At 47.7% G+C, this 61,957-nt stretch overlaps 3 protein-coding genes across 3 annotated transcripts in view; 2 read left to right on the top strand and 1 right to left on the bottom strand.

The window, feature by feature from the left end:
- Window positions 1-13,288: 13,288 nt before the first annotated feature.
- On the top strand, window positions 13,289-27,755 carry LOC310847115 (actinia tenebrosa protease inhibitors-like). The gene is made up of 9 exons (XM_083744640.1): window positions 13,289-13,461; window positions 14,251-14,391; window positions 14,528-14,683; window positions 16,988-17,125; window positions 17,224-17,406; window positions 21,768-21,815; window positions 24,201-24,368; window positions 25,539-25,706; window positions 26,427-27,755. Exons 1-9 carry the CDS (start codon window positions 13,446-13,448, stop codon window positions 26,435-26,437), a joined length of 1,029 nt encoding a protein of 342 aa, XP_083600766.1. The 5' UTR covers window positions 13,289-13,445; the 3' UTR covers window positions 26,438-27,755.
- Window positions 27,756-30,531: 2,776 nt separating this feature from the next.
- LOC310847194 (eppin-like) lies at window positions 30,532-40,310 on the bottom strand. Its single transcript, XM_083744800.1, has 4 exons — window positions 40,069-40,310; window positions 38,141-38,326; window positions 32,544-32,711; window positions 30,532-31,711 (listed from the first exon to the last, which is right to left on the bottom strand). The coding sequence occupies exons 1-4, from the start codon at window positions 40,163-40,165 to the stop codon at window positions 31,701-31,703; spliced, it is 462 nt and encodes a 153-aa protein (XP_083600926.1). The 5' UTR covers window positions 40,166-40,310; the 3' UTR covers window positions 30,532-31,700.
- A 20,477-nt stretch (window positions 40,311-60,787) lies between these two features.
- Window positions 60,788-61,957, top strand: part of LOC310847213 (kunitz-type serine protease inhibitor vestiginin-5-like) — a 3,525-nt gene continuing 2,355 nt past the window's right edge. Inside the window, exons 1-2 of the mRNA XM_083744836.1 lie at window positions 60,788-61,537; window positions 61,672-61,843. Coding sequence (XP_083600962.1) covers window positions 61,759-61,843 — 85 coding nt within the window. The 5' untranslated portion in view covers window positions 60,788-61,537; window positions 61,672-61,758. The remainder of the gene's footprint in view (window positions 61,538-61,671; window positions 61,844-61,957) is intronic.

The raw sequence follows: 61,957 nt of genomic DNA, 5'->3' as shown, positions 1-61,957 counted from the left end.
CAAAAGAGGATATTTGCACAATCTCCTTCTGTTCCCCGCAATAAGATCCTGGCAATGCTTCTGAAAAGCAATTGCTAGAAACCCCAGCCCTGATTTGCCAAGGGAAATGCAGTCAGGAGAAGGCGCTGAAGGGCTTCTGGGTTTGATATGACAGGCAGCGGCAAAGGAGAAAGGTTTTCTCCCTCTCTCCTAACGCCAGAACTCGCAGACACCCTGAAGCTGAATGTTGGAAGGTTCAGGACGCATGAAAGGAAACCCTTCTTTATGAAACACATAGTTAAACTGTGGGACTCCCTCTGGAGGCAGTGATGGTCCGCAGCCTTTGAGGTGATGGTCATTGTTAGTTGCTCTTGATCTAAGCAACTCCTTGGGATGGCTTGATAAGAGAGAGACTCCGGGATAAATTTAGCAGTCATGCAGAAAGAGGAGAGGTCCCCCGATGGATCAGAACTTGGATACATGGCAAGAAGCAGCTAGTGGGAATGACTGGGGAGTTCTCCGGACGGTCCCTCGAGCAGCAACTTTGAGATTTTTCCTTTTAGACTTGTTCATAAATGGTTCAGAGTTAGCAGTGAGCAGCGAAGTAGCTAAATTTGCTGCTGAGAGAGAAATGTTCGGCCTGGCTAAAACAAAAATGCAGTTCAGCGTAAGCAAGTGTAAAATGATGCCTATTGGGGACGGAAATTCTAACTTTATATGGGGAGTAAGGGGGTCTGAAGTGGCAGTGACTGTCAAGGAAATGGGCATTAAAAATAAGAACCTAAGAATAGCCTGCTGGATGAGGCCAGTGGCCCATCTAGTCCAGAATCTTGTTCTCACATTGGCCAAGCAGATGCCCCGGTGCAGAAGCCCACAAGCAGGATCTGTTGGCGATTTGCAACTTTGACCTGTTGCAGGACCTTAGCAGAGCATACGCAGAGTTCACAAACACATTCCAGTCAGTAGGACGTAAATCATTATGCCTGTGTGAGACCTAGAGCTGTTTCCAGGCTCCTCTATCTCCAGGCAGAAATTCTCCTTTCTGCTCAGTCATCCTTGGCTGTCGGCCAACTCTTAATTGACTCTGTGTGAAGCTGCACAGAACTGCACGTTGTCAAATTCCCAACAGGATCTGAGCCCAAGAGTGGCCCGCTCCTCTCCCGTGGCTTCCAGCATCTAGGATTCAGAAGCCCCACTTTCCAGCCCTAGGAGTCTTCACAAGGGAACTGTTTCCAGAGGAAGAACTGTGAGGGGAGAGAGACTTTGTGCTGCTCATCAGGCAATGGCTTTTTCCAGCTGCCTTGCCCCACCATCCAGCCCTGGGAGCCTTTCCCAAACCATGACTTTAATAATAATAATAATAATAATAATAATAATAATAATACCTTTATTGTCAATGTGCAACCTGTGTACAATGAAATTAACTGAGTCTCTCCCCCCCCCCAAACACTCAGTCTCATTGCACTCTGTGTGCTTGTCACACAACACACCAACCCCGAAAATCAGTTGCACTATATTACTTTCTGTTCAGCAGCCTAACAGCCCATGGATAGAAACTGTTTTTTAACCCATTGGTATGACTGATTATGGGACGCAGGTGGCACTGTGGGTTAAACCACAGAGCCTAGGACTTGCCGATCAGAAGGTCGGTGGTTCGAATCCCCGCAACGACAGGGTGAGCTCCCGTTGCTCAGTCCCTGCTCCTGCCCACCTAGTAGTTCGAAAGCACCTCAAAGTGCAAGTAGATAAAAAGGTACCGCTCCGGCAGGAAGGTAAACTGCGTTTCCGTGCGCTGCTCTGGTTCGCCAGAAGCAGCTTAGTCATGCTGGCCACATGACCCAGAAGCTGTACGCCGGCTCCCTCGGCCAAGAAAGCGAGATGAGCGCCACAACCCCAGAGTCGGCCATGACTGGACCTAATGGTCAGGGGTCCCTTTACCTATGACTGATTATACTTCTATATCTCCTGCCCGAGGGTAGAAGATTAAAGAGGTGCTGGCCGGGGTGTGAGTCGTCCCTGAGAACTTTCCTTGCTCTCCTAAGGCAATGATCCCTTGCGATGTCATCTGTCGGGCTCAGGGAGCAGCCCATATCATGTGCTGTATTCACCACCCTCTATAGAAACTTTCTGTCCGTGGCTGTCAAGCCATCATACCCCACTGTGATACAAAATGAAAGGATACTTTCTATTGTGGACCAGTAGGAGGAGGTCATCAATTGTTGTTTAACATTGTTTTTTCGCAAGAACCTGAGGAAATGGAGTCTCTGTTGGGCCTTCCTAACCACCTGAGTTATATTGTTTTTCCAAGTGAGGTCTTCACTAAGGTAAACTCCCAGGAGTTTAAAGGAAGAGTCTCTCTCCACACACACACACACACACCCCAATATACAACGGGGCTACTTCCCCTCTCTTCCTCTGAAAGTCCAACACAATCTCCTTTGTCTTGCTAATTTTTAAGTGCAAGTTATTCTCCGAGCGCCATGTAGATACTTTTAAAGCCTCCCCCCTGTACTCTGATTCATCTCCTCCTGTAATTAGACCCATTATGGTAGTATCATCTGCAAACTTAATAATTGCAGTGGATGGATCAAATGAAATACAGTCGTATGTATGCAACAGAGTGCAGGTAGGGACTCAGCACACCTCCCTGTGGGGTTCCAGTGCTGAGCTTCAGAGAGGTAGATGTAACAGGCCCAATCCTCACTGTTTGTTTCCGATCCCTCAGAAAGTCTTTAATCCAGTCACAGATGGTAGAAGAAAGGTCTAGTTCCATCAGCTTTTTGATAAGAATGTCCAGAAAGATGGTATTAAAAGCCGATCATAATAAACAACATTGTTAAAAACAGCAGAGGCTGCTGGGAAGAGAGAAGAAGGGATTTTTTTTAAGAAACAAATTTATAAGTTCTCTGCCTTTGTTTCTCAGTTTGATCCTCCTGTGGGATCAGCTATGCTCTGCCTGGAGAAGTACTTTGATTTATCCATCCTGAATCTTCCAACAAATGCTGTTGAGTTTAAGCAAGTGTAAAGTGATGTGCATTGAGGGATAGAAGCGACGACTGTTCACATGTACACTCATCACAGAATCTGAACTGGTATTGACTGACCAGGAAGGAGATTTTGGGGTTGTGGAGGGTGGCTCAATGACAGTCTCAGCCCAATGTTTAGGGAACTTTTTAATGTTTGATGTTTTTAATATTCTGTTGGGAGCTGCCCAGAGTGGCCGGGGAAACCCAGCCAGATGGGTGGCGTATAAATAAATTATTATTATTATTATTATTATTATTATTATTATTATTATTATTATGTATGGCAGCTGTAAGGAGGGTAAATCCCATGCTGAGCTGCTGATGGTGAAAAGTCCACAGACACTGCTGAGCACCTAATCAATTACTTTTATTTCCTCCTTGTAGGTGCAAATCATCACGAGGCAGGAGAAATTCACATGGATGAGGAGACCTTCCAGACTCCAGTGCTCTCAGCAAACGGTGAGAAACTATTTGCAAAGTTCAGCCAGAGTCTAACAAGCTTTTGGGACATCAGCGTTTCTCAAGCTGTGGACCAAAGACCCCACAGGTGGGCATCAGTCCACGTTCAGGTGATACTCAGTGCAGCATCCTTTTCTCACAGTGGCCAACCAGGTGCCATTATGGGAGGCCCATAAGTAGAATCCAAGCATAAGAGAAACTCTCCCCCTCCTGCAGATGCCAGCAGCTGGCTGGTATTCAGAAGCAGCGCTGCCTCCAACCATGGAGATCGTATCTATGCGACCGCTTCTCCTGTTCTGCCCCGCAGAGGACCTTAAGGTCCATGAATAACCATAGCTTAGAGGTCCCGGGCCCTAAGGAAGTCAGAATATCCTCCACCAGGACCAGGGCCTTTTCAGTGATGGCTCCGACCTGGTGGCATGCTCTGTCCCATGAGACCAGGGCCCTGCAGGATTTAACCTCCTTCTGTCGGGCCTGTAAGACAGAGCTATTCCGCCTGGCCTTTAATTTGAATTCAGCCTGATCTTTTATTCCCCTTTTATGAAGATCACCCGCTCTGAGACCCCACAGCTAATTCTCCCCTGGTCTCCTCGCTGGCCCAAGTAGGACCAATTCAGCCAGCTAGCCCTGGGGATTATCTAATTGATTTTCGATTTTCATTGTTATTCATGTTTTTTATACTGTATTTTATGCTGCTTTTATAATTAAGTGTTTTAAAATTGTTGTTAGCTGCCCCTTTGCCCGGCTTTTGAACCATGAAGGGTGGGATATACCGGTAAATAAATTATCATCATCATCATCATTGCCATCGTGTCTAGCAGCCATTGATAGTCCTCTCCTCCATGGAAGCGTCTCGTCTTCTTTCACAGCCACCCAGGGTGGTGGCCATCACTGCCTTTGTGCCTTGGCAAGTGGTGAATGGTGCCCTCTTGTTTCCTTTCCTGCCCAGGGTCCCCGACGCCTGGCAAGTGCCCTGCCACTATCACCCATCACCACCTGGGAGCTGCCTACTGCAGTGAGGGGAGGCCCTGCCCAGGAGACCAGAAGTGCTGCCGTGTGGGGAATATTTTGAAGTGTGTCCTTCCAGAAGGAGGTATGTATGCTGCCCCTGCTCCCCATATCCCAGTGCCATGCATGGTGGAAAGGGACATAGTTCTTCTAAAAATCAGCCACTGCTTCCCTGGCTGGGATGGAGCAATGCTCAAGATTCTGGAGGAGCCCTGTGAATTTCCCTGCTGTTTGCCAGAGTGCCCTTGAGAAAGGATTCTGCCTACGCTGCCCTCTGCGCACAACCATGAATCCTAGAGTTGAGTTTCTTGCATCTGGAGGAGTTACAGGGTGCAGTGGCCGAGCCTCACCCTAAGAAAAACCCCTTCCTGATCTCCTCTGCCATGAGTAAGTGGCCTTACAGTGGCCTGAGTGGATGAGGAGGTCAAGCACTTTGCACTGACAGGAGTGAGACCTTGACAGTGTGTAACTCCTGTGCTCAGAGATCTGCCCTGGTTGCTTATCTGCAATTGGGCCAAGTATATACAGTAAAGTGGGATGCGGTTGGCGCTGTGGGTTAAACCACAGAGCCTAGGACTTGCCAATCAGCAGGTAGGCGGTTTGAATCTCCGCGACAGGGTGAGCTCCCGTTGCTCGGTCCCTGCTCCTGCCCACCTAGCAGTTCGAAAGCACCTCAAAGTGCAAGTAGATAAATAGGTATCACTCTGGTGGGAAGGTAGACAGCATTTCCGTGTGCTGCTCTGGTTCGCCAGAAGCGGCTTAGTCATGCTGGCCACATGAGATGAGCGCCACAACCCCAGACCTAACGGTCAGGGGTCCCTTTACCTTTATACAGTAAAACGCTTAACTTGGGACCAGTTTACCTACGAGATCAGCTTACCTCACATGTTCCCACTCCACCACTTCAACCAGTGGAATGGGCACTACTGCAGGTGCCACAAAATTCCTGTTCTGCATCTGTGGGAATCTTAATCTTAATTTTGCAGATTCAGCAAAAATCCGCCAAGTCGCTGTTTTGTAGCCCGATTCCCAGATGTGTCCAGGAAAACCCGGATGTATGGCAGCCCTATTTTAACTTTTCAAAAGTCTTACGTGGCTGTTGTTGATTAGTGTTTTATTTTATTCTTTCGGTAGTGCTTACATTTTATGAAATAAATAGAGTGGATGCTCGGGTTGTGAATGTGATCCATGCGGGATGCACGTTCACAACTTGCAGCATCCGCAACCCGCAGTGGCGCATCTGCACTCTCGCAGGTTGTGATTAAGTGCTTCTGCGCATGCGCGACCGCCAAAACTCAGAAGTAATGCGTTCCAGTACTTCCAGATTTTGGCTGTCCGCAACCCAAAAAAAAAAACACAGCCTGAAGCATCTGTAACCAGAGGTATGGCTGTAAAGAACTTAGAATGCTCCAGCTTTCATTTATGGCCACCTCCAACAGCAACAAACCCAGCAGCTCCCAGAAGAATGCTCACCTGTGGCGCAAGAGACACACTGACTGCCCTCTTGCCTTGCAGTGCATCGCGGCTACTGTCCCCACACGGAAGATCGTGCTGCTGCCGCCTCCTCCTCCTCCAGCCCCTGTTCGGATGACTCCCATTGCACCTCAGAGGAGAAGTGCTGCTTGAGGGATGGTCTCAGGAGATGCACCAAGGCTCAGCCAGGTACCGGCCGTGACAAGCACCTGAGGCCCCAGCACCCCCAGAAGGGGCCTCCAGAAGGGCCAAAGCAAGCACTGGGGGGGGGGGGGCAGAAGAGTTGATCTTTCCTTCCAGCACCCGCTCCCAGCCCTGATTATATATATATATCTATCTATCTATCTATATATATATATATATATATATATATTCACTTTTTCCCTCCTAAAATGTAAGGGGAAATGTGTGTGCGTCTTATGGAGCGAATGCAGGCTGCGCAACTATCCCAGAAGCCAGAACAGCAAGAGGGATTGCTGCTTTCGCTGTGCAGCGATCCCTCTTGCTGTTCTGGCTTTTGAGATTCAGAATATTTTTTTTTCTTGTTTTCCTCCTCCAAAAACTAGGTGTGTCTTGTGGTCTGGTGCATCTTATAGAGAGAAAAATATTATATATATATATATATACCCCGCCCATCTGGCTCTGTTTCCCCAGCCACTCTGGGCAGCTTCCAACAAAATATTAAAATACAATAATGCATCAAACATTAAAAGCTTCCCTAAAGAGGGCTGCCTTCAGATGTCTTCTAAAAGTCTGGTAGTTGTTGTTCTTTTTGACATCTGGTGGGAGGGCGTTCCACAGGGCGGGTGCCACCACCGAGAAGGCCCTCTGCCTGCTTCCCTGTAACTTGGCTTCTCACAGCGAGGGAACCGCCAGAAGGCCCTCAGTGCTGGACCTCGGTGTCCGGGCTGAGCGATGGGGGTGGCAACGCTCCTTCAGACTCTGAACCCAAGAGCACCTCAGTCCCGCCAACCAACCTTTGCTGTCCTTGGCAAGGAAGAGCCCCCTGGGCAGCTGGCCAGCCATGATGTGGCCACAGGAGAAGGTTTGGTGCCAAAGGTGCTAAGGGTGTGTCAGGATGACCCTGCCTTATCAGCAGACCTGAGAGCAGGGAGGGTTGTGAATCATGGACCTGGCTCTCCCTTGCCTGGTCTGCTCCTCCCCTTCCAGAAGATGACTTGGCATAGCCAGGGTGGCTGGGCTAAACGGGCCACTGGCCTGATCCGGCAGCCGCCTCTTAGGGCTCTGCTTTTTGCCAATTAATTTTCATTGATCTTCCAAATTTTTAACAGATTAACAGCAAATTAATTCAAATTTAACACAAATTTAAAAGTCGACTTAATTTTTACTCACCTATTATCTATGCTTAATTAAGTATTCTATGTATATGTTTAAATCTTGCTTCTATTTATTTAATAATTGTTCACTTAGATTCATCCTGTTATGCTATTTATTTAGATGTTTTGCTTATGCTTTTTTTAAAAAAAACATTTTATTAACATATGAAACACATACATATACATTTACACAATACATGTACACAACACACTACCTAATGTTCATAACATAAAACATACCAACATTACTCTATATACAGTAATACCTACCTATACTATACATATCAACATACCTTCACACCTAACCCACACAGACACCCACCAAGTGACTTGACTTCCAGCCGTTCTTGTTACGCTGCTTTATTTTTCCAACTAGCTTAAACGCATTTCATTATTTCTTTAATCTCTTTAAGATGTTTTGCTTATGCTGGTCTATGACCATAATAAAGTACTTGACATGAAAGTTGACTTTTAACCCCCCTTCAAAACGTTTCTTTTCCCTCCCTCCTTTGCTGCTCACAATAAAATATTTCCTAATTTCTATTACTTTTCTGTCCATTCTCTGTTGCCATTGACTGCTCATGTTCAATTCCCGCTGAGACTTTTCTTTAACTATTTCCCCAGTTAATCAAGTAGATTTAATCTTCCTTTGTCAATCCATAGGTGTGAATCATTGATCATGTTTTTGAATCGTAATTTCCTCCAATGCAACTTCTTCTTATGGCTCGTCTTATGTCCTTAAGTTCTTACGGCAACAGACTCAGGATGCCTTTCCCCTGCTTCACTCTTCCCTTCCTCTCCAGAAAAAAAGGGGCCTTTGCCCCAAGAGCCGCCTTTTGCCCGCGTTCCGCCCGTGCGACAGCCAGTGCAAGGACGACCGAAGTTGCAGCCTTGGGCAGAAGTGCTGCTTTCAAGACTGCGGCTTGAAGTGTGTCGACCCCGAGATTCACCATCAGGGCAGCGGGCAGCACGACAGGCAGCTCTGGGAAAGGGAGAAGGATGAGCCCAGCAAGCAGGAAGAAGGTGAGTTGTGGAACCACAGACTCAGAGAACTGTAGAGTTGGCAGGGACCCAAGGATCCCCCTTGCAATGATCTAGGGCAGGGGTCGGCAACCTAAGGCCCGTGGGCCACAAGCGGCTCACTAGGATCGTTTAACCAGCCCAAAAGCCACCCCTGAACCAAGCTGCCCATTCAGTAAGTCCCTGTGCACTGCAATAAACCGGCGCAGCTCAGCACAGGGACTCACTTCCACGGCACCAGAAATCATATCTGCGCAGATGCCAGAAAACACGTCTGCACACATGCAGACACTGGAAATTGCGGGCATGCATGCGATCCGGTCCATGGAGGGATCTCTGCTGGAGTAAACCTTGCCAATCCCTGCTCTAGGGGGGACACGAAGCTGCCTCAGAAGGAGAGGTCTGCTGTGGATCTCTCTCTTTCAAGTTGCCACTGCCGCTGGGCCAAGGGAGGGTCTTTCCTTGGCAGAGTCTGGCTCCAGAAGCAGCAGCAACAACAGCAGTGGGAACATTTGCCGGATTCTGATTTTGGCCTCATTGCAGGAAGTTTGTATTTTGCCTTTTAAGGGGAAGGGTCATGGCTGCCTGGGAGTGGGCCTCAGCCAATAGATTGGGTGGGGCAGGTTCCACAGGGGGAGATGTATCGGGACACCCGATCTCAGTGATCACGGGCAGGAGGAGGAGTTATGCTAAGACTCTGGTCTGCCATGTCATTACCGAGGAGGCAGGTTTAGTCGTTGTTTGAGGACTATCCCTGCCTCCAGGTCTGGTCCTGACCGAAAGGATACAGTAATCAGCAAGGGAAACCCACATGACCTGAAAGTGTTGCTGTGCAATGCCAGGTCAATGATTAATAAAACCACTGCCATCCACGATCTGATTGTGGATGGAGGATTTGACCTGGCATGTGTGACAGAGACCTGGTTGGATGAAGCAGATGGGCCTGTCCTTGCCGCTGCTTGCCCACCAGGTTTCTCTTACGCACAGCAACCCAGGTCATGTGGGCGGGGAGGGGGGGTTGCAGTGATTTTTAGGAAGTCATTAGTCTGCACCAGGCGTCCTATTGGGAAGATCCAGTTCTCTGAGTGCATGTTCTGGAAGTTGGGCAATAGGGGCAGTACAGGATTGCTACTGGTGTACCGACCTCCCCGCTGCACCAAGGATTCCCTGCCCGAGCTGCTTCAGGTCGTGGCGGATATGCTCCTGGAGACACCTAGCTTGGTTGTCCTGGGGGATTTTAACATCCATGCCGACACGACCTTACAAGGGGCCGCTCGGGACTTCGTGGAAAGCATGGCCTCCATGGGGCTGTCCCTGAATAAGTCTGGCCCAACTCATAGCCACGGACATGCCTTAGACTTGGTGTTTACCTATACGGATGTTGGTGATCTGACATTAACTAAAAGCGAAACAAAAGAAGTGCCATGGTCAGATCACTTCCTGGTGCAACTGGACTTCTCCGCAACCCTTCCCCTTCGCAGGGAGGTGGGACCGATTCGGATGGTCCGCCCCCGCCACTTAATGGATCCAATTGGCTTCCAGAGAGTGGTAGGGGATGCTTTATCCCAAGTTGATGGCCTTTCAGCTGATTCCCTGGTGGCACGCGGGAATGCGGAGTTAACCAGGGCTATTGACTGTCTGGCTCCGAAGCGCCCTCTCCGATTGCATGGAGCCCGGACAGCCCCGTGGTTTTCCCCGGAGCTGAGGGTGATGAAACAATCGTTGAGACGGCTAGAGCGCCGGTGGCGGAAAACTCATTCTGAATCAGACCGGACACGGGTTAGAGCTCAACGTCGAGCCTACCAAGTGGCAATGGCGACGGCGAAGAGGGCCTTCTTCGCCGCCTCCATTGCATCTGCAGAAAACAGCAGCAGGAGACTTTTTCAGGTGGTTTGCAATCTATCAGAACCACCTGTACCACCGGGGCCTGGTAGGGACCCCAAGATCTCCTGCAATGCTTTTGCAAAGTTTTTTGCAGATAAAATCGCTCAGATTCAGAAGGAGGTAGACTCCACTGTGGGAGCAGGGCCAGGGCGGGAGAGTGCTGATAAAAGCGAGCCGGGAAGGGCTGGGCGATGGGCTCTGCGGGGTGGTGAATGCTTCCCTCTGTGAGGGAGCCTTCCCAGACCCGCTGAAAGAGGCGGTCATTAAACAGCTTCTTAAAAAAACATCTTTAGACCCGGCCAATTTGGCCAACTATCGCCCAGTCTCAAATCTGCCATTCTTGGGCAAGGTGATTGAGCGGGTGGTTGCTGAACAACTCCAAGCACGCCTGGAGGAAACGGACCATTTGGATCCCTTCCAATCGGGATTCAGGCCTCACCATGGGACTGAAACTGCCTTGGTCGCGCTGGTTGATGATCTCCGGCCGGCTAGGGACAAAGGTGAGAGCTGTTTCCTAGTTCTGCTGGATCTCTCAGCAGCCTTTGACACCATCGACCATAACATCCTTCTGGACCGTCTAGAGGGGCTGGGAGCTGGGGGCACTGTCATACAGTGGTTCCGCTCCTTCCTCCTGGGCCGTGTCCAGAAAGTGGTGGTCGGGGGTGAGTGTTCAGACCCCTGGGCTCTCACTTGTGGGGTGCCTCAGGGTTCTGTCCTCTCCCCCATGCTTTTTAATATCTATATGAAGCCGCTGGGAGAGATCATCAGGGGGTTTGGACTGGGTGTTCATCAGTATGCAGATGACATCCAGCTCTACCTCTCCTTTAAATCAGAACCAGTGAAGGCGGTGAAGGTCCTGTGTGAGTGCTTGGAGGCGGTTGGAGGTTGGATGGCGGCTAACAGATTGAGGTTGAATCCTGACAAGACAGAAGTACTGTTTTTGGGGGACAGGAGGCGGGCAGGTGTGGAGGATTCCCTGGTCCTGAATGGGGTAACTGTGCCCCTGAAGGACCAGGTGCACAGCCTGGGAGTCATTTTGGACTCACAGCTGTCCATGGAGGCACAGGTCAAATCTGTATCCAGGGCAGCTGTTTACCAGCTCCATCTGGTACGTAGGCTGAGACCCTATCTGCCTGCGGACTGTCTCGCCAGAGTGGTGCATGCTCTAGTTATCTCACGCTTGGACTACTGCAACGCGCTCTACGTGGGGCTACCTGAAGGTGACCCGGAAACTGCAATTAATCCAGAATGCGGCAGCGAGACTGGTGACTGGGAGTGGCCGCCGGGACCACATAACACCGGTTCTGAGAGATCTGCATTGGCTCCCAGTACGTTTCCGAGCACGATTCAAAGTGTTGGTGCTGACCTTTAAAGCCCTAAACGGCCTCGGTCCTGTATACCTGAAGGAGCGTCTCCACCCCCATCGTTCAGCCCGGACTCTGAGATCCAGCGCCGAGGGCCCTCTGGCGGTTCCCTCATTGCGAGAAGTGAGGCTGCAGGGAACCAGACAGAGGGCCTTCTCGGTAGTGGCGCCCGCCCTGTGGAACGCCCTCCCATCAGATGTCAAAGAGATAAAGAATTACCTGACGTTCAGAAGACATCTTAAGGCAGCCCTGTTCAGGGAAGTTTTTAATATGTAATGCTGTACGGTTTTTAACACTGATTGGGAGCCGCCCAGAGTGGCTGGGGAAAACTCAGCCAGATGGGCGGGGTATAAATAATAAATTATTATTATTATTATTATTATTATTATTATTATTATTATTATAGAAGTGGGGTGGTGGGTTTTCCACAGTTGGACAGGTGTCCCAAAGGAAGTGTGTTGTTAGGAGATTTTGTTCATGGCTTCAGTCTGAGGTGCCATAAAAAGGGAGTGAAATGAACCAAGAGCCTTGGAGAGCTGCTACTTCCAAGTCTAGAGCTCTGCATAGCCGCTGACTGTCTTTAGGAAGTGCAAAAGCCCCCCCCCCCATTTTTCAGTCGTCCAAGGCAAGCAGTGAGAGGCTCCTGCAGATGCTGGTTGCACCCAGAGGCATAGCAAGGTCAGGTGGTACCTGGAGCGAAAAAATGGTTGTCACCCCCCCCCACACACACACTGCAATTTTTGGGAACGTTGCCAGGGGTGTGAGCACTAACATAAGATAAGCTGGAGTTCTTGTTATTAAATACAGTACAGTGGTGCCTCACAAGACGAAAATAATTCGTTCCGCGAGTCTCTTCGTCTTGCGGGTTTTTTGCCTTGCAGAGCACCCCTATTAGCAGCTTAGCGGATTAGCGCTATTAGCGGCTTGGGCCTTAGCGGCTAAGCGGCTTAGCGGCTAAGCGGCTATTAGCAGCTTAGAAAAAGGGGGGGAAGCGAAAAAACTCGCAAGACTCGCAAGACGTTTTCGTCTTGCGAAGCAAGTCCATAGGGAAATTCGTCTTGCGAAGCGCCTCGAAAAACGGAAAACCCTTTCGTCTAGCGGGTTTTTCGTCTTGTGAGGCATTCGTCTTGCAGGGCACCACTGAATACCAAGAAAAAAGCACACCAAGAACTCAGGCCAATGTAAGTTTCAATAGTGGTCCCTACTCACTAGTCAATAGTAACAAAAACTATCAATAGTCAATAGTAACAAAAACTAATCCATTAAAAAGTATGTATTCTGACAATAAATGCAAACTCAAATAGAGGTTACAAACTCTAACAGAGATTACAAACTGAAACTCATAAAGATATTTGAGTTTGTATTCCTTGTCTGAATACATACTTTTGAAAGGGGTGTGAGCACTGGCAACCGGGAGTGCGAGCACTGCCCATCAGGGGTACCAGTGCCATCCGCTAACCACAAAAATCTGACCGTTGATCGCATAAAACCGCCTGCTTGGGATGCAATTGCCACCCACCAGGGGGGTGCCAGGCTGATCGCCAGGCATATTTGCACGATCAGCGGGCGTATTTTCACAATAACGATCGTGCCAATTGTGAAAATCCGCCCGCCGGAGGTGCAAGCGCCGCCATGCCGATCCGCCCAGGGGGGATTTTTGTCACCCTCCCCAGGCATGAAACCTGGGGCAGACCGTACCACCCCCTTGTGAAACCCCTGGTTGCACCCCACCTCTGTAGAGCATCCCAGTATGAGAGTCCCCTTTCTCTCTTTCAGTGCGCCCCGGACAGTGCCCTGTGCCCCATGGATCCGGGACGTGCGCAGAACTCTGTCGCAGTGATGCCTCTTGCCAGCTTGGGCAGAAGTACTGCAGCAACGGCTGTGGCCATGAATGCATGAAAGTCACTGGAGGTAAGAGAAGTCAGCGGGAGCCCAAGCCATCGCTCTGAGCAGCTTCATTTGCACATCTATGCAACCTTAGCCTAAGATGGAGGCGCTCGCAGAGTCAGCACCCCAGCAGATCTCGCTTCTCCATGAGTCACAGCTTTGGATCTGGAACTGAGCAAGCAGTGGGGCGGTGGGTCTTCTACACCTGGACGAATTGGGCAGAACTTTGGCGAAGAAAGCAAATAATGGAAACTAAATAAAAAAGAAAATGTGTAGGGAGGAAATTCTTGTGATTTTTTTAAAGTGCCAAATGATACAGAAATATGGATAACTGAATTTAAGATTGGGGAAAAAGAGAAACTGAGAGAAAATGGAATTGATGTTTTTATGACTGATTGATTGATTGATTGATTGATTGAATTAATTAATTTGTACACCGCCCCTTCATCCAAAGATCACAGGGCAGTTCACAACATGAAAATACAGTGGTACCTCGGGTTACATATGCTTCAAGTTACAGACCCCGCTTGCCCAGAAATTGTGCTTCGGGTTAAGAACTTTGCTTCAGGATGAGAACAGAAATCGTGCTCCGGCGGCACAGTGGCAGCAGAAGGCCCCATTAGCTAAAGTGGTGCTTCAGGTTAAGAACAGTTTCAGGTTAAGAACGGATCTCTGGAACGAATTAAGTACTTAACCCGAGGTACCACTGTACAAAATAAGAAAACAGAATACCTAATAAAAGCAAAAGAGCTGAAATCCTCTCTCTCTTCAGCACCAATGAAAGGCTCAATATAATCTCTCTCTCTGTTACAGCCAAGCCTGGCATTTGCCCTGCTCTGGCTCAAGGCAATGAGTCGCTGCCCCTCCAGTTCTGCTCCACGGATGCCAGCTGCCCAGGGGACCAGCTCTGCTGCGAGACCATGTTTGGGCGGCAATGCTTGCTCCCTTTCGGAGGTGAGGAACTCCCTGGCAATAGAAGAAAACACTGGGGATGCTCTCCAGCTTGGCTTGCCAGATCATCCTCAACGTTCCCTGCAGCCTTTCCAGAATTTCCTCCTGTTCAATCTTCTCCCTTTCTTCTTTTACCCAGTGCCCAGAGGATACTGCCCCAGGGAGCCTCCCCAATCCAGCCAGAATGTAGCAAATTGTTCTTCTGACTTAAGTTGTGGTTCAGGCGCTGACTCCCCAAGAAAGAAGAAGTGCTGCAGTTACGGGCATCTGCAGACTTGCCTGGAGGCTGAGGAAGGTATTGCTTCTCCAGGAACGCTGGGGGTGGGGGTGGGCAATGCCAGCAGGACTTGGGAAGGATGTTCATGGTGCTTTGTAGAGCCCAGAGTTTAGATATTGCCCAAGAAGGGGGTGTGTGCAGAGGCCGCTTGCAGAATCGCCACTCCCTAATGCCCAGCTGTTTTGTGATCGCCTGTGGTAGTACTGTGGGACTCGGGGGGCGGGAGAGAGCAATGCACTCTGCATATGCTCAGTGGCACTCTCATTTGTCACTTCCTCATACATTCTAGGATTGAGCCCTGGCATTCAAAACACTATCCAGAGCCCCTGGACTCTGTTGCCACAGTGCCCTTTTCAGAGATGTCTAGAGAGGATAGTTCAGGTACATGCAGCTATGAAAGACAAGAGAGACCATTAGCATTGGCTAGGAGAAGGGAGAGGGTTAATAATAATAATAATAATAATAATAATAATAATAATAATAATAAATTTATATCCCACCCATCTGGCTGGGTTTCCCCAGCCACTCTGGGCAGCTAACAACAGAATTAAAAGAACGATAAAACATCAAGCATTAAAAACTTCCCTAAACAGGGGTTCCCCAAACAAAGGTTCAAGGCACTTACCCAGGTTTCCTTGGAGGTCAGACTGTGGTGTCTTTAGATATGTGGTTGTATTCACACATATATCCAGCCTGGGCATAGGATGGAGGGGCTAATGGCGTTAATGTCAGGAGTTCAGCCTACACTCGAGTAGGACCCTGGCAGAGACACATGCCCGACTGGCATGTTCTCTCCCTCCTGGTTAATCGTTTGGGAGCTTCAAAAGTTTTCTTCTGCCCGAACATCACAGCAACCGATGCCAACCAACACCGGCACACTTAGGGATCTGCAAAGTATTCGCAGCCTGCTTAACAGAGCTCAGCAACTCAGCATTTTGGCTAATCTACTTTGTTTACATATAAACACACACGGAGCACTGCAACATGGCTCTCTCTCTCTCTAGCATCAGACAGCAAAGAGAAAAAGAACAAAGGACAATAGTCCCACTTCATGGAACACAGGAACACAAACATCCTGTCTCTGTCACTTCCCACTCTGTGGAGTCAAAACATACACCATCATGTGATAGACAACAATCCCATGACTGCAATCACGGAGCAGGAATTCTAACAATTAACACCCCAACAGCCCCTGCTTCTCCATTAGCCACAGCCTTGGATCCAGCACAGAGCAATTCTGTCTCTGTGTCTCCAGCTTCCAGCCTGCTTCCAGCTCAGCTCACACTCAAAAACTCCTGCTATGTAGTGCTTGGGTGAGGGGGATTGAGGAAAGCTCCCCACACACCATTAGCCTGGAGAGCTCCATCACTCATCCTTTGGGGATGCTGAAGAGGACACTTAAGGGGCCAGCCAAGGCCAATGGCTCACAAAGAGACTGTCCACTGTTCTGTTCTAACCCTCCCTGGGTGCAAGACCCCAAGTGTGGGAATGTTCAGGGATGCAGGAGAGAATATATTGTCTGATTATATCCTTTTCCAACTTGTGTTAACAAGTTCACAATTTAGCAAAGTAACATTCCCCTTTTTAAACTTGCAGCGGATGCATTTACTCAGGGTCGCTAAAGCCTCTATAATAACTATTCTGGTATTTTCCCCTTATTCCCTCATAAAAGATAAGACACGACACAGCCGTCTATAAAAGTATAAAAAGGTTTACTCACACATCATTCTGTTCACAATAGGATCCCAGAAGGCAGACTTAGCTTAGAAAAGTAACATACACCTGGAAACTATCTCATAAGGAGACAGAGAGCATCTTTGGCTAAGCAGATGTTGCTTCTTTGACACATGTAGTCACACACAGAGAGAGATGGCTACCCTGCCCTGTGCTTTTGTCGTTACCTGCCCAGGTGAGGCCCCGCCCACCTCTAGTCACATGCAGAGGAAGTCTGTCCCAGCCCAGAAGGAAACAGGAAGTTTACCTGCTGGCTGGACAAACATTCCTCCCCCTGTGTAAACATATTCACTCTAGGAATGTTGTACTTGACTGATCTTGTGTTTCACATCCCACACCAAGAACTGGAAGGGACTCGTGGTGTCATTCAGACAAGAGTGTGGCTGGAGGAGATAGAACCAGTGGCATAGCAAAGTCAGGTGGTACCCAGTGCAGAAAAATTCTTGTCACACACACCCCACCACCACCACCACATTGAACTTATTCAAAGAAGGGAAAATAAGCTACTTAGAACTGGGCTCCTGCTTCTGTGGTTCAGGGCACAGATGCAAACCTCTCCTCCTTCACCACTCTTTTCTCTTCCCCCAGAGCACCCTGGCATGTGTCCGAGAAAGAAAGTGGTGCATAGCTTTGCCCCCTGTGAGGACAAGTGCCAAGACGACAGAGACTGTGACGTCACCAAGAAATGTTGCTTCAGCGGCTGTGGCCGGGACTGCCTGGACCCAGGTACTGGCACGACACCTGGGCAAGAAGGGCACAGACCTCAGGGCTCTGGGGCCCAAGAACATCCCCTCCTTGACCTCCATCCCCTCTGCCTCCCACAGTTCCCAGCGACCGATGCCTATTGCCCCCGGAGATCGGATTTTGCAGAGCATACGTTCAACTTTACTTCTACTGCCCAGTGCGGAGGAAGTGCCTTCAGTTTGTTTATGGCGGCTGCGGGGGCAACAGCAACCGATTTAGGACAAAGGAGGAATGTCAGAAGTCCTGTGGGAAAATCAACGCAGGTATGGAACATCTGCCTTGTTTTTTTAAAAATATTTATTGACTGCAAAAAAAAATTTTTTTAAAGAATAATGGGTGCATCATGGACTCTGCCGCCCACTAAACTCTCAGCTCACAATTTGAATCTGGGAAAAAGAAATGGCAGTTTGACATAAGAAGAGTTCTGCAGGCGAGAAGAGTCTCATTCAAAGTCAGCCTTGGGGAGTTATCCTGGGCTCTGTGCTACCTAGGAAAACCCAGCTGGTGGCACCAACAGCCAGGAGTATTTCTTCAACTGCTGATGCAGCAATTGCGATACTATCTCGAGTGGTTAGACCTGACAGTTGCAAAATATTATTTCAGCAGCCAGGTGGTTGTTAAACAGGCAGCTCTTCTCCAAAATATTTTGTGCATACACGTACACAGCACACACATACACACAGACTGAACATCCATGCACATTTGTGCAAGGGAGTCCATGGCAGCATAGAATGATAGAATTGTAAGGTTGGAAGGGACCCCAAGGGTCCTCTAGTCCACCCCCTGCAATGCAGAATAGAGTGGTACTGTTATTTCTCTTGACCTGGACGCTATAGCTCTGCTGACGCAGCTTAGAATAGGAGCAGCTCTCTTGCTGCTGCATCCCAGAGTGGACTCATGTTCAGCTTGCAGTCTGCTAAGACCCCTAGTTGCTCTGGGGTTCCTCACTGCCCCAGCACTTAGGGGTTTGGTTTCCCAGTTACAGGTAGGTAGCCGTGTTTGTCTGCCGTAGTCGAAACAAAATAAAATAAATTCCTTCCAGTAGTGCCTTAGAGACCAACTCAGTTTGTTCTTTGTATGAGCTTTCGTGTGCATGCACACTTCTTCAGATACACTGAAATAGAAGTCATCAGACCCTTAAATATAGTGAGAGGGTGGGGAGGGGTATTACTCAGAAGGGGGGTGGGAATGGGTGGTTGGCTGATAGGTGTGGTAAACCTGTTGATGACTGTTAATGCCTGCAATTGGTCTTACAGGAAAAAGCAAGGGGTGAGATGGCTAAAAATAGCTTTATCATGTATAATGAGAAATTATTTTGTAATAGTCCTATTTAATTGCTCGTCTTCTACCATTGTGTATGCCATCAAATGCCAACGGTGCCCTTCAGCTCTCTATATTGGACAAACAGGCCAAACCCTACGCCAAAGGATAAATGGACATAAATCTGACATCAGGAATCACAAGACAGAGAAACCAGTAGGAGAACACTTCAATCTCCCAGGACATTCTATACAAGATCTCAAAGTAGCTGTTTTACTACAAAGGAATTTCAGAAATAGACTGGAAAGAGAAGCTGCTGAATTGCAACTTATCACCAAACTTATAACCATGGAGAAACCTGGTCTGAATAGAGACATTGGATTCTTATCTCATTATACATGATAAAGCTATTTTTAGCCATCTATAAAGGTCTGGTGACTTCTGTTTCAGTGTATCTGAAGAAGTGTGCATGCACATGAAAGCTCATACCAAGAACAAATTTTGCTGGTCTCTAAGGTGCTACAGGAAGGAAATTTTTTATTTGGTTTCCCAGTGTCATTCTCTGGCCCAGAGGAAAGTTGCGCCAGCCATGGCAACTGTCGCCTGCTGCCTGTGGTTAAACTGCTCCTGGCTCACCTCCCCCAGCTGCCTTATAAGAAGGTCCCACCCCCAGGGAGCCCCCACTCCGCTTCCAGAGAGCACCATGCAGCTCCACCTTGCCCTTCTCCTCCTGCTTCTGGGGCTCCTCTCCAGCTGTGCCAACTCTTCTGCTGCTGGTGGTGGTGGTGAGAGCCGGCGTCACCTGCCAAGGGGTGAGTGGGGGACATGGTGGCCATGCACCCTACCTGAGGGTGGTCTCTGTTTGCCCAGGCCAGAGGGGACTCATGAGGACAACCAGGCAAGGACTGCGCCAGGTCGTCATGCCCAGAAGCATTTAACCCTTTTGCCCTCGGTGCTAGCAGGTTCACATTGCAGAGATGAGGCAGCAGGAGAGACAGTGTAACTTCCTGGGGCCTACAAAAATCTTTTGATTTATGTAATTCTTAACCAAATCCATAATTTAACCTTCAATGCACGTTCTGAGCAATGGCTTGCGCACTTGTGCTGTGAACTGAGCGTTTCTGAGCATTTCCAAATCTATAGGAACATTCGCTCCTGCGCTTTGACGGCAGGACAGCACAGCCTCATTTTATGATTTGTATGTTTTCGTAAGCGAACCCCGTGCGAATACAACAAAGCGCTTCTGTGATACACATTGGGTTGTGTTGCCCACACAGGCTTAACATTTAAAGTGCATGGCTGGTTCTGCAACAATCGTGTGGGTGCTTGTATTATTAATAGGAGTCATTAGGATCTTGATATTCTCAACAAGTACGGATACCATCATATTTATTATTAACATGAAATTGAGACCCTGCTGTTATTTTATATCCATGTAAAGATTCTTTTTTTAAAAAAAATAATATTTATTAAAGTTTTAAAGGTTACAGAAAGAAAAAAGAGAAAACACCAAATTACACAAAAACAAGACTAAGGGAGCTGGGCATGTTTAGCCTGGAGAAGAGGAGGTTAAGGGGTGATATGATAGCCATGTTCAAATACTGTATATAAAAGGATGTCACTTAGAGGAGGGAAAAAGGTTGTTTTCTGCTGCTCCAGAGAAGCGGACACGGAGCAATGGATCCAAACTACAAGAAAGAAGATTCCACCTAAACATTAGGAAGAACTTCCTGACAGTAAGAGCTGTTTGACAGTGGAATTTGCTGCCAAGGAGTGTGGTGGAGTCTCCTTCTTTGGAGGTCTTTAAGCAGAGGCTTGACAACCATATGTCAGGAGTGCTCTGATGGTGTTTCCTGCTTGGCAGGGGGTTGGACTCGATGGCCCTTGTGGTCTCTTCCAACTCTATGATTCTATGATTCTATGATTCTAAGACAACACATCACAATAAAAAAAGAAAAAAGAAAAAAAGAAACAATTAAAAACAAAAAAAAACCCACAACAAACCTTCCCATAACTTATCTTTCATTTGCTTGTTTCCTTGACTTCCTCACGCCTCCCTTTTTTGTATTCTAGTTTGGTTAGCTATTTCAGCAAATCCTTTCCATCTTTCCCAATTTTTGTCCTATAATTTATCTTAATATAATGTAACTTTACTTTCCCTCCTTTCACCAATTAACAATCTATTTTTTCTTAATCCTTTATAACATTTCTGCTAAAACCACATAACTTCATTCCAGGATCCTTCTAACATTCATTAATTTTACAATGTTTCTGTAAATAGTCTTTAAATTTCTTCCAAACTTCCTCCACCGACTCTTCTCCCTGGTCTCGGATTCTGCCGGTCATTTCTGCCAGTTCCATGTAGTCCATCACCTTCATCTGCCATTCTTCCCGGGTGGGTAGATCTTGTGTCTTCCAATACTTTGCAGTAAGTATTCTTGCTGCTGTTGTAAGGTAAAGGTAAAGGTACCTTGACAGACTCTGGGGTTGTGCGCCCATCTCACTTAAGAGGCCAGGGGCCAGCGCTGTCCGGAGACACTTCCGGGTCACATGGCCAGCGTGACAAACCTACATCTGGCGAGCCAGAGCCGCACACGGAAACGCCGTTTACCTTCCCGCTGGTAAGCGGTCCCTATTTATCTACTTGCACCCGGAGGTGCTTTCAAACTGCTAGGTTGGCAGGCACTGGGACCGAGCAGCAGGAGCGCACCCCGCCGCAGGGATTCGAACCGCCGACCTTTCGATCAGCAAGTCCTAGGCGCTGAGGCTTTAACCCACAGCGCCACCTGTGTCCCTGCTGTTGTAGCATACATAAAGAAGGTTCTATCCTTCTTTGGCATCCATGTAAAGATTCTTAGCCTTTGCAAAGGTGCCCCCCGAAAAAAATTCACCGGGGGCCAAACCTGCTTTTGGTGGCCCTGTATGTGCAGCTGTGCATGTTTTCTGCCCTCTGGGTGTTGGGGGGGGGTCTTGGTAGTGAAGCCTTTTCTAGCCTGAGACCTGGCAGCTGTTTTGGATTACGGCAGCTGGCTGTGCTGCAATAGGAACAAGGCATTCATGGCCCATGCAGATGTTTCTGAACTACAACTCCCTTCCACCTCACCAAGCATGCCCAATGGGAGTTGTAGTTCAGCAAGCACCCGGTGGGCCAAAGGTTCCCCACACCTGGCATATGGAAAGGAAAGGTCCCTCTAGTTTGGCATTAAGATGCTTCTGGGGCAGGGCCCCACTGAGAACGATGTTAGGAGTGATGCCAAGTGCCACACGGAAGCTGACGCGACCCGGTTAATTTCTAGCCTTTCCCTCGTACACATAACTTGAGGTTGGCCTCTTGAATTTCACCTGCCATTATCTCTTCCTTTAGGAGCTGATGAGGAGCTTCTGACGGAGCTGGCATCCCATTCTGTTCCTGGTAAGTGTAAAGTCTGTGATATGAAGGCACCTTCCCAAGTTTTCTCAACAGGCTGGTGATGCCTCTAGGATGGCAAACATTCCTCCGTGTGTTTTTAGCATTCTCTCTCTCTTCAAGTTATTTGCAAATTGTTTGGCTGGTCCAGAGGTTTTCAACCTTTGTGAGTCCACAGCTCCCTTGGCCAACTACATTCTTTCTGTGGCACCCCTGTGGGGCTCAGGAGCCCAGTTACGCCACCCCTTGACTGCAAAGCCAGCAGCCCCCAACCCTTTTCAGACACCCTCCCATGTGGAGTGTTCCCTCAGCCTCCTTGGGAATCCCTCCAGCAGCTGCTGCTGCCACTCCTGTCTCTGAGCTGCCCCCCATCCACCCCATAGAGAGGTGCCTCCTCACCCTGCCCCTGTGGGCTTGTCTGTCCATTCCCAGTAACCAGGGCTGGTGGACTGGCTGTCTGGGCTCCCGCTTGCTTGCTTGCTTGCTTGCTTGCTTGCTTGCTCCAAGGACACCTCAGTTCCTGGCCACCAGCACCCCCTGGCCAGCCCCAGAGGCACCATTCGCCTCAGTAGTGCAGCTAGCCACTCGGGCACCCAGAGCAGAACACATCCCGTGCACCCGGGGGGGGGGCAGGGCGAGCCACCCAGGGTGGCAATTGGCATGGCAATTGGTGTGGCAATTGGCACCCAGGGGGGTGTCAGTGATCTACCTAGGGATGCGATTGGCACGATGATTGGCACCCAGGGGGGTGGGGTGGCGATCCGCCCAGGGCAGATTTTGTCACCCTCCTCAAGAATGACACCCAGGGCGAACCACCCCCACTGCCCTCTTCCTACGCCCCTCCAGCTGCTCAAGCCTTTGGGAGGCAGAGACACAAGAGGGCATCAGAGGAGGGAAGGAAGGAAAGAGAGATGGAGGCCATTGTTGCCCGTAGCACCATCAAGACACCCCAGGGTGCCATGGCACACTGGTTGAAAACTGCTGGGCTAATCAGATGGCTTTAAAAGAATATTTGATGGATTTAAGCAGGAGGAGAGGGCTGTCGATGACTCGTAGGCAGAATGGCTCTGCTCTGCCTCTACAGTCAGAGGCAGTGAATGGTTCCAAAGGCCAGTTGCTGGAAAACCACAGGGGGGCAGAGTTGCTCTTGTGCTCAGATCCTGCTCCTGTGTTTCTCACAAGCCTCTGGTTGGCCGCTGTGGGCACAGAATGCTGAATGAGATGTGCCATTGTCATGATCCAGCAGGTTCTTCTCATGCTTTTATGTATTACTGTATTTTAATATTTGGTTGGAAGCAGCCCAGAGTGGTTGGCAGCCCAGAGTGGCTGGGGAAGCCCAGCTAGATGGGTGGGGTATAAATAAACTATTATTATTATTATTATTATTATTATTATTATTATTATTATTATTATTATTACTAGTTTAATGTTTCCCTCCCACCCTGCTTATTTCTCCTGACCTCCTTTGGCTCTTCCAATGTCCTCTCTCTCTCTCTCTCTCTCTCTCTCTCTCTCTCTCTGCAATTTAATCTTTATCGATTTTAAATACTGAATCCATTCCCCACAAAAAGAACCAAGGGAAAACACATCAAATACAAAGGAAATGTTACATATAAAATAAATTCTTCCATACGTTGAGACTTCCGCCATTCTCAGCATGGGTTCTTCGTTTCCTTGTTGACTGCATATTGTGTGACCTTTAATTTATCATAAGTTATCTATAATCTTTGTAGCACAGAACATTGCAGAAGTTAATCAAAGCATGTCAAATATTTCATATGTCAGCCATGTTCTTTTAAATACAATCTGTACGCACCCCATTCTTTCTTAAACTTTTGCTTTGTCTCCTTCCTAATTTTCCCTGTCATCTTTCCCAGTTCTACATGGCCAAATAATTTCGCCTGCCACGCCATTTTAGCTGGCATTTTGTGTCCCTTCCACCATTTGGCTATCAGCATTTTCGCGGCGGTGGTTGCATGCATGAATACCTTCCTCAGTTCCTTCGGAATATCTGCCGCCATGATGCCTAAAAGGAAGGCTTCTGGTTTTTTGATGAAAGTTAGTTTAAATGTTATTGTTTTTAGCTCATAAATAATTCCCCAAAGTTTATTTTATCTTTTTACATTTCCACCCATGTCATCTTATTGCTGTTGTGAATTTTATTTCTGAGCGCCATACATATTGCGACCACAGCGCCATCGCCACTCAGTGTCCCCTTTCCTGGGGGTTTTTAAGCAGAGTTTGGGTGGTCGTCTTCCTGGATGCTTGAGCTGAGATTCCTTCCTGCTGGGGGTTGGATTAGATGACCCTCGGGGTCCCTTCCAACTCTACCATTCTATGATTCTCTGACCTCGCCACAGTCTGTATAACGGGTCTCTCCTCCATGCCTAGATTTCTGCAACCTCCCCAGTGACCCCGGTCATTGCGACAACTCCACCCTTCGATTCCACCACAGCCCCCACACGGGGCAGTGTCTGAGGTTTCTCTACCGAGGCTGCGGGGGCAACAGGAACAACTTTGGGACGCAGCTGAGTTGCCTGCAGACGTGCGCGGATCCTGGTGAGCAGGCAGGGGGCAGTCCAGTGGGCTGGGGGCGGGGAGAGTAAATTCATCCCTTTCTCTGTTTGCTTTATGCATGCCGTGAAATACTGTATGCAAGATGAAAGAAGGGCCAAGGAATGAGAGGTCAGCAAACTTTTTGAGCAGGGGGCCGGTCCACTGTCCCTCAAACCTTGTGGGGGGGCTGAACTATATTGGGGGGGAATGAACAAATTCCTATGCCCCCCAAATAACCCAGAGATGCATTTTAAATAAAAGGACACATTTTACTAATGTAAAAACAGCAGGCAGGCCTCCCAAATAACCCAGAGATGCATTTTAAATAAAAGGACACATTCTACTCATGTGAAAACAAGCTGATTCCCGGACAGTCCGCGAACCAGATTTAGAAGGCAATTGGGCCGGATCCAGCCCCTGGGCCTTAGTTTGTCTACTCATGGGCTAAAGTTTCCTATAGTCTAAAGTTCTTTGAAACAAATGTTTTCCACCTGCTGTCTACAGTCCAGAAGGGAGCAGGCCAAACAGACTGCCTTGGGCAAGGAGTTCCACAGATGTGGAGCCACCACTGAAAAGGCCCTAGACCAGGCTGAGGAGCCCGTTACGCCTGAGGGCCATATTCCCTCATGGACAATCTTTCAGGGGCCACATGGTTGTTTACAGTATACTCTTAAATACATTATTATTATTATTATTATTATTATTATTATTATTATTATACCCCACCCATCTGGCGGTTTACAGCATAACTAAAAACATAATAAATTTCTCCCCACCCCCATTTTCATTAAATTAAATTCATCTTTTTAAAAGTTCTCTTACATTTCTGATTAAAAAATATGCTACTTGTGCATCTGATTCTACATGGCTCTTCCCTTTGTCAGAAAATTTATATTCTGTGTGAAGTCAAATTAAGTTTAGTCCCCTAAAAACAGTCCTAAGAATAAAAGACATAAAATAAAAAAATAATAAAAAATGAAAACATAATGAAAACACCAAGCCTTTAAAACCCTCCCTAAACAGGGCTGACTTCAGAAGTCTTCTAAAAATCAGGTAGCTGCTTATTTCCTTGACATCTGACGGGAGGGGTTCCGCAGGGAGGGCGCCACCACCAAGAAGGCCCTGTGCCTGCACAGAGGAGGATTTTGGCAAAACCCTGCTGTTTCCTTCCAGGTGTCTGCCAGCTCCCACAGCATCAAGGAAATGGCGACGCTCTTCGCACTCGCTTCTACTACAGCCCCACCTCCAGGACCTGCGAGGGGTTCATCTATCGAGGGCACGGAGGCAACGGAAACAACTTTTTGACGAAAGAAGACTGCCTACAGTTCTGTGCAGCTCATGGTAATAATAATAATAATAATAATAATAATAATAATAATAATAATAATAATAATAATTATACCACGGCCATCTGGCTGGGTTTCCCCAGCCACTCTGGGTGGCTTCCAACAAAGTATTAAAATACAGTGGTCTGTTAAACATTGAAAGCTTCCCTAAACAGGGCTGCCTTCAGATGTCTTCTAAAAGTCTGGTAGTTGTTTATCTCCTTGACATCTGGTGGGAGGGTGTTCCACAGGGCGGGTGCCACCACCAAGGAGGCCCTATGCCTGGTTCCCTGTAACTTGGCTTCTCGCAATTAGGGAACCACCAGAAGGCCCTGGGAGCTTGACCCATGTGTCCGGGCAGAACGATGGAGGTGGAGATGCTCCTTCAGGTATACTGGACCGATTCCATTTAGGGCTTTCAAGGTCAGCACCAACACTTTGAATTGTGCTTAGAAACGTACTGGGAGCCAATGTAGGTCTTTCAAGACTGGTGTTGTGTGGTCTCAGTGGCTGCTCCGAGTCACCAGTCTAGCTGCCAGTTTCTGGAAACCGCAAGAGATCCTGCATGCTGATTTCCCACAGGAATCTGTTTGGCCACTGTGTGCCCAGGATGCTGGTCTAGGTGGGTCCCTGGCCTGACCCAGCATGTCTTCTGATGGGTTTATCATGTTCCAAATCTCCAGCTGGTAAGATGAGCCTTCTGAAACTGATGGGGGTGCTTCTCTTCTTTTTCCAGGTAGACAGTGACCTCCCCCTCCAAGGCAAGATACAAAGCTCCTGGGACCCTCCAAAGAAGAGACCACCAACGCGAGGCTGACTCCCCCTTCCTTCTCCTCTCTTTCTCTCCCTCGCTTGCCCACACTTATATCTTAAGACCTCGATCTTTGCTTCTCCAGCCACAGCCCTCAGAAGGGTCCCTTCTCCCTCAGAGAGGCTCCTTCTCCCTTGCTGCCCCTTCTGGCAGTGCGGTGCAGTGGTTAGAGCACTCTGCCTTGAAGCCCACCAGGTGACCTTGGGCAAGTCACCCATCTCCCAGCACAGTTCTGTTATTCCATGATTCTGTTGGGTGGGATAGAAAGGTCATGTGACCATTTTTGAATTGCAGGGGTTGGACTAGATGACCACTGGATTCCCTACCGACTCTACAATTTCATGATTCTGTGTCCTCCCTCCCTTCCAGAGAATAGCCCTATGATACCATCTCTCTCATTCCTCAAAACTCCTTTTCTGCAAAGTCTTGCACAATGCATTCATCCTTTGTTACCCTCCCTGCCTCCCATCATATTGTAAGCTTTTAGGGGCAGGGACCTGACTCTGCTTCTGGTACTCACCATATGCCTTGCTGGCATGGGCATAGCCAGGATTTTTGTTGTCGGGGGTGGGAGTTGTTAGGGAGCAGGCTTCTGCTGGGCGGTGGCAGAACCACAGTGAATTTTGTATCTTTAATGCTTTTCAGTCATTTTTGAGGATTCACTATTATAAGCCTGCTTCTGCTGCCGGTTTGCTTGGAGGGTTAAGCGGAGCTTTGTGCACCCTGCAACAAAACCACTGCCGTATTGCCTTACTTATTGCGAATTTGACATATAAATTGCGAGATAAGGACAACTGTGACTTTAAAGAAGAATGGGAACCTTTTACAAATTATTTTAAAAAACAACAAAATAAACTGGACTCCTAGGCAGGTTTTGAACAAACATACACAAACTTATTGTTACTAATATAATAGATAGATAAGCTGAGGATCTTTACATTTTTATAGTATGCAGAGAATAATATGTGTTAAAAATTCAGAGAGAGGAGCTGAGGGAGGGAGGGGGAAAATGGGGGAAAACATAATGAAGATGATTTGTTGGAATAATTTCTTATGTGAAAACATTTAATAATAAAAAAAAATCACTGCCTTATCTGCAGCCTGGAAAATCCGGTGATTGTGTTGTTACATGACACTCCAGTCACCAAATGGTGATGACCTCCTGGAGTTGCAGGGAAAGTTTTCTTGGAATAAAGGTCAGCAGAAACTGTGGTTTATTTAGACTAGAGGGTTTTATTTACACTCATGTACATCCAGAGAACAGGATGGGGTTGGGGGCTCACAGCATAGACACCCAAACAGCTCTTGCTTCTCTGTTAGTTGCAGCTTTGGCTCCAGCTCAGAGCAAGCAGGTCTCAGTGTCTCCAGCTTCCAGCCTGCTTCCATCTCAGCTGACTCCTACTGAAATATACTCGGAGTCAAGAGTGGATTTCATGCTCTTTATTCAGCTCATAGTGGTGAGGAGGAATGGAAATTCCCCCAGAATGTCTGCTTTATATACATTATTTACACAATGGGCCCCACGTGATTGGCTAATTCCGGGATTCTCCTGTAGGCCAATCAGGCTGCGGATTCACTTCCACCTGGAGCTGGATTGGGTGGCTCCTGGGGACCAATCAGACTGCTGCATTCTGGGTCCTATTGTTCTAGGACCAATCAGACTGCTGCATTCTGGGTCCTATTGTTCTAGGGCCAATCAGACTACTGCATTCTGAATCCTATTGTTCTAGGGCCAATCGGAGTGCTGCATTCTGGTTCCTATTGTTCTAGGACCAATCAGACTGCTGCATTCTGAATCCTATTGTTCTAGGGCCAATCGGAGTGCTGCATTCTGGGTCCTATTGTTCTAGGACCAATCAGACTGCTGCATTCTGGACCCTATTGTTCTAGAACCAATAAGACTGCTGCCTTTTGGATCCTATTCAACATAACACCTACCTAGCAGGTAGGTGAGGGGGTGGAAGAAAGCCCCCTCCCATTTGTTCTATGGCACAAAGAAGATACTTTGGTTCAGCTAATGGTGGTGCTTAAATAGCCAAGGCCATTGTCTAGACAAAGAGACTCGTTTGGCCAGCTGGCTTCCATCCATTTCACCCCCGTAGGCTCCCATGAACCAGAAGGGGCATCATCCAGACTGACCCCAAAACTCACAGCGCCACAACACTGCCCCACTGCTCTGAGCCTGCCAGGCCTGCGGGGCTCGTGGTAGAATTGCTCGTCGTTCTCCCGTTTCCACAAGGTTTTGTGAGCAGCTTCAGCACAGACTCCAACGCCAGCCCACTCTCCTCCCAGCTTTGTCGACTGCTGGTGCCATGCGGAGGGCAGCTTTGTGTGGGTTTTCCAAACCCCAAATTCTTCTGAATCAAAGGATCTGGAAAATTGCAGGGCGGTGGGGGAATTCCTGCTGAAGGTTCGAGTTTCTAGCCCCAGCTGTTTGGGAAGCCTGAGGGCATGCAAACGAGCTCTAAAAGGCCTTTTTGAAGCAGGAGGAGGGTCAGGGCGTCCTCTGGGTCAGGTCCAGGGCCGGATTGAGGTTTGATGAGGCCCTCAGCTCCTGAAGGTAATGGGGCCCTTTCTATGTCCAGCTGCCCTTTGTCAACAACAAATTGTTGCTCTTTGTGTGTGGAATATATGCTATATGGTAATTTATGCACCTAATAGGTATCTGAAGCCATTTGCACATGTTGTCATGCAACCAGTCCATGCAGAATATGTTGTTGTTGTTTAGTCGTTTAGTCGTGTCCGCCTCTTCGTGACCCTCTGGACCAGAGCACGCCAGGCCCTCCTGTCTTCCACTGCCTCCCACAGTTTGGTCAAACTCATGCTGGTAGCTTCGAGAACACTGTCCAACCATCTCATCCTCTGTCGTCCCCTTCTCCTTGTGCCCTCCATCTTTCCCAACATCAGGGTCTTTTCCAAGGAGTTTTCTCTTCTCACAAGGTGGCCAAAGTCTCAGAGCCTCAGCTTCAGGATCTGTCCTTCCAGTGAGCACTCAGGGCTGATTTCCTTCAGAATGGAGAGGTCTGATCTTCTTGCAGTCCATGGGACTCTCAAGAGTCACACCCAATATATAGAAATGAGCAAACCAGTGATATTTTAGGGAGCAGGCGAGCAGGCGGGGACCATGACTTACATCATAGGAGCCGACACAACACAAAACACGGTTGCTGTATGTAGGTTTCATTTTATTTGTTTTTTATCTTATATTATGGAAATGTACATCCAGGGTTTTTTTCCTTTAATTTTTTTGGGGGCCCCAAGAGAGTGGTGCCCTAAGCTATAGCTCGTTTAGCTTATACGTAACTCCAGCACTGTCCGGGTCTCAGTGCTACAGCTTGGAAACTTCTGCCTTCAAATAAGGCAAGCAGCTGACACAGCCCTCTCTGCTGGCCAGGACTTGAACCTGAGGATGCCAGAGAAAGATCTGCAAAGGGTTAAGCTTGGCCAGTCCTGCCCAGTTTACATGTCTCTTTAGACCCAGCTAAGGAGCACCCATGTTGGGTTAAACCACTGAGCCTAGGGCTTGCCAATCAGAAGGTCGGCGGTTCGAATCCCCACAACGGGGTGAGCTCCCGTTGCTCGGTCCCTGCTCCTGCCAACCTAGCAGTTCAAAAGCACGTCAAAGTGCAAGTAGATAAATAGGTACCACTCCGGCGGGAAGGTAAACAGCGTTTCCGTGCGCTGCTCTGGTTCGCCAGAAGCGGCTCAGTCATGTCGGCCACATGACCCGGAAGCTGTACGCCAGCTCCCTTGGCCAGTAAAGAGAGATGAGCGCCGCAACCCCAGAGACATCCGTGACTGGACCTAATGGTCAGGGGTCCCTTTACCTTTAAGGAGTACCTGAGAAGGGCTGGAATCACAAACAAGACTGGTTCCCTGCCCCCCCCCTTGTCCAGCCCCCTCCCTCTCTGCCTACGCATCTGTGCCTTTGGCAAGTGCTGCCTGGAACATAGACCCACCAACAGGTGACAGTCGGTACCCATTCATTCATTCATTCATTCATTCATTCATTCATGAGCACCAGCCAAAATCTGTTTATTTATTTCTTTATTTGAGTATTTAGAAAGCACCAACACATCAACAGAGAGACTAGATGACCCTTGGCATGGGCATAGCCGGGGGGCAGGGAGGGGCAGCTGCCCCCCTAAATCAATAAAAAAATTAAAAAATACATAGCTAACTGAGGTTCTTCCCCGCCAGCAAAGATCCTGGCTATGCCCATGACTCTTGGGGTCCAACTCTACTGTTCTAGGATTCTAGGAACTTAACACTCAGGAGGCGGCCAATATCTGCCTTTTTCTGTATCTTGGACATAAGGTGACATCTTTTTCTCAGCAGGCACCTGCCTTGCATGGCTCAGTTTCCAAATGGGGAGAGGATCTGCTATGAGCTTTGCTTGGGCAAATGCAGTTTTTGCTTCTCATTTCCTTGGGTGGGGTGGGGAGTGCAGCCGTATATCCTAGCAAAGCCCTTCTCCCTTTCCAAAGCTTAAACAAGTGCATCTCACGCCCCTCAGGTCGTCACAGAGGTCAGAGACAGCTGCAGGGGAGCAGGCAGTGGGGGCTGCAAGCAACAATCGGGGAGCAACGGAAACCACGAGAGGGGCCAGCCACACCAGCGGGTCATCCAGCAGCGCTCCTTGGGTAAAATGATCTCCTTCCTTGGAGGTTTATCAGCAGAGGTTTGATGGCCACGTGTCAGGGATTCTGCATTGCAGCAGGTTGGACTAGAACTCTACAATTCTATGATTTTGGAGGTCCCTAAACTTCTCCACAGGATCAAGGATCTACGAAGATGTGGACCAAGAGGCCTGAAGCACAAATTCTTGGTCTCCCCTGCCAGGACTATCACTCTGGAAACAGGAAACAGCAGAGAAGTGTCGAAGGGGGGTTAAGTATCGATTGTGACACGGGCTTTCGACACAGTATTGCTTTCATGCAGAAACATGTTGGATGCATTGCAGAGGGTAAGGTGTTCCCAGGAACCCACGATCAAGGAGCTGGCAGGCTGGAGAGCAGGCAGAGCGCCCACCCAGGATCCCTTGCTCCTCTCATCCCATTTTCCAAAACAGAGTCAAAGATGTCAGGGGTCTCTGAGCCCCTTCTCCACCAGGCCAGGAAAGAAGGTGCAGCTGCTGAGAGGAGGACGGAGTCAGGTCTCGCAGCGAGGGGACAGGTCTGCCCCGATGGCTTTCTCAGTCTAGGCCATCCCTGGAAAAGAAAGGAGGACAATTTAGAGAAAGGGCAAGTCATGTCCTCCTCTGGAGCTCCGTGGGTCCAAATATCGATCCCCTGCACAGCTGGATAGCTGCACCAAGAAGCTCCGAAGAAACACTCCAGCTGCTCCATCCTCCATATCACACCCCTTCAGAGATGATGGCGACCATATAGGAATCCAGGAAACTGCCCTATACTGAATCAAAACCATTGTTCCATGTTGCTCAGTATTGTCTACACCAAGCTTCCTCAACCTCGGCCCTCCAGATGTTTTGAGACTACAATCCCCATCATCCCTGACCACTGGTCCTGCTAGCTAGGGATCATGGGAGTAGTAGGCCAAAAACATCTGGAGGGACGAGGTTGAGGAAGCCTAGTCTATGCCGACTGGCAGCAACGGCTCTGCAGGATTTCAGGCAGGAGTCTCTCTCAACTCCACCTGGAGATGCCATTGAATCTGAGACCTTCTGCTTCCAAGATAAATGCTGTTACCACTGAGCTATATTGCCCTTCCTCATATCACCTCTCAGTCTTCTCTTCTCCAGGCTAAACACACCCAGCTCCCTCAATGGTTCCTCATAAGGCTTGGTTCCCAGGCCCTTGATCATCTCTTCTGCACACCTTCCAACTTGTCCATATCCTCCTTAAGTTGTGGTGCCCAAAAGAGGACTCTGGGTGGGATCTGACCAAGGCAGAGTAGAGTGCTCCTATGGCTCCCCTTGATCTGGGCACTAGACCTCTGCTGATGCACCCTGGAATAGCCTTTGCCTTTTTTGCTGCTGCATCACACTGTCGGCTCATGCTACGCTTAAAAGTGCGTACTCACGGGACTTCCCGCAGGTTCGGATGCAGTCGTCTACCGTGTCAAAATTGTTCTTGTTCCCACCGCAGCCGCCATAGACGAACTGCTCGCATTTCTGGGTGGAGGCGTTGTAGAAGTAGCGAGCAAACATCGCCTTGCAGTTTCCGCAGACCGAGGGCAGGCGGCAGAAGTCTGTGGGGTCCAGAGAGAGGGAGAGAAGGGAGGGTGCAAAGCAATGTGAGGCAGGCCTTAGGAGGACGGAAACGTCAGAAGGCCCCCACCTTCGCTGGCAGTGCTCAGTTTCTACCCTATTGATCGATCTTCTTGGCACGCAGGGGAGAAAGAAGGATGGAGGAGAATACTTTACATAACCGGACAAACCGGATCTGGAAATGCGCAGGCAAACTCAGGGAGGCTTCAGGTGTTTATGCTCAGGCATGTGCTGGCTGGTGACAAATGTCACCCTCGGGTGGAAAAACCATGGCTGAGCTCATGCCCCAAAAATGCCACCTGTCCTCGCCTTCCTTTTCAATTCTCCTGCTCCAAATTGTGCCTCAAGGTTTTAGAAAGAGCAAACTTCCAGAGAATTGTCGAAGGAGACAAGGTGATACTTAAACATATGGGTCATATGTCTCACATAAACCAATTTTAAAAGTGGGAAAGGCCAGGAGTCAACGCCAGATTTACGTATCAGCTAAACAAGCTCTAGCTTAGGGCCCCACTCGCTTGGGGGCCCCAAAACAATTTAAAGAATTAAAAAACTGGATGTACATTTCCAAAATATAGATAAAAAACAAATGTAATAAAACCTACATACAGCAACAGTGTTTTGTGTTGTGTAGGCTCCTGTTTGTTATGTGCAAATGGCTTGAGATACCTATGAGGTCCATAAATTACCATAAAGCAACACAAAAAACAGCGACAATTTGTTCTTGGCAAAGGACAGCTGGACATAGAAAGGGCCCCATTACCTTCAGGAGCTGAGGGCCTCATCAAACCTAAATCTGGCCCTGAAAAGAGTACAAACAAAGGGATGGAAACTACGGAACTCACTTCTGCAGGAAACGGTGGCAGCCACCAACTGATAGCTCAGTCAGCAGAGAGCATGAGACTCTGAATCTCAGGGTTGGGGTTCAAGCCCCATTTTGGGCAAAAGATTCCTGCACTGCAGGGGGCTGGACTAGACCAGGGGTAGTCAATCTTTTTATACCTACCGCCCACTAATGCATCTTTCTTGATGGTAAAATTTTCTTACCGCCCACCAGCGCTCAATGGAAGGAGGATTCAGCTTGTGCCTTAGAACCCCCTACTGCCCACCTAGAATCCTGAAATGCCCACTACTGGGCGGCAGGGACCAGGTAGACAACCCCTGGTCTAGATGATCCCTTGTTGTCCCTTCCAACTCTACAATTCTGCGATTCTATGAAAAAGGATTAGCCAATTTCATGGAGGATAAGTCTGTCTGCTAGCCATGATAATAATAATAATAATTTATTATTTATACCCCACCCATCTGGCTGGGTTTCCCCAGCCGCTCTGGACAGCTTCCAACAGAACACTAAAATACCGTATTTTTCGCTCTATAAGACGCACCAGACCACAAGACGCACCTTGTTTTTGGAGGAGGAAAACAAGGAAAAAAATATTCTGAATCTCAGAAGCCAGAACAGCAAGAGAGATCACTGCACAGTGAAAGCAGCAATCCCTCTTGCTGTTCTGGCTTCTGTGATAGCTGCGCAGCCTGCATCCGTTCCATAAGACACACAGACATTTCCCGTTACTTTTTAGGAGAGAAAAAGTGAGTCTTATAGAGCAAAAAATACGGTACCTATTAAACCTATTAAACATTAAAAGCTTCCCTAAAGAGGGCTGCCTTTGGATGCCTTCTAAAAGTCAGGCAGTTGTTTATTTCCTTCACATCTGGTGGGAGGGCATTCCACAGGGCGGGTGCCACCACCGAGAAGGCCCTCTGCCTGGTTCCCTGTAACTTGGCTTCTCACAGCGAGGGAACCGCCAAAAGGCCCTCGGAGCTGGACCTCAGTGTCTGGGCAGAACGATGGGGGTGGAGATGCTCCTTCAGGTCTACTGGACCGAGGCCTCCACAGCTGGAAGCAATAACACTTCAGAATATGAGTTGCTGGAAAAGGCAGAAGGGGAGATCGACACTCCTTATGTTCTTACTTGCTTTGTTGTTGTTGTTTTTTAAAAAAAACACCATAATTTTGCTCCAAATTTGCTTTTGAATATGTGCAGAAGTTTCTTTCACTTTGTACCTTTGGGGACACAAGCAAAGGCTCAAGCCAAGCTTGCTCTCTCTCACACACAAAGTTGGAAGGGCTTCAAGTCACACCTGCACAGGTGGGTTTCCCTGCCTATGAACAGCCACAGGTGCATTGGCAACAGCTGGCAAGAGGCAGCTAGTGATGTGCAGCTCTGTGTGGCACTGAAGAGGGCGAGGACGATGGAGAAACTCACGACATTTGCATCATCCTGGTTCTGAGATGTTGTTTTGGTGTAATGTTGCCAGCCTGGCCCAGCCCTCCTCGTGAGGCAGTCAGAGGTGGTTCCCACCCAGCGCAAGACACAGAACCACAAAGAAACATGAGGCGAGCCACACTGAAGGGTGTGGGGACACAGGTCGGCCTCTTCCTCCCTCCCTCCCTTCCTGAGACACAGGTGCTCACACCTTCAAGCTGAACGTCTCAGGTGTGAGGAGGGATTTGGCACAGGAAGCTACTGGCTGGTTTCCAGATTCCATTGCAGGCACTGCTGTGCAGAGTGGAGAATTTCTGCAGGCACGGCTCCCTTCACCGACACAGCGCCAGGCTTGGAGAAACTGTACCTTTTGGAATTCTCCCCGTTTTGGACTGTTAAGAGCAAGGCAAGTCTGCCCTGTAGGGGAACACAGCAAGGAAGATGGGCGAAGAACCCCTCAAGCGTCAAGCAGTTTACACTTGCCACACGTCTGTGTCCTGTAGCAGGAGAAAGCCACTCCCGAATTTAGGAGGGGGGTGTTGCGGGCTCACGACCCCGCCCACACTTTCGCGGGGCTGGCGCCAGCCCCGCGGAGCCAGGGGATCCTCATTATTATTCATCACCTGCAGCGTCAGCCAATCGGCTGATGGCAGGGGCGGGCTGAACCAGGGGCACTTAAGGTCGGGGCAGCCCCTGGCTCGCCCCTTTTCCTCCTCACAGCAGCTGCGGTTTCCCACCCACCCGCCCTTAGGTTCGCATTCAGTCCTTGCTATGGGCTTTGGCTGGTCGCCGCAAGGGGCCTGGTAGGAGTTTTTCCATTTGGCTAATTGGCTGAATTTTGAAGCCACTTGGTTTTTTCAAAACAAAAAAATTCCTTCCAGTAGCACCTTAAAGACCAACTAAGTGCATGCACACTTCTTCAGATATTCTTCAGTATTCTTCAGTATCTGAAGAAGTGTGCATGCACACGAAAGCTCATACCAAGAACTGACTTAGTTGGTCTTTAAGGTGCTACTGGAAGGATTTTTTTTTTGTTTTGACTATGGCAGACCAACACGGCTACCTATCTGTAATTGGTTTTTTCGCCTACCTTGTAGCAACGTCACAACTCCTTGGTCTTGGCGGTTAGGCATTGGCCGGGGTATTGTCATGCAAATGAGATCGGGGGGGAGGAACGCCATCACCTCCCCCAATTCCTGAAGGGTAGTTCGTTAAAGGACTCTGGGGGGCGTCGCCTTGTCCGAAACCTATGGAGGCTAGGGCCTAAAGCGCGCTCCCGAGCGGTAACCCCTTGGGGAGTGTCCAGGGATGTGCATCTCGGGGGCTCCCCCGGTTGGTGCTTAACCCTTCCTGGTTAGACCGGATAGTCTGGTAGGGCCAATGCCTAAGCCAATACCGCTCTTACCTGTAATCAATAAAGTTGTGGCCATTTTTCGCCCATTAACCTAAATTCTGGTGCCCGGTGTCTTTATTTACTCCATCTGTGGGAGGGGGCGGGAATAGCCACGCAACTACAATTCCCATTTCCCATCCGTGGGGTCTCCCAACACCTCAATCTCTCCGTTCCCTGAAAGTCAGAATCTCCAGTATCACCAAGGAATGAGTGATGTTCTGAAGGCTGATTTTTCCAAATTGCACTTTGAAGGTCCCTTTTAAAATACACGCACACCTTGTGATGACTTGAGCTCTTGGGAATCTTCAACTGTGATTCCCTCATTGCAGGATGACGCCTGTCAATCCCTGAACTTTACAATTCTATAACTTTTTAAAGGCAGCAATTATCCAGTTGTTGCTTGAGAATCCCACACCCAATATTATTTTTCGCACTTTGAACATGACCGGATGCAGCCTTCAGGAGCTGAACAAGGCCCCTAAGAAACCCACGGCTCGCTCCAACCAGCCAAGGCTCCTGGCCCCCCTCCTTCTACTCCTCACCTGCCCCCATCCATCGCTTTTGTCCCACGTGGAAGATGCTGCCTGGGCACTTTGTGGGACCCTGCAACCTCCCTCTGGTCAGCCTTGGGCTCCCCAGACAAAGACAAGCCAGAACACGCAGCTGGTCTGGAAGCCCCAACTTGCCAAGCCCTCGCTGAGCTGGGGTGTTTGGACAGCTGAAAGCAGGTCCCCAGGCTGACTAGATCAGTGGGTCCCCCTGAGAGGTGCCCCCTGAGAGGTATGGGGCTACCTAGGGCTGTTAGCCACAGTGGCTATGCTTTGCAGTTTAGAAATCTCATGAAATAAATAAACATATGGGTGGGGGAACAGCACTCAGTGGCAGGGATGCTTCTTGCAATTCCCAAATAATAACTGACTTGCACCTGCACCTTTTGCATGGACTGGAAGTTAATAATAATAATATTGTAATTTATTATTTATACCCCACCCATCTGGCTGGGCTTACCCAGCAACTCTGGGTGCCTCCCAACAAAATATTAAAATACAGTAATGCATCAAACATTAAAAGCTTCCCTAAACAGGGCTGCATTCAGATGTCTTCTAAATGTCTGGTAGTTGTTTATCTCTGACATCTGGTGGGAGGGAATTCCACAGGGCGGGTGCCACCACCAAGAAGGCCCTCTGCCTGGTTCCCTGTAACTTGGCTTCTCGCAGCGAGGGAACTGCCAGAAGGCCGTTGGCACTGGACCCGAGTGTTAGTGACCCTTGGAATTTAGTATTCTAACAGTTTTCAGCAGTTTCCTAAAAGAAAATTTTAAAAAACTAAGCATTTTAAGGGCCGTGTAAGATATGATGTCTTAGTGTTCCAATCCAAAGCATTTTCACGTATGGCTCGGAATAAGGGTTGAATATCATGTTTAAATTACATATGTCTATATGATTGCAGCCATATGGGGGGAGGGACCCAATAACATGATTCAGTATAGCAAAAAAGGGGGGGATCTGCGCCAATCATGTACAATATCCTTTAGGAGTCCAGTGGTGGGTTGCAGAAATTTATCGAATGTGAAAGAAAGCGAGAATTGAGGAATAGGGTCTCCCATTTTTGCCACAATAACTTTGGAGAGCTTTGGTGGGGTGAACTTTTTAGATTGCCCGCTTCCCATGGACATCCCCTAAGACACAGAAAGGAAGCCGTGGGGAGAGGCAAGGGGCAGGCAGGTAGGGGCCCCACCCAGCACCCCACTCACCAATGACAGCTTCCTGGCAGACGTAACCACAGTCCCCTGGGCAGCACTTCTGGGTGCCTGGGCACTGGGAGTCATTGTCACAGGTGGAGCAGGACTTGTTTTGGAGGCAGGCGCTACAGTTCCTCTCTTCGAAGATGTTCGCCACGGGGGGCACGTTGTAGCAGTAGCCGTCCTTGCCGTCCTTGCCTGCAAGAGCCACAGGTGAAGCTCACCAAAGGGACGGGGAAGGGCAGCCAAAACTATCAAGGGGGTGGAGCAAAGGTTGCAGCGTTTGGGACTTTGGGGTTTCGATTAAAGGTGCCCAAGTGATTGTCTACACTTCTGCTTGTCCTGTGTCTACAAAGCACGGGTCCAAACAGTTTTGCTTTTGTCTCACCGCTTTCCCCTGGAAAACCTGCTCTTTAGGGATCAATCAGAACAAATGGCAGTTCGTGGAAAACCCGACTGCTGTTTGTTCCAATTCAGCGCTAAAGATTGGGTTTTCCCAGGGGAAAGCAGTGGGGCAAACCAGAGGTGTGCATAAGCCCTGGGAGGCAACATGTCAAAGTTTATAAAACCATGCCTGGCATGGAGAAAGGGAGAAGAGAAAAGTCTCTCTCCCTCTCCCTCCCTCCCTCCCTCCCTCCCTCCCTCCCTCCCTCCCTCCCTCCCTCCCTCCCTCCCTCTCTCTCTCCTAACATGAGAACTCATAGGTATCCAGTGAAGATGAATGTTGAAAGACTCAGGACAACTAAAAGAAAATCCCTTTTCACAAATTGTGGAGTTAAACTGTGGAACTCCCTGCCACAGGAGGCAATGAGGGCCACCAAGCTGGACAGCTTATAAAGCAGATTAGAGACATTCACAGAGAGGGCTCTCGCAGGCTACTAGCCAGGATGTCTCTTCTCAATGCTCTAATCCTGCTTATGGGTTTTCCCATAATGAACATCTGGTTGGCCACTGTAAGAACAGAATGCTGGACTAGGTGAGTCACTGGCATCATCCAACAGGATTTCCTTAAGGGACCCACAAAGGTTCACTTACATAAGCCACTTTCCACAGCACCTCCCACAAAGAAGTGCAAGAGATAGCAACGTAAGCTGGACCACGTAATACCTCTTCCGTATTTGTAAGAACGTGGTTGTTTCGTATGGCAGCAGTTTCACTTTGGAACTCCCTGCCCATTGATGTCAAGCAGGCCCCTTACCTCTATTCTCGTTGGCACTTAAAGACAGCAGCTGGTGCAGAACGGGCCCTGCCCAGGCTGTGCCCCTATGCGCACGCAGTCCCCCACCCCCTAAAGCACCATCAGTTCCAAGGGAAGATATCTTGCGGAGCAATGCTCAGATCGCCTGCTGCTTGGTGCACACCCCTAAAAAACAAACAGCCCCAGCCCAGCCTGGACAGCCCACCTTGAGGGGCATCTATATAAAGACTGTGCCAGAGGGTCCCATCTTTTCCTGGCCTGGACCCACAGACCACTGGTGGAGAGAGAAGGAACGTCATGCAACAAAAGACTCAGGTGTGCGTCTTGGGGTTGGGGCGGGGCGGAAAAGGAGCTGCAGAGCCAGGAGAAGAGAAGGCTGAGAGGTGACATGAGAGCCACTGGAGGGCTGTCACCTGGAAGATGGAGCAAGCTGGATTTCTGCTGATCCAGAAGGGAGGACTTGAACCCATGGCTTCAAGTTACAAGAAAGGAGATTCCGACCAAACCTTGGGAAGAACTTTCTTGGGCAGTGGAATGGTCTCCCTTGGAAGGTGGTGGACTCTGCTTCACTGAAGGTTGGGTGGCCATATGTCAGGGATTCTAGAGCTGTGGTTCCTGCATTCCAGGGGTTTGGACTAGAGGACCTTTGGGTCCCTTCCATCTCTACAATTCCAGTGACCACCCAAGGTGCCCCCAGCCCAGCCTCAGAGGCCCCAAGCTCCCTCTGACCAGCTGTACTCACCTTCTGCTTCCTTGGCGTCCAAAGAGGGCATGCAATGGGCCCCCAGGGCCAGCAGGGCCACAGGGAAGAGGAGGAGGAGGAGACCACCTGCCTTCATGGTGCTGCCAGAGCCGTGTCTGAGCCCTGCCAGCCGAGCCCAGTGGCTTTTAAAGGGCCATGCAGGCGGGGCCGGCTCACGGGGGACGCGCTAAGGCTTGTCACAAGCCGGCTCACTGGATTCCCTTCTAATCCGGCCCCAGAGCAACAGCCCTACCCAGGTCGGCGTATTCCCAAACACGGGGGAGGCGTCACAGGGCGACACCCGGCCGCAGGGAGACCAGTCAGACTGGAGCCTGGCAGGGGGAGGGAGCTGTCAATCTCCACTCTCCAGGTTTCCAATTTTTCCCAATCCTAATTTCAGTTGTCCACATTCATGCAGCAATTTGCAATATATATATGTATTTAGTCCTCCTAAAAGTTCACTGGTGTTTTAGGATGAGTTTCACCTGACAAAGGGATTTTTGGATGTGGTTTTCACTCCTTTCATATTTTGAAATAGATGATAGATATAGATGATAGATTAGATAGAGATAGATAGATAGATAGATAGATAGATAGATAGATAGATAGATGATAGATGATAGATAGATAGATAGATAGATAGATAGATAGATAGATAGATATAGATAGATGATAGATATAGATGATAGATAGATAGATAGATAGATGATAGATAGATAGAGATAGATAGATAGATAGATAGATAGATAGATAGATAGATAGATGATAGATAGATAGATAGATAGATAGATAGATAGATAGATAGATGATAGATAGTTAGATGATAGATAGATAGATGATAGATAGATGATAGATGATAGATGATAGATAGATAGATAGATAGATAGATAGATAGATAGATAGATAGATATAGATGATAGATAGAGATAGAGATAGATAGATTGATAGAGAGAGAGAGATAGATAGATATAGATAGATAGATAGATAGATAGATGATAGATAGATAGATAGATAGATAGATAGATAGATAGATAGATAGATATGATAGATAGATAGATGATAGATAGATAGATAGATAGATAGATAGATAGATAGATAGATAGATGATAGATTGATAGATAGATATAGAGATAGATGATAGATAGATGATAGATAGATAGATAGATAGATAGATAGATAGATAGATAGATAGATAGAGATAGATAGATAGATAGATAGATAGATAGATAGATAGATGATAGATGATAGATAGAGAGATAGATAGATAGATAGATAGATAGATAGAGATAGATAGATAGATAGATAGATAGATAGATAGATAGATGATAGATAGATAGATAGATAGATAGATAGATAGATAGATAGAGATAGATGATAGATATAGATAGATAGATAGATAGATAGATAGATAGATAGATAGATAGATGATAGATAGATAGATGATAGATAGATAGATAGATAGATAGATAGATAGATAGATAGATAGATAGATATAGATAGATTGATAGAGAGAGATAGATAGATATAGATAGATAGATGATAGATAGATAGATAGATAGATAGATAGATAGATAGATGATAGATAGATAGATGATAGATTAGATAGATAGATAGATAAATAGATGATAGATAGAGGATAGATAGATATAGACAGATAGACATATGGCAATGTAATTATCATTGTTTTAAAATTGTGTTTTGGTGCTGTGACTCATCTTGGGACCTTTGTGTGGAGGGCAGGAAATTCTTAATAATAATATTTCTAATACTAATGATAGCATTTCATTATACTAATATAATGGATTTTGTGTGCAGTTTTTACAGAGACATGCACCTCTGTGCACAATTCCCCCCAATCTATGCAATTATGTACCTATTGGGGTGTGTGGAGAATTGCATTGCAAAATTCAGAGAAATGCGAATTTCAACAGCGAGCTGTGTTTCGGTCGGGCTGGGCTGGCGACTCGAGAGGCAGCACCCGTGTGACCTTCCTCCCAGTCCTCTTGGCCCCCTCGGCCTCCCACACTGTGCAGAGTTCGCCAGAAGGACAGGGCGGCTTTTGGTGGCCACCGAAAGTGCACCTCACCCCACCCTCCCTCTCCCATTGTTCAGCTATGGCTTATCATTAGCCAGGCTAAGCACTCTGGCACCTGACTGGCAGCACTGAGCACACCTGGATTGCTGCACTAAGCAGGGCAATCGAAGCTGCAGAGACCGGGAGCCAGGGCTGGATGGGAAGGAAAACGCAGGCGCTGCAACTGGGACAAAGAACAACAACCCTCAAAGCCGTTTACAAAAACGATACGAGAAAAATCAACAATCATTTAAGACTTTGGCAAATTTAAAATAGCAATAACATCTGGGTAGACTTGCCTAAACTGAAATGTTTTTAGCAGGCACTGAAAAGAAGCACCAATGATCATAGAATCATAGAATCCTAGAGTTGGAAGAGACAACAAGGACCATCGAGTCCAACCCCCTGCCAAGCAGGAAACACCATCAGAGCACTCCTGACATATGGTTGTCAAGCCTCTGCTTAAAGACCTCCAAAGAAGGAGACTCCACCACACTCCTTGGCAGCAAATTCCACTGTCGAACAGCTCTTACTGTCAGGAAGTTCTTCCTCATGTTTAGGTGGAATCTTCTTTCTTGTAGTTTGGATCCATTGCTCCTTGTCCGCTTCTCTGGAGCAGCAGAAAACAACCTTTCTCCCTCCTCTATGTGACATCCTTTTATATATTTGAACATGGCTATCATATCACCCCTTCACCTCCTCTTCTCCAGGCTAAACATGCCCAGCTCCCTTAGCCGTTCCTCATAAGGCGTCGTTGATGGCTCTTGCCTGATGCCGAAAGGCAGAGGACTCAAAAGTGCAGGTGCTGCCATGCTAAATAATAATAATAATAATAATAATAATAATAATAATAATAATAATAATAATAATTTATTTATACCTCAACCATCTGGCTGGGTTTTCCTAGCCACTCTGGGCAGCTTCCAACAGAAAGATTGAGCTCTTGCAACTGCAGAACAGGCATTGTGTGGCACCTGTAACAGGGCCAGTTCTGGGGTGAGGTGATCTTGCAGGTAAACTGAGCCCAAGTTGTTAAAGGTTTGTATACTAATAGTTAGGGACGCAGGTGGCGCTGTGAGTTAAACCACAGAGCCTAGGACTTGCCGATTAGAAGGTCAGCGGTTCGAATCCCTGTGACGGGATGAGCTCCCGTTGCTCGGTCCCTGCTCCTGCCAACCTCGCAGTTTGAAAGCACATCAAAGTGCAAGTAGATAAATAGGTACTGCTCTGGCGGGAAGGTAAACGGCATTTCCGTGCGCTGCTCTGGTTCTCCAGAAGCAGCTTAGTCATGCTGGCCACATGACCCGGAAGCTGTACACTGGCTCCCTCGGCCAGTAAAGTGAGATGAGCGCCGCAACCCCAGAGTCGGCCACGATTGGACCTAATGGTCAGGGGTCCCTTTACCTTTATACTAATAGTTGAACTTGGCCCAGCAACCAGTGCAGATCTCTGGGCATGGGAGTTATGTGCCGACAAGGCCTTGTTCCTCTTAGCAATCATGCTGCACCTTCCTCCTCCTCCTCCAACCTGCACTGCCTGTTTACTTCTCCCACCATCATGCCAGCCTCCTGCCCCAAATGCACCTGGCCTGGGCTCCCCCCACCACCTGCGCATGACCTTGCCTTGGCCCCAGACATCCTCCTGGCTCCTGACCCAATGGTGCAAGGCATCTCGGGGTTCAAGGCCTCCTCCCATGCCCTGAGCTAGACCTATAGCCCCAGGCACAGTGACTGGGCATCTCAGACTCCCTCTTATGCCTCTTGCCACCAGTGCTCTGCCAGAGGAGGAGGGTGAACTGTGGAACTCCCTCCCACAAGAGGCAGCCAGGGCCACCAAGCTGGATGGCTTGAAAGGAGGACTGGACAAATTCATGGAAGAGGAGAGGGCTTTTGATGGATGCTAGTCACAGTCGCTTTGCTCTGTCTGCACAGTTGGAAGCAGCAATGCTTATAAATGCCAGTTGCTAGAAACCACAGGAGGGCAGAGGGCTTCTGTCCTCGGATCCTGCATCCTGGTTTCCCACAGGCACCTGCTTGGCCACTGTGAGAACAGGATGCTGGGCCAGATGGTCCATTGTTCCTGATGCAGGAGGTTCTGATGTTCTTAAGGATCCCTTCCAGTCGGGATTCAGGCCTCATCATGGGACTGAAACTGCCTTGGTCGCACTGGTTGATGATCTCCGGCGGGCTAGGGACAAAGGTGAGAGCTGTTTCCTAGTTCTGCTGGATCTCTCAGCAGCGTTTGATACCATCGACCAGAACATCCTTCTGGACCGTCTTGAGGGGCTGGGAGATGGGGGCACTGTTATACAGTGGTTCCGCTCCTTCCTCCTGGGCCGTGTTTAGAAAGTGGTGGTGGGGGATGAGTGTTCAGACCCCTGGGCTCTCACTTGTGGGGTGCCTCAGGGTTCTGTCCTCTCTCCCATGCTTTTCAACATTTACATGCAGCCGCTGGGAGAGATCATCAGGAGGTTTGGGCTGGGTGTTCATCAGTATGCAGATGATACCCAGCTCTACCTCTCTTTCAAATCAGAACCAGTGAAGGCTGTGAAGGTCCTGTGCGAGTGCCTGGAGGCGGTTGGAGGATGGATGGAGGCTAACAGATTGAGGTTGAATCCTGACAAGACAGAAGTACTGTTTTGGGGGGATAGGAGGCGGGCAGGTGTGGTCCTGAATGGGGTAACTGTGCCCCTGAAGGACCAGGTGCACAGCCTGGGAGTCATTTCAGACTCACAGCTGTCCATGGAGGTGCAGGTTAATTCTGTATCCAGGGCAGCTGTTTACCAGCTCAATCTGGGACGCAGGATGAGACTCTCCCTGCCTGCGGACTGTCTTGCCAGAGTGGTGCATGCTCTGGTTATCTCTCGCTTGGACTACTGCAATGCACTCTACGTGGGGCCAGTGGCGTAGCGTGGGTTGTCAGCACCCGGGGCAAGGCAAGTAATTTGCGCCCCCTAACCCGTGGAGCCAGGTAGGGGCAGAGAGCTGCAAGTGCGAGCGCCCCCCCCCCCGATGTTGCGCCCGGTGCGGCCAGCCCCCCCACACCCCTCACGCTACTCCACTGCGTGGGGCTACCTTTGAAGGTGACTCGGAAACTACAACTAATCCAGAATGCGGCAGCTAGACTGGTGACTGGGGGTAGCAGCTGAGACCACACAACACTGGTCCTGAAAGACCTTCATTGGCACCCACTACATTTCTGAGCACAATTCAAAGTGTTGATCCTGACCATTAAAGCCCTAAACAGCCTCGGCCCAGTATATCCGAAGGAGTGTCTCCACCCCCATTGTTCAGCCCGGACACTGAAGTCCAGCTCTGAGGGCCTTCTGGCAGTTCCCTCAGTGCGAGAAGCCAAGTTACAGGGAACCAGGCAGAGGGCCTTCTCGGTAGTTTAACAGACCACTGTATTTTAATACTCTGTTGGAAGCCACCCTGGCACAAATCCGCAATGTTGCATCTTACAGGCTGGAAGGGAAGGGCCAGGTACTGTCCTCAAGCCGCCCATCCCTGATTTGCATTTGGCAAAATCAATCCAGAAGAGCAATCCTGGAATTTCCAGTTACTTTGCACCTGAAGCTTCTGGATTTGCTGTCTATAAAGGAAATGTTTAAGTGCACCATCCCAATATGAAATGGAGCAATTAAGTTGCTCACTTCTCTGTTTCAGTTGCAAGAACCTCTATGTTATTCCTGCACAAACCCATTCAGAAGCGACAAGGGCGAGGCAGAGAAATGGGAAACCGAAATGTTAGTGTAATTGTTGTGGGTATCTCCACACTGGACAGGAATTTCTTGGGTGCGTAATTTTTGTAGGAACATTATAGCCCACGTCCTGGCAGTATAAACACCTCACTTGCCTTGGTCAATTTGAGGGGGAAAGGTCTGGGACTGCCCAGAGATAAAGTCCTGCTCTGAGTTACGGATGGAGAAGAAATTCAACCCTGGTTTACATTTAAAGCTGAATTTATCACATCTGCACTTTTGAAAACAATAGACAACCCATCATGAAGCCATACTTCATCATTCACACTAAAACAAGTCTACTTCAGAAAGTTGATGCAGGTTTTTATCTGTTTTTAATCAGTGGTTTATTTCTTAAATTACTGTTGTTATTTTTTTCTTATTGATAATTTTGACGTTTTACCTATTTTTGTACACCGCTTGGAGGGTATTCTTTACAATCTGGTTGTGCATTGTGCATCAATCTTATTAAAATAAATAAATAAAATAAATCATCCAGTTTTCCTGATGCAGTTCTCCAGCCAAACAGGGTTCACAAAAAATGCATTATATTAGAGAAGTTGCTTACGAAAATGTGTATTTTGGTCAAAACCCCAGACAAATAATGTGTTTATTATGAGAAATTCACACAAAAGTTTTGATGCATTTATTTATTTTTTTACTGATGAAACGGAAAGCACTGAAGTTGACAGATCCTTCCAGCCCTACCCATTAATTTAAATGGGTCTACTCTGAGTAAGACGACATTGGCTATAGCTCTATGTTGTTCAGTCCCTCGGTTTTATCCTCACAAGGCAGGTGAGACTGAGAGAGAGAAACAGACCCAAGATGGGATTCAAAACCAGGAGTCTTCCCAGACCAAGGCCATGACTCAATCCATGACTCCATGTTGGCTCCCTGGCAGGCTGCTTCTGCCTAGGATTTAGGGGTGTGTAGCCTCTACTGACCTCAAACATCCATTGAGTGCCTGTGTGGCTTAGGCCATCCCTCATCCGTCTCTTTGCTAATCCTCCTTTTCATTTTCCTGTGCCTGCACTTTCATTTCCATATCTAAAACTACATGGAGAGGAATTCAGGGCACCACTAAGCAGATCTCCTCCACCAGCTCAAGCATTTCTCCTTGCGTGATGCAATCACAGAATCCTAGACTTGTAGAGTTGGACTAGCATCCAAGGGCCATCTAGTCCACCCACTTGTGATGCAAGAATCACAGCTGAAAAATCCCTGACGGGGGCCCATCCAACCTCTGCTTGAAAACCTCCAAGGAAGGAGAGTCTACAACTTCCAGAGGGGAGTCAGTCCACTCCACTGTCAAACAGCTCTTACTGTATCAAACAGTTGGTCCCTTGCCTTTCTCGCCCTGATCTGGCCACAGTGATCCATGTGACGGTCACCTCCAGGCTTTATTATTGTAACTCACTCTATGTGGGGCTGCCCTTGGAGCTGACCCAGAAACTCCAGCGAGTGAGGTTCTTTACAGGGTCCTTGCCACAGGATCATATTCATCCAGTGCTTTACCAGCTGCACTGGCTCCCGGTGGAGTACAGGGTCAGGTTTAAGGTGCTGGTTTTGACCTTCAGAGCCCTATGCAGCCTAGGACCCACGTACCTATGGGACCGCCTCTCCTGGTATGCCCCACAGAGGACCTTAAGGTCCACAAATGACCTTGGGGGTCCCAAGTTGCAAGGTGCTTAGATTGGTCTCCGCTAGGGCCAGGGCCTTTTCAGCACTGGCCCCGACTTGGTGGAATGCTCTGTCACAAGAGACCAGGGCCCTGCAGGACTTGACATCTTTCCACAGGGCCTGCAAGACAGAGTAGTTCTGCCTGGCCTTTGGTTTGGACTCAGTCTGACCCTTATGTTTCCCTCCCCTTATGGCAACTATTAAAATGAGGCTGCATTTTAAATTGCATTTTAACCTGTATTTTAAATTGTGTGGGTTTTTTCCTATGATGTTTTTACTGTAATTTTACTGGTGTTAGCCGCCCTGAGCCCGGCTCTGGCCGGGGAGGGCGGGGTATAAATAAAAATATTTATTATTAATTATTATTATTATTATTATACTGCCAGAAAGTTTTCCCTAGCGTTGAGTCAGAATCTCCTTCCTTGCAATCAGGATCCTTTTTACTCGGTCTTCCCCGAGTAGCAGAAACCAAGCTGGCTCCCTCTTCCAGCCCTTCAAATATTTGAAGATGGCTATCTTATCACTTCTCAGTCTCTGAGCTAATTTGGGGGGCAAAGCGGGGAAGAAAGACCTGCCGTACGAGTGGAACTTTGCATTCCCACTGGTAGTGTTTGCTGTTTAAATTTTGTCCATAGATATGTTTAAAGCCCTTCTGTTCACCCACCTGGATTTCCAATTGCACTCTGCCATTTAAAAAAAAATACGTTTAAAAGCCTTCTGCACAAACTAGGAGGTGGCAGTGCAAATGCCTATCAGATTTCGAAAAGCTGGCATCAGTAGATCAAGTAAATCAATTTTGCCATGTTAATTAACCTAAATGGTTTTAACTGGATTTTGGACAAATGTGCAGTTAATTGTTACTGTTCTGGATCTGATTCAGATATCTTGTGCTATTTGATGGGACGAGAGAATCCATGAGGTCCCTCCCAGCTCAGCAATTTCTGATTCTTTGATTCCTCAGTGGGGCTTGCAAACTGCTACGTATTCTGAATAATGCTTTTCATAGGGTAGGGTGGGGGGCACCAAGACTAGATTATGGAACCAGCGGAGAGGAGGCCCAAACAAATTTGGGAGCCACAGGTCTAGATACTAACGGACGAGTTGAAGGGGCTGAGACAGGGCACCTCCGTTATGTAGAAGTCCCATGTGGCTGGATGAAGCCAGTAGCCATCAAGCTCCGCATTGTTCTGCCAGTGCCCAACTGGACTTTAGCTTTCCTCGTTTACTGTATTCTGCACCCGCCTGTTCTTAAAAGATGGAAGAAACCCCAAGTATCCAATAACTGGTCTGAAATAACCAGGTTGGGCTACAAAAACTGCTGGAATATGCTGAAATGGCGAAGCTAACAGAAAGACTTAGAGACAAAGACAACAGAGAATTTAAAAAAAGACTGGGAACCATTCGTGTTATATCTACAATGTAAAGAAATGGACTCACTAGCAGGGTTTGAGTAAACACTTATTTCCCCCCCCCCCAAAAAAAAAATGCTTTATTGAATTTAATTAATAGCAAGACATTCTTATGTATGGTATGTCGAAATATACAAATAAACACTTACAATTAACAAAAATAAATATAGAAACTATGAAGATGATGTTAAAAGGATAAGAGAAAACAATAATTAATATAAATAACTTCCCTGTTTAGAGAAGTTTTTAATATTTAATGCTGTATTGTTTTTCACACTTGATTGGAAGCCACCCAGAGTGGCTGGGGAAACTCAGCCAGATGGGCAGGGTATAAATAAATAAATTATTATTATTATTATTATTATTATTATTATTATTATTATTATTATCATCAGATATAACAAAGTAAGCAGGGGAAGTTAATACGTAAAAAAACAGAAGAGGAAGTTGAGGGAATTGGGGGGAATTTTGGGGAATGTATTCTTTGTAATTTTATTTCAGTGATTTGATGTGTTGTCAACATGATAAAAATGTAAATTTTAATTTTTTAAAAAATGAAATGACCAGGTTGGGTTGATATGACTTCCGCTGGCCTATTCCTGCCGCTTGCTGTGTAACCTGCCACCCTCACACCCAGGAGCTGAGCCTCAAGACAGGAGATTGAGACACAGCCCCACCCCAGATGCAGGGAGAGGAGCTCTCGGCGGCTGATCTCTCGCTCCCTGGAGACTCCCCAGCGATGGAGGAGCTGTCAGTCTGGCCAGCGAAACAGCCACCCCAGCAACACGCTTGACGGGCGTGGCAGACATGTGCCCAAAACAAATACACCCGACTGGATTTGGGAGGCCAATGTTATGGCAGCCGACTGAAGAGGCTGATGTCATCCTGTATTATGTCAGGTGAAGGGCAGGTGAGCACGGCTGGGGCAGAGTAGCTTCACTGGCCAAAAAGGACGACGACTGATGTCACCCCCAGATCAGTAAGAACATACGGATGTGGCTTAGGGCCCTCGTATTTGCGGGACCGCCTCTCCTGGTCTGCCCCGCAGAGCATCTTAAGGTCCATGAATAATCACAGTTTTGAGGTCCCGGGCCCTAAGGAAGTCAGACTATCCTCCACCAGGACCAGGGCCTTCTCAGTGGTGGCTCTGACCTGGTGGAATGCTCTGTCCCAGGAGACCTGGGCCCTGCAGGATTTAACCTCCTTTTGCAGGGCCTGTAAGACAGAGCTATTTCGCCTGGCTTTCAGTTTGAACCTATCCTGCTCTTTTATTTCCCTTCCTTCCCTCCCTCTCCCCTTTTTTGTGAAGATTACCCGCTCTGGGATCCCACAGCTAATTCTCCCCTGGTCTCCTCGCTGGCCCAAATAAGACTAATTTAGCCAGCTAGCCCTGGTGATCATCTCATGTTTATTGGATGGATTTTCCCCCTAAATTGATTTCTGAATTTATTGTCATGTTTTATACTGTATTTTATGCTGTTTTTATTGCATCAATTAAGTGTTTTAAATTTGTTGTTAGCCGCCCTGAGCCCGGTTTTCTGAACTGGGAAGGGCGGGGTATAAATAAAAATTTATTTATTATTTTATTATAAGAGGAGCCTTCTGGATCAGGCCCATGGCCCATCCTATTCTCACAGTTGCCTATTATGGGAACCCAGCAAGGAGGATGCAAGCACAAGAGCTGGTTTCAGAAGCACTGCTGCCTCCATGAATTTGTCTAATCCTTTTTTAAAGCCAACCAGGTTGGTGGGATCCTGCTTGCGGCTTTCCCATAATGGGCACCAGGTTGGCCACTGTGAGAGCAAGAGTCTGGACTGGGCGGGCCATTGACTCTTCTTACGTTCTCATGTTCTTCTCCTGATGACACCCAGGCTCTTCTTGGAAACAGCGAATCCTGGGGCCGAATACTCAGAGGCCTAATCCTGGCAAGGCAGAGCTTTGATGATCAAGTCATTCACCTGGCAAGCAAGGAGACAGAGTTCAGCCTGTTCAGCACAGAGATGCAATACACACAAAGGGTGAGGTTCACAACCTGGGTGTGTGGTTAAAGTCAATGTTGTTAATTTTCCAGCCAGCCAACCAGACATTCATTCATTCATTCAATCATTCATTCATTCTATTTATAAAAATGTTGATATAGCATCTAAAACAACCTGTCTGCTGGCAAAGCCATCAAACAGCAAAATCGCAATAATGTAAACAAAACATAGATGGCAGTGCAAAGGCGCCGTGAATTCCTTCCTGATATTAAGCACTCAAGGGCAGAGGTGTGTTTTAAGCATGCACTGAAATACCATAAATTCAATTGCTGGAGCTCCAAATTAGATTACTGCAGGGCCCTGTGCATGGGGCAGCCCTTGAAGTTGGAAAGTTAAGTTGGCCCAAAGTGCAGCATCCAGATTACTGGCTGGGGTTCCATTTAGGGTGTTGGAGAAAATGATGATGATGATGATGATGATGATGATGATGATGATTTATTTATACCCCACCCATCTGGCTGGGCTTCCCCAGATACTCTGGGCAGCTTCCAATAAAATATTAAAATACAGTAATGCATCAAACATTAAAAGCTTCCCTAAACAGGGCTGCCTTCAGATGTCATCTAAAAGTCAGTTGTTTATCTCCTTGACATCTAATGGGAGGGTTTTGCATATGGCAGGCGCCAGCACCGAGAAGGCCCTCTGCCTGGTTCCCTGTAACCTCACTTCTTGCAGGGAGGGAACTGCCAGAAGGCCCTCAGCGCTGGACCTCAGGGTCCGGGCAGAACAATGGGGGTGGAGACGTTCCTTCAGATATACTGGACCGAGGCCTTTTAGGGCTTTAAAGGTCAGCACCAACACTGATGACTCTCAGGACCCCTTCCAACTCTATGAAAAAATCAATTCTCATCTTCCTATTGGTCCAGAAGCTGAGACCTATCCATCTTCGCAGCTTCAGCAAAGGTCCCTCTGACCCATGACTTCTGCATGGACAAACGTCTAAAGGAAATGGCTGCTCTGAGATTTCCTGACTCCTTCTTTGGGCCTCTGCCTTACATTCTACCCATCCCTCCGACGTCAATCACACATTAGGAAAATTCCGTGAGTCAGCCTCCAGTGACCTCTCCTCCAGAAGGAATCCAGCCCAGGATCTTCTCGCTGCTTAGGAGCACTGAGCAATGTCTCACCTGGAGTGGGAGGCAGGAGCCAGCTAGGAGGTGCGCAGTCATGCGGGCGCAGGAGCCCCACGCCAGACGGGATCTGCTTCACGCCCTTCCCTGCAGGGATGCTGGATCAGTGGGTTAGCAAGTCATTTATGGAGGCCATGAGGTGCTCCACGTCCTGCCACACGCAGGTGTTCCATATTCATATCAGTGCCAGTCACCCTGGCATCACCATACGGGCATAAAATGAGCCTGCAGGATCAGGCCAAAGGCCCATCTCGCCCAGCATCCTGTTCTCACAGGGGCCAACCCGATGCCCCAATTTCAAAACCCACAAGCAGGCTCTCTCCGCTCCTGTGCTTTCCAGCAACAGGAATTCAGAAGCAAATAATAATAATAATAATAATAATAATAATAATAGTAATAGTAATAATTTTATTATTTATACCCACCCATCTGTGGAGGCACAGCCTAGCCATCGTAGCTTTCAGCCCTCGAAAGCCCACTCGTCCTCTTTGTCTGTCTCATCCTCTTTTGAAGCCAACCAAGTTGGCCACCATCCCCTGCGTCCTGTGGGAGGGAGTTCCACAGCTTATGCCCTGTGTGAAGAAAGGCTTCCTTTTATCCATCCTGAATCAGGAGCGATGGCCTGGGACTCAGGCTCAGACTCAGAACCGGAGGAGTCTCAGTCCGCACCGGATCCTTTGCCTCAGGCATCATCTGAACCTAGTTTGGGGCCTCATCCTGGAGAGTCCCAGTCTGCACAGGTTCCCCTGCAACAAGCACCAACTGGGCCGAGTCTGGGGCCTGAGCCTGCCCTGGCTCCAGATGTGGGGATGACCTCGTTGCCTCCAGCTGGGCCATCACTTACAGCTGCTCCACTACTGGTTGGGTCAGGGGAGGCTGAGGCAGCCTCTGGGTCTAGTCACCCACCGGCCGTTACCCAGACAGAGATAAAAGGCTGCTGGACCCCACCCCAGGTTGCGGGAGCAACATTGCTGTATGCCAGATCCTGCCTGAGATCCTGTACCTTTCTTGCCTGGTTCCCTGCCTCGTGTCCTGCCTTGGCCCTGTTGGACTGACTCCTAGCAGAACCTTTGGATTCTGGAGCGGTCCTGGACCGCGTTTCACAGGTTACCCCTGGGCCCAGCACATCAAGAATGGCCTTGAGTTCTAGTGCTAGGAGACAGAGAGAGAGAGAAGCTTTCTCACAAAACACCATTCATCATTTCACACACTCCTACCATCTTTGCCCCCCTTTTAATTTAAACTAAAAAGTCCCAGATGCTGCGATTTTTTCACATGGGGAAAGTTGCACCAGGCCAGAGATGTGAACTCTGTAGTTGTGAGAGGGAACAAGGAAGAGGTACCACTCCAGCTTTGTTCCCAAAGTGCCTCATTGCTAGAGAAACGTCCCTCCCTTCCTGGCTTCTTTCAGGGGTGGACTTCAGTTCTTCTATGTGACCAGAGTTAGAACCATAGAATCGTCTAGTCCAACCCCCTGGGATGCAGAAATCACAGCCAAGTTTCTCTTCCCCGTTCCCTAGCTGACCTCTCTCGCTGCACGGACGCCTGCCCTGGTGCTGGGTGTGGCAGGGAATTTCATGGCAAATGAGATGGAGAGGGATGAGCAGAGGTGTAGGCGGGAGGGAGAGGCAGCCATTCCAATGGGATTGTTGTCTCCTTAATTGCTGCAAGGTGCAGGTGCAAATTCTGGCTCAGTGTGGGAGGGAGCAGACAAAAAGGGTGCGCTCTCTCGCTCTTGCTCTCGCTCTCTGGCATGGAACGAGGGAGGTGTGTCAGGTCAAAGGGTGCTACAAACCATGTTTAGGCCCTCCTTCATAGAATCATAGAATTGAAGAGTTGGAAGGGACCCTGTGAGTGTGATAACCTGGGGCTCGGGCTCGTAACCAGAGGAGTCTCAGTCTGCACGGCATCCTTTGCCTCAGGCATCATCTGAACCAAGTCTGGGGCCTGATCCTGAAGAGCCCCAGTCTGCACAGGTTCCCCTGTAACAAGCACCAGCTGGGCCAAGTCAGGGGCCTGAGCCTGCCCTGGCTCCAGATGCGGGGATTCCCTCGTTGCCTCCAGCTGGGCCATCACTTACAGCTGCTCCACTACCGGTTGGGTCAGGGGAGGCTGAGGCGACCCCTGGGTCTAGTAATCCACCAACCGACGTCTCCCGAGCTGCAGAGTCTGAGGTCTGAGAGAAGAAGAGACCTGAGTTCTCGCAGGAGGAGTGCTCACCTTCAGATGAGAAAGGGAGGTGAATCACCGGGGGATCAGGACCGGCCGTTGCCCCGACAAAGATAAAGGGCTGCCGGACCCTGCCCCAGGTTACGGGAGCAACATTGCTGCTTGCTGGAACCTGCCTGAGATCCTGTGCCTGACCTAACCTGGTTTCCTGCCTTGGCCCTGTTGGACTGACTCCTCGCGGAACCCTTGGATTCGGGACTGGGCCTGGACCGCTTTGCTCAGGTTAACCCCCGGGCCCAGCACAGTTAGTCATCTAGTCCAACCCCTTGCGATGCAGGACTCTCAGCTAAAGCACCCATGACAGATGGCCACCCAACCTCTGCTTAAAAACCTCCAAGGAAGGAGAGTCTGCAACCTCCCAAGGCAGCCACTATTCAACTGGGCTATCGTTCCTCTCTTAGGAGCCCCAAGTATAGACTACTACTATGTGCTTTGTTTGGGACGGCCCTTGAAGACTCTTTGGAGGCTTCAGCTAAGAGCACCGGATGTGTCTGCTGCCTCCAGGGCCACTGGGGCAGCATTGCAACAGCGCTCCAGCTTCTTCCCTGTGGGCAAAATTCAGCAGTCAGTTTGCCCACAAACGGTGGTTCTGGCACGCCTGAAGGAACATCTCTTGCCTGCCCTCCAACTGTCCCACACAGGAACACCAAAGAGATGTGAGTGGTTTCCCCAGAGCTACAGAACAGCCTGCCATCAGGGCCTCACTGGGATGGAATATAAGCTGTGACCATTTATGGTTTTCTGCTGTTTCTGCAACTGGGCTGATCCATCACATATGCAGAAATATTCCACAATCCCAACCCCCAACCCCTCCAGGTTTCTGAGCTTGGAACTTTCTGTATGGAAATATAGTCAGTTGACCCTTTGCATGTTCAGGGGTGAACAGCTGACTAAAGCATCAGATAAAGGCGGCTCAAGGTTGCCCTGATGCTGCTATATCACCTGTCACCCGACAACCCTCCTCCTGCATCTAAAGAGAAATGAATGAATGAATTTTATTATTTCGGTCACAGACCAGTTCCAGCCCACATACCATATCAAGGAAGTCATAAAACACGATAGGGATACATTTGAAATTGCAATTAGGTATAACAGGGCAATACAGATATAGCAACAGTTAAAAAATATATAAATTAAAACTTAGTCACTAACATATAATCTAAAATTATCATTAAAAACCTTAATTAATATGATAGCACAGCTTGTTCCCTACGTTTTATGGCAATCACACAGAATTTGGCTACCCTTGACGGGGTGGCGCTGTGGGTTAAACCACTGAGCCTACGACTTGCCGATCAGAAGGTCAGCGGTTCGAATCCCCGCAATGACGGGGTGAGCTCCTGTTGCTCGGTCCCTGCTCCTGCCAACCTAGCAGTTCGAAAGCACGTCAAAGTGCAAGTAGATAAATAGGTACCACTCCGGCGGGAAGGTAAACGGCATTTCCGTGCGCTGCTCTGGTTTGCCAGAAGCGGCTTAGTCATGCTGGCTACATGACCCGGAAGCTGTATGCCAGCTCCCTTGGCCAATAAAGTGAGATAAGCGCCGCAACCCCAGAGTCGGCCACGACTGGACCTAATGGTCAGGGGTCCCTTTACCTTTACCTTTAACGTGATCTCAGGATCCTTGTCCTCTACCAGGGATTTTAGACATTGAAGTTCGGACTCATCTGGAGATTTTTGCATAGCAGGGGTAATAAATACCGAGCATATATCCCCGTAGAAACGGCAGTGCAACAAGGCATGAGAGACAGTTTCTACCTCCATCAAGCCACAGGGGCAGACTTGTTCCATGTATGGTTTACCCTCAAATCTGCCCTGCAATAAGGCAGATGGGAGCACGTTGAATCTAGCCAGGGTAAATGACCGTCTGTATTTGGGTATTTGTAATTTTGACAAATAATTTGCTGGGGTAAATCCTCTCCTATTATCTTTTATTGCTGGGTGTTTACTCATCTCACTCACGTAGCATTGAAGTTCCACATCCCAAATTCGTTGGCAGATTATTGCTCTAGCTTTCTCATATCAGGGCCTGTGGGGAAAACCCCAAGCTAAAGAGGAATGTCCAGCTGAAACAGCCGCCTCGGACACACCATGGCTGCGATTCCTGCATTACAGGGGTTGAGCTAGTTGACCTTTGGGGGTACCTTCCAACTTTGCAATTCTATTCTTCTATGACCCTTGGAGGGACTTGCTGAAATCATGAACAATTAAGCATGGCATTTGTGATCTTTCTTTACTGTGCCCTGGTGTTTATGGGACTTCTAATTAGTTTTGCTTTATTTCTTGGTTTCACTAGTCATTGCTCCAGATGCTATAGACCTATCCAAACTAAATTTTGAAAATGTCAACAAGAAGAACAACAGAATCAAAGGGAGGAGGCAAATGTAGTCCCACGGAAGTGCTAATTAGATAGATAGATAATTTATTACGGTCAAAGACCAGCTCACATAACACAGTAAAAGCAGCATTCATAAAGATAAAATATACAATTGGAGCAGATTGCAGCAATAGCTCATGAGTTAAAATTGAGATATATACAACTGAGATTTGGGCTACCATAAAAATTGACCCTGAGGCACCCCAAAGTGCAACTTCAGCATTTCCCTAGTAAGCTATTTTATTCTGTGCCTACAAATCTGGGCGCAGAATCTGGCTACCAGCCAGGTCGTCTTGTGATCTTTGCCTAAGAGGAGAGAATTAAGTTTAGACTTGTCTGAAAGATCGGTGAGCCTCTTCAGCAAAGGATCAATGGTGTCTCTAAGGATCTCAACATAAAAAGGACATCTAAAAAGTATATGTTCGAGGCTTCCTATTTCCCCTAATGGGCAGGCGCAAAGTCTCTGTGCGTAAGGGACTCTTCTATAGGAGCCTTCCAGAACCAGTGAGGGCAAGGCTGAGCTTCTAGCAGGAGTGAAAGCCCTTCTTGCATTTCTGGATTCTACTCAGAAGAGAAAACACAGCACCCTTCCGAGACGTCTGGATTGAACTGAAGGCACTTGTATGGAGACACGAAATTCCTGCTTAGCGGGGGGTTGGACTAGATGACCCTCTGGACCCCTTCCAACTCTTCAGTTCAATGATTCCAGGTCTTCTCATGCCCCCTGCTGCCCAGAGACAAAACTGCAGGCAGGACTGAACAATGAAGCTCCGGCTGAGCTGCGTGGGAAGAAGAAGGAGATGGGATGGCCAAAATAAATATACTCTGCAGTTGCGAGTCATAGAATAATAGGATTCTAGAATTGGAAAGGCCATCAAGACTTCTTTCATTAGACACTTCTCAGCACTCCAACAGCAATGGCTCCTGGACATGAGATGTTTTGCCATGAAGGAGAAAGAAACTCTACTTCTTGCATCAGAAACCATCTGGAAATGCCATGGGTTACTCTGCTTGATAGAATATTGGATTGAGGTCAGCACATTGCTTCTCTGAGCCTCCTGACTCTGGGACTCTAAAAAATTGGGTAGGGAAATGCTTGCTGCTGCAGAGGAAACTCCATGCTCTTCCGAGATGAGCTGAAATCAAAACTTTAACTGTGGCTCAGCTGTCATGTCTCAGAAAGTTCTGTATTTGTGAATCCGAGCATGATTAAGTGGGCACAAGAAGTGGGTCACAATATTGATTATGAATTATGGGGAAAGTTGTGGAAAATAAATAAGAATTTTGCGGCATGTTATGCCGTAAAAGAAAATATGATGAAAATGGCCCACGGATGGTATTTAACACCCACCAAATTGGTGAAAATATCTAAAAAAGAAAAAGGTATATGTCAGAAGTGTAATGAAATTGGGGGATCTTTTATCCACATGTGGTGGTCCTGTAAAATAATTAAGGAATATTGGAAATATATACTGTAGAATGAATTTAAAAAGATAGTTTAAAAAACTTTCCCCAAAACACCTGGATTTTCCTCTTGGGGATGGTAACAACTGAGGTCCCCAAAAACAAAGGAGTTTAGTACTATACGCCACAACTAGAACCCTACTGGCACAAAAATGGAGAACACGTCTAGTACCCACTCAGGAAGAATGGGAGTGTAAAATGTTCGGATATGTTGAACTGGCTGGTCTGATGAACAGGAGAAGAGAAAACGAAGATAAGAAATATAAGGAGGAATGGATAATGTTTATTGACTATTTCAAGAACCAGAATAGACAAATACATGCTTAGCAGGTCTTGTGTAAATCCAGCAGAGTTGAAATAGAATATTTAAGATACAACAAATTGGATGATTAAAAAGATGTGGATTACGCAGAACAGTAGAAAAACAAAAGGAATCAGGAAAAGACTGGAAAGGAAGTCATGTGGTATATGAAAACTTGCTGTATTTGATAAGAAGTTGTAAGTGGGGCAGGAGGTTAAATATGCTCTCTGTTCCTGTTTTTGAAAATGCAAATAGGTGATAGATAGATGATAGATAGATAGATGATAGATGATATAGATGATAGATAGATAGATGATAGATAGATAGATGATAGATAGATAGATAGATAGATAGATAGATAGATAGATAGATAGATATAGATAGATAGATGATAGATGATAGATGATAGATGATAGATAGATGATAGATAGATAGATGATAGATAGATAGATAGATAGATAGATAGATAGATAGATAGATAGATAGATAGATATAGATAGATAGATATAGATAGATAGATATAGATAGATAGATATAGATAGATAGATATAGATGATAGATAGATAGATAGATAGATAGATAGATAGATAGATAGATGATAGATGATAGATAGATAGATAGATAGATAGATAGATAGATGATAGATAGATAGATGATAGATACATAGATGATATAGATAGATAGATAGATAGATAGATAGAGATGATAGAGATAGATAAAGGTAAAGGTAAAGGTACCCCTGCCCATACGGGCCAGTCTTGACAGACTCTGGGGTTGTGCGCCCATCTCACTCAAGAGGCCAGGGGCCAGCGCTGTCCGGAGACACTTCCGGGTCACGTGGCCAGCGTGACATCGCTGCTCTGGCGAGCCAGAGCCGCACACGGAAACGCCGTTTACCTTCCCGCTAGAAAGCGGTCCCTATTTATCTACTTGCACCCGGAGGTGCTTTCGAACTGCTAGGTTGGCAGGCGCTGGGACCGAGCAGAGGGAGCGCACCCCGCCGCAGGGATTCGAACCGCCGACCTTTCGATTGGCAAGTCCTAGGCGCTGAGGCTTTAACCCACAGCGCCACCTGCGTCCCTTGGAGATAGATAGATAGATGATAGATAGATAGATAGATAGATAGATAGATAGATAGATAGATAGATGATAGATAGATATAGATAGATAGATAGATAGATAGATAGATAGATAGATAGATAGATAGATGATAGATAGATAGATATAGATAGATAGATAGATAGATAGATAGATGATAGATAGATAGATAGATAGATAGATAGATGATAGATAGATAGATAGATAGATAGATAGATAGATAGATAGATAGATAGATAGCTATAGATGATAGATAGATAGATAGATAGATAGATAGATAGATAGATATAGATAGATAGATATAGATAGATAGATATAGATAGATAGATATAGATGATAGATATAGATAGATAGATGATAGATGATAGATAGAGAGAGAGAGAGAGAGAGAGAGAGAGAGAGATATAGATGATAGATAGATAGATAGATAGATAGATAGATAGATAGATAGATGATAGATAGATGATAGATAGATAGATGATAGATAGATGATAGATAGATAGATTAGATAGATAGATAGATAGATAGATAGATAGATAGATAGATGATAGATAGATAGATAGATAGATAGATAGATAGATAGATAGATAGTTACAGATAGGTAGCCGTGTTGGTCTGCCATAGTCAAAACAAAAAAAATTCCTTCCAGTAGCACTTTAAAGACCAACTAAGTTAGTTCTTGGTATGAGCTTTCGTGTGCATGCACACTTCTTCAGATACCAGATAGATGATAGATAGATACTTCAGATGATAGATAGATGATAGATAGATAGATGATAGATAGATAGATAGATAGATAGATGATAGATAGATAGATAGATAGATAGATAGATAGATAGATAGATAGATAGATAGATATAGATAGATAGATGATAGATGATAGATGATAGATGATAGATAGATAGATAGATAGATAGATAGATAGATAGATGATAGATAGATAGATAGATAGATAGATAGATAGATAGATAGATAGATAGATATAGATAGATAGATAGAGATAGATGATAGATAGATAGATTAGATAGATAGATAGATAGATAGATATAGATAGATAGATAGATAGATAGATAGATAGATAGATAGATAGATGATAGATAGATAGATAGATGATAGATTAGATAGATAGATAGATAGATAGATAGATAGATAGATAGATAGATAGATAGATGATAGATGAGAGAAAGTTCTGTATCTTCATTGCATCATTGCTTCTTACTCTGTGCATACAGCCCATACAAACATGGTGAACAGGCTCCTTAACTGGTGATTTCTTGAAAGGGTTTCCTGCCCACCCTCTAACAGCTTATTTCCTGAGCCCTGTTTCCTCATTCTTTTCATGCATCTGTCCTTTTTATGGCTAGCTAGACCCCTTCCGTCATCTTTCATCATTTTAGATGAGAAGTAACTGGCAGTTTCTTTAGCCATTTCATAAGAAGAACAACGCAAGGCTTGTTTTAGTTCAGTTTGAACTCTTGTAACCTGTTGATTGGTGATAAATGGACCCTGTTCCTTATTCAGGTAGGAGCTTTTCATCTCCCACCTGCTTCGAACCCTGGAGCTGTTGGTCCTCCAATTAAAATGCCGCCTGGTGGGATGTCCTCGTACACTTGGTGTTCTCTCTGGGACTCCTTGATCACTGGAGCTCAAATTAAGGCTTCCTCGGTGCTATATGTCCTTAAACAACCAAGCTCATCATCAGATGACTCTTCTCCAGCCCAAGTCTTGCCTCCCAGCTTCAGAGCTGGTCTGGGCATCATCAGCTGTAGCTGGAAGTGAAGAGGGGCCAAGGATTGACCTGCCCAGCTCATCTTTGGAGGATCCAACTTATCTCCAAAGAGCACAAGGAGATTTGAGCTCCTCATAATTCTTCTCCTTCTGCAGCTACTCCTTCTTCTCTGGGCCAACCTGGACTCCATATCGGCAGGTAAGAATCGTTGTGGAAGAAGCCTTGCCGACTTGTAGCATTGGAAGGGAGCCCCAAAGGTCACCCTCAGCAGCAAAAACTTGGTTTGCAAATAATGGTTTCAGCTGAGTGGGTGCTTGATTTCCCTCAAACAGAACGCACGGGGGCAGGTCCACTGCAAAGCAAGTCGGGTCACAGCCTGGATCAGTAGTCCTGGGGATTCAGAGCCTTCTCCAAGCACAATGATGAGGTCCAGGGACATCTTCTGCCTTCTTCCAGCATTCATTGCCCTCTGGGCCAAGCTGCCTGTGGTGTCTGCAGACCTTGGTGAGTACAGGGCTTGAAACCCTTGTGGTCCTGTGGGGATTGTCCTTTGATTCCCTGCCTCCCCATTTCATAGAATCATAGAAATGTAGAGTTGGAAGGGACCCTCGGGGTCAT

This window comes from Podarcis gaigeae (genome assembly GCF_964106915.1).
Source record: "Podarcis gaigeae genome assembly, chromosome: 6".
NCBI lineage: Eukaryota > Metazoa > Chordata > Lepidosauria > Squamata > Lacertidae > Podarcis > Podarcis gaigeae.
The sequence above is the reverse complement of the archived record's forward strand: the minus strand, read 5'-3'. Positions and strand labels throughout refer to the sequence as shown.

What these genes read in the sequence shown, in the direction of transcription:
- LOC310847194 (XM_083744800.1), bottom strand. Translation starts at nt 40,165, where the DNA reads ATGAAGGCAGGTGGTCTCCTCCTCCTCCTCTTCCCTGTGGCCCTGCTG. An exon ending in GGACGCCAAGGAAGCAGAAG is followed by an intron (nt 38,327 to 40,068) that starts GTGAGTACAGCT and finishes TGGCTCTTGCAG; the next exon opens with GCAAGGACGGCAAGGACGGC. An exon ending in CTGCCAGGAAGCTGTCATTG is followed by an intron (nt 32,712 to 38,140) that starts GTGAGTGGGGTG and finishes TGGACCCCACAG; the next exon opens with ACTTCTGCCGCCTGCCCTCG.
- LOC310847115 (XM_083744640.1), top strand. An exon ending in CCGGGACTGCCTGGACCCAG is followed by an intron (nt 17,126 to 17,223) that starts GTACTGGCACGA and finishes TGCCTCCCACAG; the next exon opens with TTCCCAGCGACCGATGCCTA. An exon ending in CTGTGGGAAAATCAACGCAG is followed by an intron (nt 17,407 to 21,767) that starts GTATGGAACATC and finishes CTCTTCCTTTAG; the next exon opens with GAGCTGATGAGGAGCTTCTG.